The sequence below is a fragment of the Pangasianodon hypophthalmus genome, chromosome 28 (genome assembly GCF_027358585.1).
Source record: "Pangasianodon hypophthalmus isolate fPanHyp1 chromosome 28, fPanHyp1.pri, whole genome shotgun sequence".
In the NCBI taxonomy this organism is placed as follows: domain Eukaryota; kingdom Metazoa; phylum Chordata; class Actinopteri; order Siluriformes; family Pangasiidae; genus Pangasianodon; species Pangasianodon hypophthalmus.
The window spans coordinates 9,329,878-9,401,966 of record NC_069737.1 but is presented as its reverse complement, the minus strand read 5'-3'; the positions used below and the strand labels follow the sequence as shown (position 1 = coordinate 9,401,966).

At 38.4% G+C, this 72,089-nt stretch overlaps 2 protein-coding genes across 9 annotated transcripts; one reads left to right on the top strand and one right to left on the bottom strand.

Moving 5' to 3' along the window:
• The first annotated feature begins 11,997 nt into the window (after positions 1–11,997).
• LOC113544266 (protein eyes shut homolog) lies at positions 11,998–55,748 on the top strand. The gene is made up of 10 exons (XM_053230723.1): positions 11,998–12,017; positions 12,414–12,522; positions 16,340–16,560; positions 32,179–32,351; positions 39,080–39,262; positions 40,669–40,845; positions 44,779–44,953; positions 45,727–45,899; positions 49,661–49,822; positions 51,862–55,748. Exons 1-10 carry the CDS (start codon positions 11,998–12,000, stop codon positions 53,058–53,060), a joined length of 2,592 nt encoding a protein of 863 aa, XP_053086698.1. The 3' UTR covers positions 53,061–55,748.
• Positions 55,749–55,875: 127 nt separating this feature from the next.
• On the bottom strand, positions 55,876–68,425 carry phf3 (PHD finger protein 3). 8 transcript variants are annotated; one of them, XM_026943056.3, is made up of 16 exons: positions 68,261–68,425; positions 66,206–66,468; positions 65,984–66,100; positions 63,623–64,913; positions 62,943–63,177; positions 61,234–61,279; positions 61,021–61,141; positions 60,627–60,783; positions 60,341–60,457; positions 60,100–60,219; positions 59,861–59,999; positions 59,576–59,783; positions 58,891–59,038; positions 58,723–58,812; positions 58,441–58,636; positions 55,876–58,158 (listed from the first exon to the last, which is right to left on the bottom strand). In XM_026943056.3, the coding sequence occupies exons 2-16, from the start codon at positions 66,441–66,443 to the stop codon at positions 56,315–56,317; spliced, it is 5,067 nt and encodes a 1,688-aa protein (XP_026798857.3). In that variant the 5' UTR covers positions 66,444–66,468; positions 68,261–68,425; the 3' UTR covers positions 55,876–56,314. The 8 variants fall into 8 exon arrangements, with proteins under 8 accessions (XP_026798857.3, XP_026798856.3, XP_034157034.2 ...); XM_026943055.3 differs by having other exon boundaries at positions 66,206–66,463; XM_034301143.2 differs by having other exon boundaries at positions 66,206–66,405.
• Between the last annotated feature and the right edge of the window lie 3,664 nt (positions 68,426–72,089).

Sequence of the window (72,089 nt, the reverse complement as noted above, 5' to 3'; positions counted from 1 at the left end):
AAATATTTTTACCCATATTAACTTGTACGTTCAATGCATGTTTCTGATTGTTCTTCATCATCGTTAAATGAAAATCTTACTGGGAAAATTATACAGGCAGTACAAATGATTTGTTATGTATTGTGTTAATGAAAAATGATGACTTTTTCCAGCAGTCCCCAGTTTTCCAAAAAAAAAATAAATAAAAGTTTAAGCCACACCTACTTCAAATCCAAATATAGATACAGACATTTGTAGCACTAAACAGATACAGATAGTGGCACATATAGTAGTTACACATACAATTAAACATACAATTAAATTAATGTTAGTTAATTCACAGTGTGTTAATTAAGGGGTTTTGTACAATATAATGTTCTCCTCCATTGTGGCAATCTGAAGGACCTTTGTTTCTATGAAATGACCTCTCTTAGCAATAAAGAATAAATCCAGTGGTAGTTAGGTTTTATACTGCTGTGTAACAATGCCACTGTTCAACCGAATTAAGGAGTTATAATATGAACCCTGAAGGTGCATAACCATTCATCAGTGTCATGACTCCTCTACTTCTTGACCCATATAATCACACACAAGTGGGGGGTGAATGCTGCTCTGAATATTTAATCAAGAAATTATCGGCCACCGCTGACAGTTAAAGGAACAGTGGCCCTTTTACGCTGTCCCAACTTCCCCAGCAGGATTTAACACATGACATGTGTCCCACTAGATAATAACCTACTCCACTCCACACACATATATATATGTATATGTGTATATACTCTCCCACTCGAACCTCTGTGACATTGGCATGTGCTACTGTCTCTAATCTCTTCTTATCAGGGAGTTGGAGTAAACTCAGCATTGTTGGGCAAATATCAATAATTCTGCCACTTGATTTCACAGCAAGAGGTCACCTTTGCTGGTCCGGTTTTACCGGCAAGATCTGATGGGATCAAGCGTGGCGCAGCAGCAGATTCAAGGTCAGCCAGGAGGTACTCGGGCAGAATCTTAATGCTGCAGGTGTAGAGCACATCACCTTCCTTCATGTGCACAGCCTCAAACCTCCTCTTCCCAATTACTGTGTCAACAGCTTATCGACCTGATTACAGATCGTAGCAGATAGGAGAATGAATTTGTGTGTGTCTTATGTGCAAGTTATCATAGCTAGTTCACAAACATTGCATCTCTTAAGATGGCTGTTGCTTAACTACATAGTGTTTGCAGTTATCTTTACATGCAGTTATGTTTGTTTCCCATCTCTCACATTGTTGCAGAGTGAAGCTCATTTTGGACATTTCACATGAAATCCTTATTGTCGCACACTGTCATGTCCATGATTGGCATTTTAAAAACCTCTGCTGTAGGAGCTGTTTCCGTTCTGTTGTGATATTCTGCTGATAGTTGAACACTCAAGACCCCACAAGCTGTTCATCTGATGAGTATTTTGGTACTTCACATATCAATGTTTGTAAATGAGGCCACGCGAATTTGTGCAGATGTTTAGCAGCTGAGTGAAAATTTTAAAAAAACTTGTCAGGTGCTTTATTCTGAACCTCAGAGAGAACCACTTATAGATCACTTACAATCAACTCCAGATTTCTTACATGAAAATGAGAAAAAAGGAATATATAAAATATTTTTTGTAAATAGTGCAATATTTCTACAAAATGCTAGTAACTAAATGATCAGCCATCCTACAATTTAAATTTAGTGAAGACTAAATAACAGCGCTGGGCCACTTCTCGTAATGTCTAACAAGGTTAAAAAAAAAAAAACACTTCCATCTTGACAACTCCACATTTTTGTTTGATTTTGGTTTCATCTGACTGAGTTTTTTTTTTTCTATGGTCCTGTTTGTAGAGAATGGAGAAGATTCCATGCCAGAGTGAAAAATACAGGTGAAACTACATCAAATGCAATAAACAAACCTTAATGCGTTTTATTTGTGACATGCAGACAACGTGCCACACTGAAAAGCAAAACCTTCAATGCATTTCTCTTCTAAAACACCTTCAAAAACATTCAACAGGGGACTGGAAAGTGTGTTTTACTGTGATATTCTGTTAAAAAAGAAGAAGCCATCATAGCAGTGAAAGAACATGAAATATAACACACAACCAGTATTTTTATTATTATTATTATTATTATTAGGGACATGCAGAAAATGTTCCACACTGAAAAGCAAAACCTTCACTGCACTGGTCTTATATCACTTGATCTCTTCAGCAAAAAATCAGCAGGCAATTACTTTTTTAAAAAAAATTAAAGGGGCATTAGTTAAGATTAGTCCATTTTTTATATATATTAGGTTTCTATTGGTTAAATTTGAATGATTTTTTTTTTTTTTTTCTATGGTGGCCTGTTAGCAAGTTCAGAGTTAGCAAGTTCAACTAGCCTTAGCAAGGAATAAGGTAGGCTGTTTATTTATTAAGGGTGTTGTCGAACTTTGGTATTTAGATAAAGGTTTTAAAAAAACTATCTACAGAATAATGATTATAATAATAGAGAAGAGTGGGGAAACACAATAATGAACAGTAGGGTAGTAAGAATAATAATACACAGCAAAATTATAAAGCACTGCCTTATGTGTCTTCAGTGTAGTGGTTGGCTGATATTAACATTTTAGCATTTAGCATTTTGCTTGAAAGCCAAGTTAAAGCAACAGAAGCATGCGGAATTTGGCTTGTACTGATTTATAAGGATGGTTAATAGTGCCTATGCAATGAAAAGCAACCTAATCCTTATGCCGTTATGTAAAGAAGGCCATTCAGACAGTTCAAAGTTTTATACAGATTGCGTATACTAATACATTACTAATTCCTTCACCAGCTTCACTAGCTTCATCTCCTTCACCACTAATAAAATGTTCCATCTTGGAAAAGCACATTATTTATTCTGGTTTTATTGCATTTTTTCTTCTTAAGTTTGTCTCCAAACACAGCATGTATTTTGCTAAAACAAGAATTATCTGCCTGCACTGAGAGATTACAGGCCTGAGCCGTGTTTTTTCCTCTCCAAACAAACTGACATGGGGGATGGAGTGAAGGAGCGTTCTGTCCACTTCTGGTCCAGAAGGCAGTTTTACAAACGGGTTTTCTCAGCCACATAACACACTTGTGCTGAGGCAATGACTTAAACCATTATTTTTATCTTGTTTTGAATATTTTCTGGGTCATTTTTTCCATTTTTTCAATCAGCGCTATTGACTATTGCACCATTAAATGCTGTTTTTTTTTTTTAAACAAGAGTGAATGTAATTGCTCAGAGCATTGCATTTCACTTTCATCAGTAAGTGGAAGTTGTAGCACACTGAAATGCATCACAGGTACAGTGTTAAACCGCACTTGGGTTGTGTCATTATGTGAAATTCACAGGTCAGCTACACATATGGTAGTGGCAATGGTGTAAACGAAACATGCTGATGCTAACAGAAAAATCTTTAAACTTTCAAGAAGCTCGGATCACATTCATTTATGATATAAACAGAAAGTAGCCATTTTATTTCAGTGCAGGTCTATTGTTAGAGGATCTTCAGCTTATAATCTGACATGGAGAGCACACATTATTGCACAGTCTGTTACAGACTTGGACCAAGGTTTTATTGGGATCATCCCTTACAGTGTAATACAAGTAATAATCTTAAAAGACTGCTGTAATTGCACTTCTAAAACCAGCTTTAGACTTACCTTCAGCAAAGACTAGGATCAACATTTATTACAGAAATTCTTGCTGGGTTTCAGAGCAGCATCATTCTGTAATTGAGTTGCTATGCTGACATTTTGTGGCTATTTTTTTCTTGCTGAGTGTATATGTACAGTATATGTATTTTATTTTTGTGTTGCGCATGTAACATATCATCGTGTATATCCTGCCACAGTGTATATATATATAAAACAATGGCCCATTGTTTTAATGAGTGCCAATAATCAGTGCATGCTAACCGATGTGTAGTTTTTTATTTTATAAATACCCACATAGTATTTGCATAGCAGCAAATACATTTCTCTCCAATTAATTCCATTAATTGTTATACATAAAAAAATCACCGTGTAGATAACACACATATTAGGCAGTACAACCGTCATAAACAAATTTAAACAAGTACAATACACAGCTTCTAATCAGTGTACTTACACTGACACTCTGGTGATTATGTTTGAATTGTTCTCATTCTGTAAAATACTTCATTTGATTGTTTTATTAATGATTGCTGGCTCAATGCAGTCTGACCTGCTCATGTGTAAACATAATAATAAGTGCAAATCCTAATAAACACACTTTACTGCATGATAAAGGGAAAACTCAATATATGCAGGACAGACTATAAGCAATAAACAGTTTTGTTAGTAATGTATCTTAGCTGCTCTAACTGAAATGGAACGGAAGCTGTAAACATTGTATATAGGCTTGTAAATATATGGATGTGTAACGTGGATGGTCAGCAGTAGCCAGAAAGTAAGCCTGTGTGTGTGTGTGTGTGTGTGTGTTTGTAGATCAACACGTGAGAGACTACATTCCATATCATGGCTTTCTGACCTTACAGATTGACTTTTGAATCCCCGATGAATATTATTATTTTTTCTGCTCTGAAAGCTGCTGCATGTTTTTTCTCTCCTTTGCTTTTCACATAAAGAGGGCTAAACACACAGCTCAATATCAGCTTGCTCTCCATGAGACAGCAGTATAAAGCAGTAGCTTTATACTTCCATATTTATGTTGTCCTTCGCAGGTCAATAGTGCAGTACTGTTTTGGGTAATTTTCTATGATTTTGCTTGTGGAATACAACTAAAGGGACAAGGATGAGCCCAGGCTATTAAAATAATTTGAGACCTACCAGTCTCTCTATAAGGAAGCAACTGCTTGCATTAACATGATATAAGAACTGGAAAATAATCTGAACTGGATACTGTAGATTAAATACCTGATTAAATAAGAACTGCTGCTGTTATCATAAAGACTATGGTGCTCATACTGAACATCCTTTCAACACATTGAGTACGGTTTGACTTTATAGTATACAGTTGTAGAAGAGTATTGACTTAAATCCCAAAATCCCACTGTCTGGTGTCACCCAGAAGAGTTTCCTTTTGAATCTGGTTCCTCTCAAGTTTTCCTCTTCGTGTCATCTCAGGGAGTTTTTCCTTGCCACTGCCTCTGACTTGCTCATTAGGGATCTAAGGGTGCTTTCACACCTATTAGTCTGAGTCAGAGCATAAATGGATACTTTTGGTTTATTCATTTGCTATTTGGTTTGGTATATTTTTATGCTTCACATAATTAAATGAACCGAAAAGAAAAAGAACGTTGGCAGAGGGGCATGTAGAGGTGAAAAAATACTTTCTCACAAAAATAACCCAAGCACAGAGAGCACAGAGAGCACGGAGCCAGTGCCCAATAAATTACTGGATAATTAAATAAAAAAACATTTTGTCCATGCATCCACCATTTATTTTCTCTTTGTGTTCATCTGTCCAAATATTCTTTGTGACAATATCTATTGTTAAAAGAGGCATACAAAAAATGGAATTGAATTAATAGTTGATCAGCTGAAAGGGTGGAGCGTGACCAGGGAAACCGGCTTGATCTGTAACCACGCAGCAATGTTGCCTACACACAAAATTGTCAATGAGAGGTGCAATCAAACCAGAACAAATATACAGAGGACGCTCTGTTCTCGCCCACATCATCGGTGGGTTGCATTAAGAAATTGCATTATAGGTTGTTAACTGAGGAAAAATAAGCAGCAGCAGGTGGTACTCTGTGCATTTCTACTTTTCTGAATGGCTCTGTATTCAGACTGGGTGTTATGGTGGTTAAAAACTAGTGAAAGTATCTAAAAGGCTTGACCTATTTCGATTCCATTTATAGTCATCCCGACACGAATGTGTCCTTAAGTGGCTGCATGGGTATATTGAAAGTGGTACTTCCAGGAGATCACAGTTTCTCCAGATTCGGTCTTCAGCTGACATTGTGCCAATCCTGCAGGAATTGGGAATGCGATATAAAAAGAGCTCCCTCTCATTTTCAGTTTGTTGTTGTTTCTTTTTTCTCCTTTTTTCCTTCTTTACACCCACCACTGAAGCTGCATTTTGTGTGTGCGTGTGTGTGTGTGTGTGTGTGTGTGTGCGCACACTTTACTTTGAAGGCTCCACAGTGTGATGTTTTACTGCCATCTGTTGCCAGCTTTTGACACCTTCCACACTTCGAGCAATCTCTCCGGTATTTTATCTTTGCTCTGGTTTGCTTTCCCCCAGCTCAGTGCAACCTTTGTTGAAATGTGCATCGTAACAGAAGCCCAATTGCATGTGTCTTTCCCCACACTAGGCACCCAGTGTTTGTATGAAATGTCATCGCATTGCATCAGATCTGAGCTCAGGTTTGCATGCTTTTCTTCCACCCTGCAAACACATGCTAACAGATCCTCAAGACAAGATAATTGTATTGGAGAGAAGCTGTTCAGGTAATATATCACCTAATCCATTAATACCGCCATGGTTAAAAATGTCTCGGGCGAGGTGCCGAGGGTGGGGAGAAGGTCTTCAACGAGTCGGATATAAAAGTTGGTGAGACTTCGTTCTTATTACAGCAATAGATCAGAAGTGAGGCCAAAGGGGGATGGGAAAAAAAGAAAGGCATCACTGAAAGCTGAATAATTTAAGCACACATCTCATCCTGCTGAGCTCAAAAAGCTGCTTTTGATTTTGGATGATGCGATGAATAAGTTACAGCTGAGAGGAGCATGAGAAATGCTTATTTTTTGCTGGATGAAATATTGAATAGGTGTTTGTTTACACCGTGGTTCTGTTGCGTTAGTGCTGAAAGGAACGACCTGTATCCAGCCAAGTGCTCTGAATGGGAAATGCTCTCAGGCTTGGCTGCTGTTTATTGTCAGAGGTTTAACAGCAGTGTGGATTGTCTCAACCTCCTCTCCTTAACTGCCTGTATAACCAGCCATCCATTTACTGCTCCACTCAGCTAGTGCACTAAGGCAGTATGAGCTTATTTTCCTGGGCAGTAGAAGGGAAAACGATGTCTAATTATATTTTGCTAATTTTCTACTCCTCTAATGGAATTTGAGCACAGGACCTTTATGTGTATATGTTGTTTTTTTTTTTTTTGTCTGAATGTGTGCCTGGTCAAGCAACTAAAGCATTACATAAAGTAATTATTATACTGCTTGTAAGCCTCGCAGTGTAACATTTTTCCCCATGCATCCTTTTTTTTCTTCTTCTTCTTCAATGTTAAACTGCAGATTAAACCTATGTCCAAGCTGCATTTCAAAGATCTTTTCATCAAGAATCAAAGAATCCTTTTTTTTTTTTTTTTTGGTTTGATAAAATGTACTAAAATTTTGAGATATTTCTACTGATCGAATGTTTGTCTGTTTGAACTCCAGGTGCCACTGATCATCACAATGAATGATCAATGATCATCACGACCTCACAAACAGTGCAGCTGCACACCGTCAGACCCCACCACTTATTCTCTTTTCTTCCTTTCTCTTTTTTTATTTCTCTATTTCTCCATTTCCCTCTTTCTTCTCCTTTTCCTTTCTCTCTAATACCTGACAGCTTCTTTTTTTCCTTCATGTATTCCCATGGTTTTCTCATGTTTTACTTGTTCTCCTCTTTTTCTGCCTTTCTCAACATCTCTCATTTCTGTTTCCTGCCAACCTTCCTTTATTTCTGTTTTCTTTCTTTCTCTTCTTTTCTTTCTCCTTTCTGCTTTTTTTTACATTCTCTTTCACTCTTTTTAGTCTTTCTTTTTCCTTTCTGTATTTCTTCTCCTTCCTTTTCCCAAATTCTCTTTTTCCAAATTCTTTCTTTCTTTCTTTCTTTCTTTCTTTTTTTCTTTCTTTCATTCTTTCTTTCTGCACTGTGTATTTTCTTCAAGAAATACAAATCTAGTTTTGATGAGGTTCGGAAAGTCTTAGCAGTAATAGGCAAGGCTCACTTTCCTACTCTTTTCTTCTCTTCCTTTTTTCTTTTCCCACCTTCCTTCTTTTTTTCCTTCCTATCCCTGTGCGCTGTTTTTTTTTTTTTCCAAGAAATACAAATCTAGTTTTGATATGTGGTTCAGAAAACCCTTAGTGGTTATAGGCATGGCTTCCTTACTCTTAGTCTCTGTTTCTTTCACACTCCTGCTTTCTTTACACAGATATAGAGTATGTGTATAAGAGAATGTATCTACATTAGCATTATATGTAATCAGACACAAAGAAAGAAATGTGATTGCTTATGATAATTTTAGATTACTTACTGTGTAAGCAAGTGTTCATATCTTTTATTTTTACTACATTTCAAAAACCTTGTTATAAAATTGAAACTGAAGCATTGAGGCACTGAAGCGATTTGCAAATAGATTCTGATCTCATAATTCTGATCTCATCTTGTGCCGGGTTTCTTAATATAAACAGCTGTACAATATCTGTAACGTGATTAACATTCCATAATTAAGATAAGCATCACTTCATTATAGATCACAGCATTATAGTCTTTATTGGAGTTTTCATAAGCAGTAGCGTCATCAAATGGCTGCAATCAAGTCTCATAACCTGATAGACGTATAATGCTTGGCCCATCGGTTTGCATTTCCGGCTTGCGGGCCTTACTGGGTGTTAATGTATCAATCTGTATGCAGAAGGAGTCTCATAACTTGCCTAGCCTTGTAATTAGTGCTACCTGAAGTTGAAGGGCAGTGATTGCCTACAAGGAGGTGTCCTGCAAGGCGGATTCAAATTAGTGCAAGGGCAATCGGCCTGATTGCTTGCATCTGGTCATTAGACAATCTTATTTTTCCCTTTCGCACCTCTGCTACAATCAGAAATAGAAGACTGTTTGTTGCTTTAGAAAAACAGCAAGAGAAGCTCCCATATGGGAAAAGGCAGATGCTTTTTTGGGGATGCTGACAGTTGTGGTACAATGAGGAACGGCGGGGTATTTTGAACAATGCTAAATCAGGACCTTGTTTTTTTTTTTTTTTTTTTTTTTTTTGCTTTCTAGGGTACATTACTCAGTTGAAAACTCTTGTAACCTTGTTCTTGATCTTTTTTATCCTACAGGCATACCTTTGTTAGACACCTGCAGAAATATTATAGGTTCTTCTGTTAAAAGACATAAGAAAATTAAGGAAGAGTCATATAATTAGATGATATACATATTTTAGTAAGCACTTTACATACCCCACAGAGAAACAATGTGGAGCCTGAATAAAGCTGGAAATGGAGCAATTCAGAGAGAAAATTACTGTTTTTTTTCCTCCTATTCTTTCTTCCCATTTGAGCAGTTGCAACCAAATTTAACCAGGCAAAAACTGTTATCAGTAATGTACCGGCAGCACCTTTTCCCCCCTGAGACAGTTATCCTGGATTGACTGTTTAAGTGGCATTTACTTAATTCGTTTGCTGACCTAGTTGGTTCTCCATGGAGCTGCTTAAGGGTATGCTAAACATGCATTGCTGTAGTGTCATCTGATTATGTGATCCAATCCTTCTCTTGCTTCTAGCCACTGGGAAGATGAGCATATATTTCTGCCTTGGCAAAAAATACTGACATCACATATGAAAGTTGAATAAATAAATATAGAATTTGTGAGGGAAAAAGTACCATGTTTGAAGGCACTTTTGCATTAGATCTTTGTCAGAAGACCTTTTATTGCATTCACATCAAGCCAGTTCCTTCATTTTTCACATGACTTCGAACGAGTCATCCTTTGACGTTTCAAAAGAGTGAAGGTAGCCTGCAGGAATCCACCCCCACAGCACAGAATACAGTACACAACCCAGCAGTGAGAGGTAGACACAGTGAAGCGCATGAGCACAGTGGAATATATGCAATTAATAGCAGTCTTAAGGACTATGACTATATGAAAATAACAGTGTGTGTGTGTGTGTGTGTGTCTTTTCGAATGCTAAACCCATAATTGTCTCCAAAGCAGGTTGTTATTTAGCTCTGGAATGTGTGAATTGTGACTCACATGGATACCCTAAAGATTTAAACAGTTTATGCTCATGTCTCTCCCTTGCTTCCCACCTAGATACTGCTGCTGTAATCATACATTTTTACACGTTACATACTATTGTCATAATAGGACTCACAATCCGCTCATCCTTACAGCACATCCTTTCAACACACTTAACGTTGTCTGTCTTTACTCTTCTACACCGTATACTGTAATGATTTATAATCACACTATCTGGTGTCACCCAGATCGGGATGGTTCCTTTTTGAGTCTGGTTCCTCTCAAGGTTTTTTCTCATGTTTTCACAGGGAGTTTTTTTTCTTTGCCTCTGTCATCTCTGGCTTGCTCATTAAGGATCTGAATCTTCGTCTGGATTTCTGTGAAGCTGCTTTGTGACAATGTCTACTGTTAAAAGCCCTATACAAAAAAAAAACCCTGAATGAAATTGATTTAAGTTCAGGAAAGGTATAGCCTGTGTAAGCTACACAGTTGGGGACTTTAGATTGCAAGCACCATGTTTTTTCCTAAATAGCATAACTAGCGTTTTCTGTTTTTCCTATTTGCAGAGATTTTATAATGCTCACTCTGCACTCAGGAAAATGGTTTTAAGCATTTAACATTTATTACCCTAATATTACTCTCAGCTTCAGACACTGTACTCATGGCTTACATCTCTTTTGTACACTATTCTGGCCACAAGTAGGTCGCTGTGTATGCACACTTTGGTCAGTTTTGAACACTGTGACATAATGAGCTTTTCAGGTGAAGATACACTGAAAAATATCTTAGCAAGTAAAGGTATCTTCAATATAGGTGAATTCAACTAATATTTCTCCTTATTAGATTAAACAAATATAAGATTATTAAGACTATTTCTATGTATTTGTACTCATTTCGAGTTAGACGTCTGATTCTATTGGCAGATAATTTTGCTTATTTCAAGCATTTATTTCCAAAAAGAAGCAAAATTATCTACCAATACAATAAGACATTTTTAACCTTGAAAATAGTGTCTAAAAATAGGCTTACTGTATATTTATATGTGTTATGTAGGCTTATACTAATATTTAATATAATATTTGTTATATATTAATATCGTAATGAGAAATATTAGATAATTTTTCCATTATTCAAGATCTCACTTGCTAAGAATTTTGTTTTGCAGTGTATAGTCACTGGATTGAAAAAAGCTCATGGCATCCTGTCTTTGCTTTCTTCAAGTAGAAACTACACTTATTTGAAGAATCAATGATATGGAAATGTACTTTTGTTCCTAGAGTTTTGTTAGTTTGCATTTTAGTGGCAATTAAAAGTGACTGGCCTTTTGTAATGTCAGTCAAATAAACTATTCCTGTGAATGTAGGCAGTTCTTGGCCATGTTTATTAAAGAAATATACCTCACTTTTACACTGTGGCAAAGTCTAAAGATCTGGCTCCTGGTAACACCTTACAGTATATAGAAAGTTAATTTCTAAAATGAAACTGTTTTTCAATTTCCTGATCTTCTTTGTCCTTCCAAAATTAATTCTACTTATTGCCCCTTCTAACCCAAATAAGTCATTATATGAATCCCATAAACCTTACTATTGGTATTAATAAACAATATTCTGTTTGTAGGAGCCCAGTGTTAATGTGCACATTTCATTATGTTCTTATCATAAGCTGATTCAGGTAGAGCCCTTCTCAAGTGTTTTGCCTGAAAACCCTCTAAATGTTGAAGTCAACACTTTTTTGTTGAGGTTTTAATCTCATAAAAATGTGTTTTATAAGATCTTTTATTTTCATCCCAGTCATTAAAATCTAAGGTTTCAGATATGCTGAAATCTTAAGAAAAACATTCCTTATATCATCCACACCTTCTGGCAGCACATTAAAAAAATATCTCAAAGCAGCAGCCTATTCTTGCCAGCAGGAGACCTGTTAATGGTGAACAACTGGCTGAAAAATATACGTACATACATACATACATATATATATATATATATATATATATATATATATGTACACATGTATCTATATACATGCATAAATAAATAAGTGCATGCTGTTCTGTGGTAATGGTGATGGAAAGGAAAGGGTAATTGAGGATGATTTGACTCTGATGCAGAGTTGATGCAGTGTGACGGTGAGGTTTTGAAGCGGCGAGAGTCAGCAAGTCACACCAGCTCCATTACCAGGCCACACTCCCCCGGCCAAGTCTGCATCATTTTCATGCTTAAATGGATTTATTGTGAATGCTCCATGTTCTAATGAGATTTCCCTCCCTTTTACACCTCCTCTCACAATCTCACTCTTTTGTGCCCCCTCTTGCTGTCACTCTTCTTCTCACTCACGCATACAATCATATATATATATATATATATATATATATATATATATATATATATATATATATATATATATATAGTCTGATTTCATTTCCATATCATTTTCCTCTCTCTTCTTTTTTCTCTTCTCTCTTTCTTTCTCTCAGATATTGGTTGCCTGTCAGCAAAGACGGAGGGCTGTGCATGATTGAAATAGCTGCGGCTAATGGAACTGCTAATCGATCACAGAAATATGTATCTGAACCCTTGTCTGAGGTAAATCCAATACTATCACTGATTTCAAATGAACTTCATTTGGTATTTAACCAGTAAGCCTTTTGCGTTTATTGTCAGGGCATCTGATGGGTTGAGATCATGATCCAGTCACATTTTGAACAGATGGTAAAAGTGAAGTAATTCCCTGTATATTTCCTATGAATTAGTGTGACCACGTCGTTAAAATTATGTGCGTTCAGGATATTCACACACAATTCACAACATATTAGTTGGTTCGCTTGTTGTTTTGGTGGTCTATACCAAGAAGGTCAAACCTGTATTGCAGGTTGTATTGCAAAATGTATTGCATTTCGATGAATAATACAGTATGATGACAGATGGTAACCAACCATAAATCTGATTCCTCTCTTGTAGGTAAATAAAAATGACAACAGATATAATCACAAAGCTTGAAATGGAATAATAGATAAATAATAACAGTGCACTGTGCTCTTAAAGCCCTTTCATGATGGTATGACCAACAGGTCACTCATTCAGTAAGGAATAAAACACAACAGGGTGTGCTATTATAGAAAATAATCAATGATGCAGCCCGATGTGCAGCGCTGTTACTGTTACCACCCTGAAGTGGATTATTTTCCAATAACAGCCCAATACGAAGTATTTTTTCCCTCTTATTCCACAGCAGTTTGCCAATGATTACAATTTTTTATTTATTACTGAATGACACATCATGGTTTTTAACTGTTAATAGTTGTATTTTATGTCTGCAAAACAAGTTAGTTCCTGTTATCACGTACAGTATATCAGCTATAAGGAGTCATTACTTCATCATCCTTTCTTTTTTTCTCTCAGGACAAAAGAAAAAAAAACAGCTTATCTTTTTAGCATGAAACCAAAAAGCTTAAATTTCTCTGTACTGGAAAATTTCCTGTCGTGGAAAACTTACTGACTGGTACAAAATTTACACACTGGATTCAGTAAATGTTAAGTAAACCTATCATAACAGAAAGCTTCACCATGGAAATGATTATACATTTTCTTTCTTTGTTAAATTGCATTTTTTGTTTTTGTATCTGTTTATAATTAGCCTTAGACTAAGCAGATCATCTGCCATATAAGTCTGTGTTTCTATAGAAATGATAACATATTAGAATGAGTGCATTAATATACACGTTGTTTGAATTACAGCCAGCACACGGTCAGAGCCGATGTTATAGAAAATTAATCAACATCTTCTGATCAGTTAGATTCGAGAGTTCAGCAGCCCAGTGCTATAAATTACTTTAAGACATGATAGCTGTATTAAATCTATAACCCAGGCCCACAATGCCATGCAGTGTTGGCAGTATTTAAAGAGATGTACAATAATGATCTGCAGACTTGGTTGTTGTTGATTTCTTCAGTATTTCATCACTTGATATCAAACCAAAACAAGAGTTTTGCTAGACTTTAGTTTTGTCAAAAAATCTGCAACTTATTGGTCCTTTCATTAAGAGTAGAACAAACAAATATCAGTGCTATACTGTCTGGATGGGTTTTTTTTCTTTCTGAGGAGGAAGCTGTGAGTAGCTTTGTGCTGACTCAGTTGGATGTGCCTGTTGAATTGTATACTTATTTAATTTGGTAAGTATTGCTTTCCACTGAGTAAAATTTCAACAGCCAAAAATTCTGTGCTCAGCAAATGATTAAACTTCTGCATGTCTTCAGATGACAATACAGGAGGTGGAAAATAATGCAAACACCTGACAATGTATTACCAAGTATGGCTTCAGAAGAGCTTAGGTTCTTTCTGGAATGTAATCCTGTAGTTCCTGAACTGTGCGCTGCATGTTTTTGGATGATTTTTTTTTTTTTTTAAATACACTTATTTGAGAAATCAATGATATGGAAATGTACATCACACTTGAGGTCTTCCCTTAAAACTCTAGTGTTCAACTTCCTCATACTAGGTTATTTTTCTAAATAGCAACCTTGCTATAAATTCCAGACTCGCTATACTGTTTTTGAGAGCTTTTGATAGAATTTGGTTAACTGAAACTTTTCATTAAAAATGATCACATTTTTTTTATTCAGCAATTAGTTTTACAGGGTTTGTATTTATGATTTATCTGCAGTTTGGACACCAATTATTAAACTTCTTGGAATTTTGTAACCTGCTTTGGGGTGTTTTGTACTTGTACTTTTATACTTGACATATAGTGACAATGTCACCGGACAGTCATAAAAGTCATTTCACTGCACGTTGTATTGTGTATGCTTGTGTGTGTGACCAATAAAATTTGATTTGATTTGAACTGACATTCCCAGCAGTGGTGGGAAGTATACAACACACACTGACTTCAGTAAAATTACTGCTACTGTAAAATATAATTCACTTGAATAATTCTTATTTAGTCACTTGGTGAAAATCTACTCGAGTAATTACAATACAAATGATTTTTTTTATATGTCTACAACTCGTGCGACTAATCCAAAAATGTTCTAAATCTGAGGAATGTATTTTTGAACAATTATGTTAACTAACCAAGTGTTAACCAGTTAGGGTTTCTGTAACTAGGTTTGTTAGCAAGCTCATGTTTCTAGCTACATAGTTAGCTATCTAGCAAAGATTCCCCATGGACATGACCCAGAGTGCTATGTGTTATGTTATAGGCTGTAACAGCACTTGGATACATTTAGCACAATCATTACTGAACATCGAAGTGCCATTTTAAGTAGAATATAGAGCTTTCATACTGTAAAATAAAATATCGTCATAGCTAGTCTAGCTCACTCAGCTAGCTAATGACATAACTGCACACGTTTCTGCAGGTTGGATGTTGGTATCTCCACAGGTTTTGGCTCACATAATTTGCAGTGCTTTCAAGCACTTAAAAGTGAAGATATCTGATAAATTTGTCCAGGGATGCTCATTTGTCTCCACTGTCTCAGACATTGCTGCTACTGACTAAAACATTTAGCACCTGAAGTGTAGACGTTAGCAGGAAACTACTTTCTTTTGATTGGGTCTAGATATTAAATTATGTAAAAAATTTACACAGTGTCTTTTAATTGGCCTAGAGTTTTCCAGAGTTAATTGCATTATAATTTTTTGCTCTGTAACTGAGATTAAAAAAAAAAACACATGCAGCAAAGTTACCATTACAATGCACCATGTACATACACTGTACACAATGAACTATAACGAGAGTAGTTCATTACTTTCCCCCTGGACATTCTACAGAACATGACTCTACTATATCACAGACTTTGTAATATTAATCTGATTATAATTATCATGCAGTCCTTTTTCATGTAGTGTATCCTATATTTTGCTTGCGCATCTTCATTAGTGTTATTAAAAGCACACATTGCTGGACATCCACATTTGGTTGATCGCCTGGTTTCCTGCTTTTAAAAGGAGAAAACTGACTGTTCTAATGCATTACTATAATTATACTGAGTTGGGTATCAATATATGTGCTGCTATCTTGGCCTTAATGGTTCTTTTATAATGCTCTGGAGCATAAAATATATTTAACTTTAAAACTGTATAATCACTGAAGTGATCTGTGTGTTGGCTGTAAATTTTCTCATTGTAAATGTTTTTAATTTAAGTTCATTAGCTGTGCATTCTTTTTAGCGTATCACTTCAGGGAAAATGTCTTTGGTCCTAATTTCTTGGTAATCTAAAGTGTAAATTATTTTAAATGATGAATCTAAATAAATTTGATTAGTATCAGTATTTGACTTTTTCTAGAATGTCAAATTGTGTCATGGTTCTGTATTGTGAAAAACAGTTTTATGACTATCCTATACAATATGTAATTAATGTTGTTTTTCAGCTAATGTTTTGTTTTTTTTTTACACTCAGGTTGTGTTTGGACCCACTTTCCTGGGTGGTGTGCCATTTCCTTCCAAGCTGCATGGCAACATAGGCAACGTCTCTGGTTTTATGGGCTGCATCATCGAGCTTCAGGTCAACTCTAGAGAATTGCACATAATGAGAGAGGCTCATCAAGGCCAAAACATCCACAACTGTGATACACCAGTGTGTCAGCACCAACCATGCCGAAATGGTGGCACCTGCATCAGGTATGCAACCACTGTTCATCTGCACCTTCGTATGGTATTCGTATTAGACCATTAAAAGTGCAGTTTGCCCCATATTACAAAGCAGTGCTTCTATCTCATTAATTGATAAAGGATCCGAAGCTGTCAGGTGGTCATGAGGGTAAAAAAGATATGGCAGCATTGTGTACAAGCCCCAGCAGTAGCTCTTACCTCTGCATTGTTGAGCTGAATATATACTAGGTTTGCTTCTTCGGAGGAGGGTGTTGTATATTTCATCAGAGCAATGACCTTCATGTTTAATTCATAATTCATGCTGCACACGTATATAGTGAACCTTGCGAAGTCTGTTTAAATACAAGATATTCAGTAGCACATACCTAATTGAATAATGCTGTAAATAGTACTGGCACATCAGCTGATATATGAAAATAGATTTAAGGCTAAGGAGAGTAAATGGCAAAAACATGGCTTTATCCAGGATCTCATATTTTTAAAGCAGCATGAATAGCTGACTTTGGAAACATCTGTGCATTAGTCTTCTTCATTGTGTAGCTACATTAGTACATGAGTTTCTGTTTTTTAAACACTCTGACTCACTATTCCCATTAATCACTTTATAAAGAATCAAATGCCATCAGTTTGCTATTTCTTTAAAAAGCTTAATGTCCATGTACCTTCTCTGGGATAACAAAACAGGTGTGTGTGTGTGTGTGTGTGTGTCTGTCTGTGTGCGATGTTAGCAGGCAGACACGTGCTTGAGTTGAAAATGACTGTAATCACAGGCTTGATTGCATTACTGATGTATGCTAACAAAGGTGTGGATGTGTGACTGCCTTAACCTCAAGCAATCATTTGATTGTTGCCAATTTTTAGTGAATACTTATAATTTTGTTCATTTTTGTAAAAAGCAAGTCCCTTTTGATGAACACATTATCAGATTTTAGTCGATACAAAAAGAGGATTTTAATATTTTATAATTTGGTGGGTTTTGCACCAGTACCAGACCCATTCAACATCACACAGACAAAGCAGATGATTAAAAACTATGATTAGATTCAATATAATTGAGTTCAAACTGACATTAACAGTATAATTACTATAGATGATGCTCTCTTTTAAACCCTTGAGGCTTTTAAAAGATCATCTAGATGGAAGTGCTAATTTTTTTGTCTGAATAATGGCCAGTTCAAAGTGTTTTGGAATGTGTGTTTTTTTGGGGTTTTTTTTGACAGCATGTATTTTCCTCACGCATACTTGTTTATATTTTATATTTTACTTGGGAACCTTCACTAATGTTAAAACAGTTCTGATTTGAACCACTGCTTAAACTTGTAGCCTTCCCTATATGCTGATGTGATTCTTAAAATTATCTAAATGTAGGCCATTTGGCCTTTTATAGTGGCCTATTACTGTGAATCCTTTTGTGGTTTAACATGCCTTGGAGAGATTTTTGTCAAAGCCAACAATACTTGGCTTGTATGTTGCCTTCTAGCCTCACATCTTCTAGCCCATTGAGAGACACCTGAAAAAGGGTCAAGCTCAAACGGAGAAGTCTGGCCTGCTGGGTTTGCATTTAAATAGTCTCATTTCCATTCTACTCGCTCCCTCATTTTCCCAGCTTACTTCCAGTAGATTTGCTTTTTTTTTTTTTTTTTTTGTACCAACAGTTTTCTAGATACTTCCTTTTGATCGAATGTCTCTGCTCTTGCTTCATATTGGTCAGCTATCATGTATTCATTCCTGTGTTCAAATAGCAGTCTGGATTCACTGCATGAAATTACAACAGCATCTTTGTGAACTAATTCTCCATCTCCATTCAAAATCACCCAGTGAAGCAAAGGGTTTTGTACTTTGACTCATATGTACAGCACCTTCAGTAACACAGCCCCAAGACATTAAGACAGGTCTCCACGCATTGGCTTTAAAAGCGGAAAACTAGCTGTAGGGCTTATTTTTGACAGCAGATAACTGCCTTTGCATTCTGCTGCCCTAACTGTAATCTAAATAGCTCCAACCCACCAGTGAGTAGGCGGAACAATTTTCCTCCAAGCTCACAGCTGATGTTTGCAGCCTGCCATTTTTCAACAGATGGTTTGCAAATACTCTCCACCCTCCCCTCTTTCCCCCTTATCTCCTGTACCTCCTTCTAGACGCCCCATCCCCATTTTGTCTCGCTCTTACGGCAGCATTGTTGTTATGCTCCCATAGCCCTATATCCCACACACACGCATACACACACACACACACACAAGCGCTAAAACCCTTCACAGTCATCCACGCTCAGCAGTACTGTTGAATGATGACATTTTTATTGCCGTGCCCAAGCTGCCCCTTTTTAAATCCTCCCACCAACATACAAGCCTGGCATTGATTCATGGACGTGACTCCTTTGTGTGACGATGGTAAGACAGATCCATTGGCTGGTTAAGAGGAAGGGGAAGAGGGGCCAAATGTGAACAGCTGTACATTATCCACTCAGTTCCTCCTTGTAGACTAACACATCGGTCATCTTCACTGTCAGTTACAGTCTTTGGCCGATTTAACAACAGGGAACTAAGTGCAGGTTTCTGCCAAAGCAGGCAGTCTGTTAGTCATGAGGTCAGCCATGTCCTTGGCCAGGGAAGGGCAAAATGTATTTGAGTAATATGTAATATAAATGTAAATGTCTCCAAATAAGCAACATAACAGTGTAGCTAAAATGCATTAAACTAAAACACTATATTTTGTATTCACAGAAAAATATTTTGTAAAGGGAGCATGAGATCAGTATTTCAACTTTAGCCAGTCCTTGTGCCATGCACTTCTTCAGTTCAATAAACTGAAATAAAGACAGATAGATCACTTTAATAATGTCAGGGGAACTCACATTTTTATTTATTTATTTATTTTTGATAGATAATCCTTTTTTGCTAGACTTAAGCTTAAGATGCTAAGAACACACAGGAGAGATAGAGGAAAAAGCAGATGAAAAAATAACATGCCCAGCAAAAATGAAAAAGGAGTCCCATTTCAATAACGAATAATGTAATCTGGCTACTTCAGTTCGCTTAAATGAATGCATACTTTTAGCACTAAAATACAAACAAACGTGTGAAGAAAACTGGAAAAAAAGCTGAATAGAAACACTCTATTACATGCTATTACATACCTAGCAACGGCGGGGATATGAACACCCTGAGTAGCTCAGAGACATCTCAGCTGTAAAGTTTGACACCTTCTGATAAGGAATATAGATAACTGAATTTATTTGAAAGCAGCTATTCAGCTTAGCCTCAGCCTGAGGTTTTCCTACTATCGTACAACACTGATGCTCCTGTATCACGCTTGTATATATGTCCACTCCCATATGACACTGGGGATTTGTGTGCCAGTTATGTGTAAAATGATGTGTAATTTTTTTGTTTCAGCCACAAATTTAGTTTCACTCCGCACTAGTGGCCACCGTAAACAGCATACATCATCCAGGAATTGCTACGAGACATTTAGTGGAAGACAAAACAAACAAGATCAAACATTTACAACACTGGGCCGTATTCACTGTTGGCTACTTAATGTGTCAACTTATTCAGTGTCAGGTTTCACAGTTTCTTAAGCTGATTTTTATTTAAAAAATTTTATTAAAACCGCTGAGGTTGCCAAATTTTTTTTAGTTTTTTTCCATAGCCTCTTGACCATCAACGTTGAACACCAGCAGCTCAAAAAAATAAGGGCTATTCCTCTTGCTGCTAAATGTAATGCAGGGTAACATAAAGGCAATATACAATTTAAAATGAAAAATAAAAAACAACAATATATGAATAATACAACGATATATGAATAAGAAGATGGAAAGCAAAACACTGAAATAATAAAACACTAAAATTGAAATCTAAGTAGTTTAGTATATTACCAATATACACTCACTGAGCACTTTATTAGGAACACCTGTACACATAATCAGCCAATCATGTGGTAGCATTGCAATGCATAATATAATGCAGATACTGTCCACTGCTAATGTTCATATCATACATCAGAATGGGGAAAAAAATGTGATCTCAGTGATTTTGCCTGTGGCATGATTGTTGGTGCCAGATGGGCTGGTTTGACTATTTCTATAACTGCTGAGCTCCTGGGATTTTCATGCACAACAGTCTCTAGAGTTTACTCAGAATGGTGCAATAAAGAAAAACATGGAAACACCATGTTGATGAGAGAGGTCAACAGAGAATGGCCAGACTGGTCCGAGCTGACAGAAAGGCTACAGTAACTCAGATAACCACTCTGTACAATGGTGGTGAGCAGAAAAGCATCTCAGAATGTGCAACACATCAAACCTTGAGGCGGATGGGCTACAACAGCAGAAGACCATATTGGGTTCCACTTCTGTCAGCCAAGAACAGAAAGCTGAGGCTGCAGTGGGCACAGGCTCCCCAAAACTGGGCCGTTGAAGACTGGAAAAATGTAACCTGGTCTGATGAAGCTTGATTTCTGCTGGGGCACACAGATGGTAGGGTCAGGATTTGGTGCCAACAGCATGAAACCATGGACCCAACCTGCCTTGTGTCAACAGGAGACTTGTGGAAGTGGTGTAATGGTGTGAGGAACTTTGGGCCCGTTAATACAAATCAGTCATTGCTTGAATGCCACAGCCTATTTGAGTATTGTTGCTGACCATGTGCCCACAATTTACCCATCTTCTAATTGCTACTTCCAGCATGTTGTCACAAAGCAATAGTCGCCACAAACTGGTTTCATGAAAATGACAATGAGTTCAATGTCCTTCAGTGGCCTTCCCAGTCACCGGATCTGAATCCAGTAGAACACCTTTGGGATGTGTGGTAGAACAGGAGATTCACAGCATGAAAGTGCACCTGAAAAATCTGCAGGAACTGCATGATGCAATCATGTCAACATGCACCAGAATCTCAAAAGAAAGTTTCCAACATCTTGTGGAATCCGTGCCACGAAGAATTGAGGCTGTTTTGAGAGCAAAGGGAGGCCCTACCCAGTATTAGTATAGTGTTCCTAATAAAGTGCACAGAGTGTGTATTTGTACATAAATAGTTCCACTTGGAATTATCACATATCACTGCAAATATGGTTTAATTTAACAAAATGGCTTCCTCCCTCATTAGTGATCAGTTTATAAAACAGCACTTAATCCAGCACATCCTAATATTTTATATTTTACTTTTTATATTATGCACACAACTTAATGAAGCCTCAAGCTATTTTGTCATGCTTTTAATTTGCTATTTAATTTAATGAGTTGTCCTATAAAGAGAACATGGCCACAATTTAAATGATAAGCTGACCAAGCACTCATTTGCTACACTTACAGCTCACTTTGAGTGTTGTTAATAATTTTATCCATAAAAAAATGTAGTCCTTGAAATAAGCAATATCTCCTATTAAGTGTGTCAGCAGACCAACTCTGAATATGATCCACAAATCTTACAATTACACTTCTGTTTCCCAATAAGACATGGTTTGTCCATAGCTGCATCTCAAAGTCTATACTTCTCAGCAGCACTGTACTGCAAAAGCTTCTCAGTATTTGATCACATAAAATTAGATAATCTAACAAGGTAGTGATCTAATTGAAATAACAATACAATACAGACTACTTTCAAATATACTATAAGGCCAAATGTTCACACCCTTGTTGAATATCCCATTCCAGATTCAGTCGCCCTTTGCTGTTATAAACTACACGCTTCTAAGAAGGCTTTCCACTAGATTTTGGAGCATGTCTGTGGGGATTTGGCCATTCAGCCACAAGAGCATTAGTGAGGTCAGGTGTTGTTGGGCGAGGAGGTCTGGGGTGCAGTCAGTGTTCCAGTTCATCCCAAAGGTGTTCAGCAGGGTTGAAGTCAGGGTTCTGTGCAGGACACTCGAGTTCTTCCACACAAACCTTGGCGAACCATATCTTCAAGGACTTCCCTTTGTGCATGGGTCACTGTCATGCTGGAACATGTCTGGGCCTCTTAGTTCCTGTGAAGTGAAATCTTAATGCTACAGCATACAAAGACATTCACACAAATACAATTGTCTGCTTCCGAGTTTGTGGCCACAGTTTGGGAAAGAACCACATATGGGTGTGATGGTGTGTCCACATACTTTTGGTCATACTGTGGTTGATCACCTGTTAATCCTATAGCAGCTACAGAATCTCATATCTCATAACATATCATTTTATTTCTGCACTCAGACACATTCTCCTATAAACAGTGCCAAAATGATAATCAAGAGGGTTGAGAGAATTCACTTGGGGCCAGTAACATTTCAAGCTGATTGCTGTAAGCTCATAATGTTGCATTTATGAAAGCGCCTTGCTGCAGCTGGCTCTCACTGCCTCCTACATATAAACACAAACACACTCACAAAATGTAAATGTCATAAACAAGATTTGTGGTAAATCAGTCACCCCCATGTGAATGGTACAGCCCTGATTTGCCTTGAATCACAATAACGTTTCTAATGAGCCTCATAGAGTGGGAAGAGATTATTGAATTCCATGCCGGGTGGTATTTCCTTTTGGGAAGCGATACAGGTTGGAAAAAAAGGGTTGCTGCGAAGGCAAACTTACGTATGACCATTTCTGTGTTAATAGATGTATGTTTGGTGTGAACTAAACTGTGATCTTTGGTATTCCCAGTGGAGATGAATGGCGATTTTGCAGCCTCATATTTATCAGTGCAAAAAAGGAAATGGCAGCAATGTGGTTGCATGAGACTGAGAGGATGTAAAAATGAATAAATATAAAAATCGATTTATGTAGATTTATATCTCATGATGTATATTTCATGGGTGCCAGTAATTTTGCCATATAAGTATTTGGGATTAAATATTCTTTTTGCACAGGGTATTCTGCTATTTCTGGTATTTTTTTACTCTTTTTTGCCATTCTGTTACACAAATGCCTTTATAATGAATCAATACGACGAGCCAACTATAGCATAGCTGTCTGAAAGTGTTACTCTTATATTCTGCATGCTAGATGTACCGCCATATCAAGCTTAAACCGACTTTACATTACATAGGCTATAACAGTACACATTTGGTAAAGTGTTTGCTTTTATACTCTGTATATAGAATAAAAGACCAAGGTATTCAGACTTGCAGGCCAGCAAGTATAAATGGGCTAGAAGAGCTAAGCCTGCTGTCATTCAAAGATAAAACGACCTTAATATAAGATTTCAACTTTTCATTTCAGCAAGATTTCAACAGTTTACTTTCTGTTAACAAATGTCTTAAATCAGATTATTTAGATTTTTTGTTGAATGAAAGCACAACAGCACCACCAATTATATGAAGAATAGTATAAAAATCTGCTGGAGGCTGGGGCTGACTTCTTTCTCGCCCAGACTGTAGAGTCATGCAGGTTATCGGTGACATGCATGTCAGGTGATTACACAGAGTAAAATGCCCCCTAGATTTGATCTTCATTTGGGCTGATATTTTTCATTGACACATCCGTAACATATCATCATCAGTGATAAAGAAAGTGCATGCGAGTGTAATAAATGTGAGTCTTACCATCTTTTTTCCCCTCAGCCCTAATAATCCTCTCAGCCCTAATAATTTCATTGTTGAGCTATTGATAGGATAGATATTAATATTGGTTAGCTTTATTGATAGAAATCTAATATCACGACTAGCCATCACTGCCAACGTGGTAGAAATGAAGAGAATACGTGCAGAGGCAGAGGTTCTCTTTTTTTCCTTGTAAACTTTCTTTCAGTTTATATCCACTGCTGATTTATTTCTTTTCTTTCCCTCCAAGAGCATAATAACTATTAGTTATGGCAGCTCATTATTTCTTCTTACAATAATATATATATTGAGAAAGCATTTGACTCAATTAAGTGGTGACTCCAGGCACTATGTTTTTATACTGTCACACATTATTAAGAAATAAAAAACCTTGCCTCAAACCAAGAATCAAATGTTAAAGTGAAATTCTAGCTCATGTTCGTGATCTCTGTAGGTTATTTTTCCAGCTGCCCAACTGGGAATAAGCACAATTTAAATCTGATTTTACAGAGGGAAACATTTATGCAAAGTTTTATAATTTCTTGAATGTCTTTAGTATTTCAGGTACAAAATATAAAATTATATATACAGTACTGTGCAAAAGTCTTAGGCACCCTATTTTTTTTGGTACAAACTTTGTTATAGATTTTTATTTTATAACTTCTACATTATTGATTCAGTACAAAAACATTTTGCTCTACAGCATTTCTTTGCAAGTCCCTAAGCCTTTTACACAGTACTATATATATATATATATATATATATATATATATATACACACACACACATTTAAAGGGGCAGTCATGGCCTAATGAGTCTCAGGTCCGGCAGGGATTGTAGGTGGGGGGAGTGAATGACCAGCGCTCTCTCCCACCCTCAATACCACGACTGAGGTCAGACCCTTGAGCAAGGCAGTGAACCCCCAGCTGCTCCCCGGGTGCTGCAACAAAAAAGGCTGCCCACTGCTCCGGGTGTGTGTTCACTACTGTGTGTGTGTGCACTTGGATGGGTTAAATGCAGAGCACAAATTCCGAGTATGGGTCACCATACTTGGCCACAAGTCAAGTCACTTCACTATGTATGTATATATATATACATACATATTAATATTTATATAATTTATATATATATATATATATATATATATATATATATATATTATTTCTGTTCTTTAAAAATGACACAATTAATGAAAAACTTTGCATCTTATGTATGTTGAGTCATTGAAATGAGTCACAACTCTGATCAGCTACTTTTAGCTTGCTAGAACTCCAGTACACTGTCTAACTATGGACAGGCATATTATAGATTTAACATCTTAACATTTAAAGCTGCTCAGTGTAAGATTTCGGAATTTCTCCATTAATGGTTAAAAAAATGCTAATTACTTACAAAAGAACGTTTTGTAACAAGGGCTGTGTCCTTCTCCATTGTGCAGAATAACTTAACACATTCAAGTGCCAAGTAATACACATTCAATGAGAATTTGGGGCTGAATAAGATGCTTATGTAACAGTGAGGCCTGTGGTGGACTAACATTTAGTAGAGCAGAATGTGGTTTGCAATGTGCCACAAGTATTCATAACTTGAGGATGAAATTATCTACTGTTATTGATGTCCCTTCTAGTTTATTCAAGTTACGAGAATAAAAAGCTTCATAGATTTGACTAACTTGCATGATAGAATTTGAAATACATAAAGTACGAGGAAACAACAAACACGCACCATTTAGCCACTGGACTGCTAACATTAGCTGAAACAGCAGAAGAAAAAAAGATACAGACTTGTAGATAAAACACACACTAAAAGCAAGTACAATCCCCACAAACCTTGCTGTCACCCAATATGACCAAGACTTGAATTCATAAAGTACAGAAAAACACACCAAGGACATGTTAGCCACTAGCTGGATGCTATAACCAATTTTAAATGCATAAAGTACAGACAAATCTATCAAGGATACCCATTAGTCACTAGCTGGCCTTTGTTAGCATGCTAGTTAAATGCTAGAGAGGGAATGGAAACAAATACAGGTGTTCAGCTGGTTACATTTCTAATAAATTTCAGGAAGTGAGAGATACTGATGTGATTATCCTTTCTTGGCACTTTGGCATTGTTTTGTTCTTTTGAAACCTCGGCAACATACCTGGATTTTCTGATTATTTGGCTAGCAAAGACTTTTCTTTTACCTTACCTTCTTATTAACACCGGTAAACTCAGAAGTGTTTCTGTGGTGGGATATTCTTTTTGCCTGCATGACATTTTCTGCCAGATTATGTTTTGGAGTATGCAGGATTTGTTGGACTTTGGGAAAGACATAGCTATCCAGCGTGGATATTTTTGTTTTTTTAAATACTTCTTGATTGTGTATTGACTTGCAATACTAATCCATGTGGAACTGAGTGCAGCAATACAAAACATTCTTCCACGGCTTGCTTACAGTAATGCATTGCTCGCATTGTACTGCTGACCTCAATATAACGATATAATCATATAATTTATGTCAACAAACAAAATGATTTTAGAAGGATCTGGGTATGATCTCGTCATAATGATTTTCCCACAAGGGAAGAGGAAACGAGAAATGCACACATAGACTGAACTCTAGCCTCAAGCAAAGGTCAAATAAATTTAAAAGCAAAAGAATATATTCATAAGGTCAATTCCAGTGATACCAGTGTGACACATTGACTTGCAAAGTGTCTCACTGCCTGCACAGCATGAGCGAGATAGTATAAATATCTGGTCAACTTTCAGGGGGAATAGAGACCAATATTCAAAAGTAACAATTATTTTTATATTAGCCCTTTTTCAGTATCATAGACATGAACTAAATTAATTAATACTGAATTAAATAGGCAGTGTATTGGGTGATACTACACATTTCCACCAAATACTGAATATTCTGATATGTTTTATATATCATTTTCATGCACTGGAGGATGATGGGACTGTCTGTAAGAAAATGCTTTTATGATCAGTATCAGGCAAACTGATCAAATAATTTGTAGTTTTATTATTTTAACACTAGTGCTATTCATTTTGAAAGTCAAGAACATGCAGCACTATGAAACTCCCAATGATTTTTTTTATGTGTGACATTTTTCATGTTGATGTTTGCTTGTGGTGGGAGTCTGAGAGGGAGGGAAAAAGACAGCAAGCTGTTGATGCTTATGAGCCTGGAAAGGGTCATAGAGTATTTTCCGAAACCCAGATGCTCAGCCAAACCACAGTCAGTGTCAGTGCTGTCCAAAAAAGAAACATTTTGGACAGCCGAGTGTGCTCTGAGGGCTGGTCATATTGTGGACATCTCTTGTATTAACAACCCTGTGATAAATGTCCATTTCAAAAACCTGCTAGACATAGAGTATTCTTTTTATAAATAATAGTATTTATTCTCAAAAAATTCCCAAAGTTTTTGAGAATTAATAGTATTGTTTATAAATAATAGTGATAATAAAAATGACCAAATCATCCTTGGATCATGTGCCCAGGGATACATGTAAAATCCAAATGTCATCCATCACCATGGGGAAAGCAAAGACCCTTTATGATAAATCAAGTAATGCATTTGAAAAAATAGTTGACCAGTTAAAAAATACCATTAAGCACAATCAGGGCCATAATAACAGAAATGACCAACATATTTTAGACCAAAACCTCTAAAATCAGTGGACATCAGTGGATCTTTCAACAAGATAATGACCCTGACATGCATCCAAAACAACAAGCATAATTTCAGAAGGCAAAATCAGTGTTTTGCAATGGCCATCTTAGTCTCAGAATTTGAGCTATATTGAAAACCTGTGGTGAGAATTGAAGAAGGATGTCCACATGCGCAAGCCTAACAATATAAAGAAGCTTGAAATATTCTGCATGGAGGAGTGGTCCAAGATTCTTTCCTAGACTTAATAGACATTACAAAAAGGGACTTGGTGCTTTATGAAGAATTAACTGAATTGAAATTAATTGAATTCCTACAGCCTTAAACAAATGTGAAGGCTATATACACTTCTCTGAACAATTAAAAAAATTCACCGGAACAAAACATCAGAACTAAACTGCGTAACATAACTGAATTAAGGCAACATTTAAAGAACCATACAGATTCTGTATGGTGGAGTGAACAGAGGAGGATTTAATCACTTAAATAGGTTGTTTATTACCACAAAAAAGTGGCACCAGCTGTAATTGAACAAAGACTTCGTTTTTCTAGGAAATGGAGCATCTCTGGGTATTAGATGAGGTGGTTATGATCTCTATAAAAGCCTCTACACTAGATGTACCATCCATCAAGCTCTTATCAAAAGTAAGAGCTTGCTGGCTAATGTACTTAGAGTAGCTAACAGTGCTGACAAAATTACTTTGTAGCTAATCTGAGCTGTATGTGAGTTATGTAGCCACTAGCAAGATACTGTTAGCTTGGTAGAGAACTAGCAACGTTTTTCTATGGACCAGAAGTGAATAGGGACATCGTTAAATGATACACAGTCACCCACTGTAAGATCTGTGAAATCCCCAAAACAGTGAAAATAGTGAAAAAATTAAAAGTTCAACCCATCTCTTATTTAAAGCTGCTTAATAGAAGAAAATAGGCAAATATAAATAGTACTATTATTGATGTTATGACTGTGGAATACATTAGCAAAGTGGAATACATTAGCAACAGTGCATCCATAACCAAGAAAATGTTGTCTGCTAATCAGTATTGATAATCATAGTCATTAACAGATAAATTATGCACCGGTAGCTTGAGTCGGAACTGAATCCTGCCTAATATTGTGTAGGTCACCGATCCTTCAGCAGAAACGTTTTGGCTAATTTTGCACAGCTTGGTTCATTGTATTGTCTGGTATGAAATGTATAACAAACTGTTGTACTCAAACTTCAGCCACACGTATCTAATGTCTGGATTCTTTGCATGGTTATGCAAAGAAGCATTTACTTTTCCTCTGGCAGGCACAGCATAACATTTAGCTGTTTTCCTTTCCACATTAACTGCTCTGCAACCCCTGCTACAGATTGCAGTTACAGCACTACTTATAAATGGCAGCTCACTGGTTGAGGCGTTAAGCTACTTGGCTACTGATCGGAAGGTTATGATTTCAAATCCCAGCATCATCAAGCTGCCACTACTGGGCCATTGAGCAAGATCCCTAACCCTCAACTTGACAGTTGTATCCTGTTTGATTTGTAAGTCACTTTGGAAAAAAAGCATCAGCCAAATGAGAGAAATGTAAGTGTATAAATGTAAATTCTGTATCTACTGTAGGATGAACAGGTGGTCATACACTATATAGCCAAAAGTATGTGGACACCTGACCATCACACCCATATGTGGGCCTTCCCCAAACTGCTACGACAAAGTTGGAAGCACACAATTGTATACAATGTCATTGTATGCTATAGCATTGCAGTTTCCCTTTACTGAAACTACAGTGCCCTCCGAAAGTATTGGAACAGCAAGGCCAATTCTTTTGTTTTTGCTATACACTGAAGACATTTGGGTTTGAGATCAAAAGATGAATATGAGACGATAGAACAGAATTTCAGTTTTCATTTCCCAATATTTACATCTAGATGTGTTAAACAACTTGACACCTTTGGTAGCAAGCTATCCATTTTTTAGGTGAGCAAACGTATAGAAACAGTCTTAAAGTACATAACACTTAATATTCAGTTGCATATCCCTTGATTGCAATAACTGCTTCAAGCCGGTGACCCACTCACATCACCAAATGGTTGCAGTCTTCTTTTGTGATGCTTTTCCAGTCTTGCTGCATGATACAGTTCCTCCTGAATAAAGTGGATATATTTCTCTGTAAATTCTGCTGCTACCATCATGAGTTACATCATCAATAAAGATTAGTGAGCCTGTCCCAGAAGCAGCCATGCAAGCCCAAGCCATGACACTACCTCCAACACACTTGACCACTGGGCTCATATTTTTTGTATTTTGAGCAGATCCTTTCTTTCTCCACACTTTGTTGTATGGCCTCTATATTTCAGCTCTCGAAGTCTTCTTCGAAGGGTGGATCATGCTATCTTCACCCCTGCACTGTAGAGGTTGTTGGTGATGTCACTGACTGTTGTTTTGGATTTTTTTCACAGTTCACAATGTTTCTGTCATCAACTGCTGTTGTTTTCCTTGGCTGACCTGTTCCATGTCTGGTTATTAGTATACCAGTGGTTTCTCTCTTTTTCAGAACATTCCGAATTGTTTTATTGGCTATTCCCTATGTTTGTGCAATGGCTCTGATCGATTTTCTCTCTTTCTCAGCTTCAAAATGGCTTGCTTTTCTCCCATAGACAGCTCTCTGGTCTTCATGTTGTTTTATCCTTTTTAACAATTAATGCAGTCTTCATAGACCAAACCCAGGGCACAAATCAAGAGTAGACATTCAGAGCTATGTCTACATATGAGTTTTACGGTGAGGTGTCCACAGACTTTTGGTCATATAGTGTCAAAATGGCCTGTCTTATATATGGAATATACAGACTGGCATGTATTCTATTCAAGTCCAACATATAATTAGACCGTGATTTCATAGTACATTGAACACTTTCATTTACAAAATTCAAAGAATACCCAGTGTGCAGCAATACTGGCCCTTGAGCTATTCTTAAATCTGCTATTTTCTACCTACATAATTCCATTAGTTTCAGATTTTAACATATCATTCAATGCAAATAATATAAACAAATGTACCAAAAACCCAGTATATTTTATCGCTCTTCATCTTCCATGAAAACATTTGCCTTTGTTCAGTAGGTCATTTAGCAGCAGACACCTGAGATTTTCTCCCCTTCTATCTGCATCAGTTTGAGCTAGGAGTGTGCTGTAGGGCAATCACTCAGAGTGACAGATGTGTTTGCATGTTGCCCATAATGCAGGGCACTAATCTCACAGTCTGCTGTGGCGTTACCCCCTGCTGTTCCACACGGCAGTGACAAACCGTGCACAGACCTTCCCTGGGAATATCCTAAAGAGCTCCTGTGTAGAAACTGTCATGAACCAGGTCACCCAATGGGCTACTGACAGTGAGGGAAAATTATCGACTACCTTGGCTGCCGTGAGGTACAGGATCACTGTAAATCAGTGTGTGTGAATGATGTTTTCATGTGCCATGGTGATTTGGTGTGAATGCATAGATGCAAATCAGTTTTGCTGAATCTTTTCCTGGACCAACTTCAGACCAGGTTGAGAGGTTAAATGGTTTTACAGTTGAGCAGGTGCCTCATTATTCAGCTTGTTATCCACACCATTAATACAGCATCTAACCCAGACATTCTAATGTTTTTTTTATTCTTACTCTTTTCTTTTTTTTTTTGCTTCATGTTAAAGCAATCACTTCGATTTTTTGGATTTGAAAACCAGTGAGAGAATATAAATATTTCATTTCTTGAATTCAGCTCTGGAGTGGTAAAATGTACCCTGGTACTGTGCAGCTCAAAGCACATTATTCATTTATAGATTTAAAAATCCTCAAATGCTTCCTGTATCAGATATCATCTTGGAGCAGTATCTTGGACTCCAAGTCAGGATATTGCTTATCTTGTTGGCCTATCTTCCACTTCTTGCCCTGATATGAAGCACAGGAATATTAAAAGAGCCAGGCTGAGCCTAAGGGTGAAATCAGACCACTGTTAGTTTTCCAGTCACTCAGTAACAGTGAACGAGATCTGGATCAAACCCATACAACATTTTTGTTGTATCTGAGATGAGCCTCCTTCTCTAGGGCTGTGCTGGTTATTTTAAATCTGTTCTATTTAATTTGTCTTACACTGCACAATCAATCTAGCAGCCTAAATCTCTGGCCAGATGTATGGTAGCAAATTCAATGAGAGCTGACGGGATTATCGAAGTACACATCAGTCTCTTCTATTGATTGCCAAGCAGAACCATGACGTTGCACATTGTGGTGGTTTTGTATTCTCCCTGCCTCTTCATGCTTTTTCTCTCTGTCTGTCCTCCTTCTATCTATTGCCCTCCCTCCTACTTTTCTGTATTTTCTACACAAGCTACACTGAGCTGAATTAATGATGCAGCAAGAGAACATTTCGTTTGGGTCCTAATGATCTCTTTCCGTTTCTTTCTTTTTTTGGTCTCTGTGTGTGCAGTGATGCAGAGACCTGGTTCTGCGTGTGTCCCCCGCTCTACTCAGGCAGGCTGTGTCAGTTCAGTGCCTGTGAACGCAACCCATGTGCCCACGGTGCCACCTGCGTTCCCAAGAGCCCGTTGGAGGCAGTGTGTCTGTGCCCACATGGAAGGCAAGGCCTCCTATGTGACCAGGGTAGGTTCTGAATCTGCTGTGGTAGTGTTTGGATCTAAAGCTAACCCCAGTTTTTATGCCTTCGCCACAAGAGGAATTATGTTTTTGGGTTGTCCATCAAAGATTCTCATTACCGTGATATCTCAAGAATGAGTAGTTGAATGTTTGTAAGATTTATATGGAATTATTTTTGTAACCAGCATTTGAACTTACTTGATTTTAGAATTGATCCAAACTTACACATTCATGTTTAGGAAGTCAAGATTAGATTTTTACCATCGGGCCGTACGTCCATTCATTCATGCATTCATCCATCCAAGATTCTCAATATCTCAGTTCTCGATGTCAAGTGGTTAAATATTTGTAGGAGTTATATGGAATTATAACCAGCATTGCAATCAGCAGATGAACTGATGGAATTGATCCAAACAAGGTCAAGGTCACAGCAAGGTCAAATGTCTAAAATAGTTTTTCTTCAATAGTTTCCTTCTTGTTTAAAGTAAATTTTAAGGGTATCTGAGGCAAACAAATGTGTAACAATTAGGACTACACTTACTGGCATCCCCATCTTCCAAAACCGTCCAAAACCACAGAGAGAATTCAGGCATTTTAAGTAACTGCTTTATCCTGGTCAGAGTTGTGGTGGTTCCAGAGTCCATCCCAGGAACACTGGGCATGGGCCTGGAGAGGGAAGCCAGAACATCACAGGGCACTATATATGCACAAATTCTCACACTACCTACCAGTCTACCTACTGTCATGTTTTTGGAAGGTAGAAGGAAGATGGAGAACCTGGATGAACCCTATAAGTACATGGGGAGAACATGCACAGAAATGCCACACAGACAGTAATCCAAGCTCAGGATCAAACTGGGGAAATTGTTTCTGTGAACAACACTACCCGCTGCACCACTGTGCCGCCCTTCCAATTATATTTCATTTTTTTTAATCAGAATGGAGTGAGCAAATTAAACCAGACTAGATGAGAAATTCTTTTTCGATATGAATTTGCATCTTGTAAATCTACCCACAGTTACCAGCCAGTGTAAATTTGCTATTATCAGTTACACTGAGTGTCTTGTACAGTTACCTCATATTTTCACAATTCCCTTTTTTCACCAATCAAGCTAGCAGTTACAAAATGTATTTGCTGTTATACAGATTCTGTTCACCATTAGTAAACTTGTGATAGATTTTTTTAAATGTATCTCTTCATTTATCTGGCAATATTTTCTGTAGCGGTTACATCTATGTCCATATTTAAACTTCTAGTTCACAATGGCTGAATTCTTCATAAAATGAGAGTAGACATCAGAGCACATAATACTATACACATTAATAGGACAATATTGTACAGGCTCTCTCCATCTATTAGATCTCTCTTGCAAGATGTAAAAGCTCTTATTTTGCTATAACTTAATTGGGTAGCAAGATTTAAGAGATGCTTTGGCACAGCTCACCTAGCCACCATGCCAAACACCTCTCTCCATTAGACAGCGTAATGCCTATGCCAGCTGGAGCACAGTAATCTTCTTGTGTTACACGGAGTGTGGGTGACATTTCAATTTAAAGCCCGGTACCATCAGTTAACATCAAAGTCTATATCGATCAGCAGCAGAGGCTGCTATAGCTCTCATTGGTCCTCAAGCGTCCTTTGTTTTGCACTTACTTGTTATTGGTTTACAGAGATACAACTTGAGACAGTCCAGAAGTTTAAGATACCTGCTTTTAATACTTTTTGGTATTTTAATAGATATATCTGGTGTTTCTGCTACCCAGCGCTATTTAATTGGCCAAGAATCAGTTGCTGTAACAAATGAATCCAACAGCTGAGTAAAATAAAAACCCATATTTTATGCAATTTAATTTAATTAAAAGGCAAGATAATGGTGACAATTATGCAGTTCTGTTATTAATTTCAGATATAAAGGGCTGTGAAATCTGTTTTACATTATTTTAGATTCCATTTTATTTTTTCCTATTTTCACTTTTCCCCTCTCTCTCTCTTGCTTGCTCTTTTATCTTGGCCAATTTTTGCAGTATGAAATAAGACCATAGTGCTAACTGAGTAAGCTAAGGTAACAAAGACTTTGGGGATAAGCGAGTGAGCTTGGCCAAAGAAAAGGTATATAGGCCATTGTCTGGTAGCATAACTATCTTCGCTCTATTGTTAAGAGATCACAAGTTTGAATTCTTTCAATGCCACTTCCATCCTTGACAAGGAGTCAAAGACGGTTTTTCATGAACTGTGTTCACATACGAAACAAAATTCACTTTCTGGGAATTAAGTCTTTTTTTGTGCGTTGGGTTAAGTAAGGTGTGATGCAGCCTCCAAAGAGGATTATTTTTTTCTATAACAGCATTCTATAAAAGTGTTTTATTCCTCTTATACAACAGCCATTTGCCAAATATAAAAATTTTAGGTTGATGAATGTCACAACATGCTTTTGAACCATTTATAGTTACCATTACCATACCATAACCATTTAATGTTATGTAACGTTTGCAAGACGTTAGTTGGCAAGTTAGTTCCTATAGCGTTGTAGCAGTTGCAAACAGTTGCTACCTCACCAGACTTTTTTTTAATCTCCTGAAGTTAATAAGACAAAAAAATGTAGTTTGTCATGTTCCCAAGAAACTGGAAATCTTTTGTCTTGAAGACTTTCCCATGGCAGAACTTACTGTTATATTAAATAAATTCCTCATTACAGAAAGATTCACCAAATTATAAAGTTGACATTTTTCTTTGTTTAATTTAACAGCACATTTTTTAATCTGTTTGTTAATATATTATGTGGGAAGTCTGTGACACAAGTCCCTGTGAGTGAGCTGTTACTATAGAGACAATAACATATTAGAAAAAGTGCATTAATATAAACCATAATTTTAATTACTGTCAAAGCCATGCTGTTAGAGAGAATTAATCCATATATGTAAACCAATTATATTTGAGAATTCACCAATGCTCTGTTATAAAATCATGTAGCAATCATAAATATGTTTTTTGATAGGACATTTAAAGAGCATTTTAAATAGATTAAAGAGCATTTTAAATGTCAGCACTTTATTGCCATGATTACCAATAATGTCAATACATCTGTGGAACATATATACCAACCAGTTTTATCTGTGAAACAGATACAATACATCGATTGGACCCTAGTATAAATAAATACATGACAGAACAAATGTGAATATCTGAATATGGGTGTTATAAGAACAAAATGCTCAAGATATAATATGATATAATATACAATTTTGTAATGATCTCTCCCAAATCTCCAAATTCTACCCATTTCCATATTTATATATGGAATTTGATTATGTCTCTGTGATTCCATTATGATTATTTAAGCAAATTATTAATACAATGCAGTCATCAATACAAGTTTAGTGCATGAGCTGCACTAAAAATGGTTGGCTAGAGTATGACAGAGCAGCAGGGGAGGGCACTATGTGTTAACATTATGATGGCTAGCTATAGAGGTCATCTTTGCAGCTATCATTACTGCCTGTATTGCATATCCTCTGGGCTTATATGACCTCGGTCCATATGACCTTTTAATATTCTTGTTCACCCAGTTTAAAGGTCTACAGCTTGCTAGCCAGGATAAGTCATGTTCGTAGGTTAAACAAAATCCCAAAACCCAGAGACTCACTAGCAGAAAATCTCCCTTTCACATTAAAAAAGTCTGTTAATCCAACAACATGTGCCAAAAGCAGTTCCATTTGCCCAAAGCTTTGCTGGCTGGAAGCTATCTGCAATCATGCGACATCTGTCCAGGTTGTCCTTAGGTCAATCTGAAAAAAGCAGCCCAATCACAAACATAATGGCCTTATTTTTTGCCATCCAAAATGTTAATAGATAAGGTGTCAGGCATTTCTCAGATGTAAAAAGACATCTCAGAAGATTTAATGATGTGTTTTAAATAAAACAGAGCTAAGTATGGCTGATGATGCTGCTTGGCTCATGAGGTAATCATGCAGAGAAAGATGTCCTAAGAAAATGCACATCTGTTTTGTTTAAACACTGCGTAGGCTGCGGTACATTTTCCCACACTGAAGAGACACTCTGCTGGTATGTAAAAAAATAAGCCTATAAGGATTCTTTCTGAAAGCAGGACAAATGTGGTAGAACTGGCAAAGAGACCACCTTTTTTTTTTTCTTTTTTTTTTTTTTTTTGCAGGGAGCTGGAATAAACTGGCGGTGTGTCGCTCGCAGAACATGAGCAGAATTTTAATAGGTTCTTACTTCCTCATCGGCCCAGTCACTTTCACTTGTTACCAGCATCCTTATGAAGAGAAACATAACTGTGCCTGTGGCAGTGTAGTGTGGGGTGATCTTATGCACTGCTGCTGTAGAGCTGCAGGATTTGGTTTGTTTTTCTGTGCATTTTTTTGCATACATGATAAAACCCTTACTTGAGACAGTCCAAAAAAAAAATCTGTTCAGGCCAGGTACACTACAAAGGGTAGAAAGTAACAAACTACAAACATGCCCTCTTGTTACAATTCTTGAAATAAAATTTTTGAAATAAATTATTTTTTAAATAACATTCATTTCTGATAACTGTTACAGAACAATAAAATGCATTTAACTCTGGAAGAATGTGTGCCAATTCAAAGACAGTATGTGGAAATGGAAATAAATTCAATTCTAGACTGAATCAAACTTAAAGTAGTTGTCTGCTGAAATGCTACTCTTAGTGCTTTAGTCAGCAGCAGCAATGTCAGAGACAGTGGAGACAGAGGAGCAATCCTAGCCCAATTTATCCAATATCTTCAGTTTTAAATGCTTCAAAAGAAACCATGTGATGATGACTTGCAAATTATGTGAGCCAAAACCCATAGAGATATTGGCATTTCACAGATCTTTTTTAAGTTTTAAAGTATGAAATATCTGTATTATACTTAAGATGTCACGTTGATATCAAGTGCGTCTACAGCTTATAAGTAATGCTCAGGAAAACTGGGTAAGATGCATCTTTGCTAGATAGCTAACTATGTTGCTACAAATATGTATGAAACAACATAAGCTAACCCCAACAGCATTTGGCTAAGTTACTTAGCCAGTTAACTATACCTTTCCTTGTATACTGATAATCGAGGTAGTGTTCACATCAGCGTAGCTCACTTGGTTAGTTAACATAAGAACAGAATAGTAATCAGGTAATTTTTTGATGACTAATTTAACTCAAGTCAGTGTGTTTTGTACTCTTTCCACTACTGTATACTACTGCAGGTTTTATCTGCAACCCTGAACAGAAGATAAAGGATTATTCTCCCAAAACATAGTGAGTTTAGTTTGGCTAGAAATCGTTTCGATGTGAATGTTTGAAAGACACAAAATCCCTTTGCTTCAACACATGAAATACTGTATACTGTGCAGGGTGACTCATTCGTGCACAAGCATGAACTGAAATGTGTCTATCTTATATAACTCCGGTTGCCTCTGTAGCAACTGCTCAGTCCTACAGCCTTGTTACTATATGTGCTGAGATTCCTCCATCAGTTTGATATGTAAAAGAACTGATGCTAATTGCTTGTAGTGCATGAACCAGCCAGAGCTTTTCCCAACTGCTTAATTTGCTATAAATCACACCATAATTATGACACTGTTCTTGTTCAATTCTTGAGAGATTTCCCTGTGAAGGCCAGCTTTCTTTTAGTTTCTGAATGGGAGACCACTCTGCCAAACCATGACAGTTTTGATATTTTTCTTGACACGTTTTTATATATACGGTCGAGCCGTAGTTTTGTGGATGGTTAGTGAACTTCTTACGGGAAGTGTGTTTTTTAATCAATCATTTTTCTTATTTGGCTTTGCGAATGTCAAATCTCGAATGTCCTTCAGCACATTTTTGCCCATTTTGAAGCTGGCACAGGACTTGAGTTTCACCTGGAGTCATTTAACACATGGGCTCATTAAGGACTTGTTTGAGCAGAAGAAAGCACAAATGAGCAGATGTGTGTGAGCCAGCGGGGGAGCAGCACACAGCACACACACCAAGGTTTTTTTTTTTTTTGGTTTTTTTTTTAAAGGCAGCACCTCATCCACTCCTCCTCTTGATAGTGTCCTGGGCAATCATTAGATGCTGTGCAAATATAAAGCAATGAGCTTCTATCTGTGCAATTTCCAAAAGAATAAATAATTCAGAAAGGAAAACAGAATGCCTGCATGCAGTCATTGTTTAGGCAGAGTCTCATGCGTGCAAGGCATTAGGGGAGGGGGACGGGATGGAAAGAAAACACTCGCTGATGGGAGAATTGCAGGCAAATGCAGATAACCTGAAGACACAAAACCTGAAGAAATCACTTGACAGCTTACTTAGGATATGAAATGGAAAATTCTTTTTTTGAGCAATTTTTGACAGATTACACTACATTTATTAATGTTTCTCTACCTTTCATAAAAAGGTTGTGAAACATCTGTTTGTGACCAAACACATGCCAGCTATAAAAGAGAAAAACATAAATGTAAGGAGAAAAGCATAGCAATCTTTAACTAACAGCCATTCCTCCGTGATGTTGGATAAAAACCCAAGTGTATGGTTAAAAATGCAGTGTGTAGATCAAGAGCATCATCTGGTGGCTCTCCTAGAGGCTGCACTATGTGAAGCTCTAATTCAAGTGTCATTTACGTGACTTTGATAGTATCCTAGAGAACTAGATAGATTTTAGATTGACTATTAACAAACTAGAGTTTATCACTGATAAAGGTTTCATTTGTTTTTGCTCTCACTCTACAGCCATCGGAATTACTCGACCCAGATTTAGTGGTCTTGATGAGTTTGGATACGCGTCCTACATGGCATACCCACCTATTTCCAGCATGAGCTACTTCTATGAGTTCCGGCTGAAACTGACATTTTCCAATAACAGCACCGCCATGAAGAATAACCTTATTCTCTTCTCTGGACAGAAAGGACAAGGTGAGAGAGGTTGTAGTACATACAAGAACACACATGGGAAATTAATATCTGCGCATGTTTAGAAATTATTTCTGTCATGTACGTAATGCATGTGGGAATTACATATGCAGTTTTGAAGTGTAGATACTGGCGTTAGAGGAGATTTCTTTCCTTTTTTTTCAAACAAGTTTTATATTAAGATTCATTCTTCTTCAAAACGAATACAATCCATTCAAGCCGACTCAGTGCGTAACACTGCTATAAACTCTTCTCACCTGTTCTCTAATTAGACCAGTTCAGTTTCGGAGAGATGACGTAGGTCCCCTCAAGCAAGTGTCACGCTGTTCCCAATTTTTCCTGAGGTCAGCCACACCGGCTGCTGAGTGACATGTCACCACTGGCGGGCCATTTAATCAAATGGCAGACAGGCGAAGAGGAATGCGAGGGGGTCGTGAATCTTCCGTACTTTGGCACCGCTTTCTCGGTATTATAGTTTAGGGTGATGCATCAGGGGAAAAGCAGAATAAGACAGCTGTATGAATAATGAAGCAATTGTCAGGGGAATGGCATGGTACAGTGGAGGACAGAAATCACAAAGGAGAGAGAGAGAGAGGGAGGGAGAAGATAAGACAGCAGCCATTCATCTGATAATTGGCATGATAAATTGGCATTTTTGCTGCATGAGTTCTGCACAAAACTTAAAGATGTGACTCTATATCTGTCCAAAAGGTATCACTGGAAATGACTTCTTTGCCTTGGGGGTGAGAAACAGACGAATCATCCATAGGTTCAACCTTGGTTCAGGGATGGCTACCATCGTTAGTGACCCCCTAAACCCGAGGATCAAAATACACACTGTGCACTTTGGACGATATCTGAGGAATGGATGGATGAAGGTGCTTTTACATTTTCTCAGTTACAAGCAATGTATATGTCTATGCACACTACATCACTGTTCCATTAAAATACACTGAATTGTGGTGACTTATTATTGCACTGAAACAGTGCAACCTTTTCAAGCCATATTATCCATGGACTCCAGTAAATGCAAAATATTTGTGATTTTATTTTCCCATAATTAGTGATACACCATCTATTTTATAGTGGCAGGAGCTCTGGTATTACAACTGACGTAAAACATATTCTCATTCCTTTACGTGCCCTTAGTAAGTAGATCTGAAATGTTAGGTAAGCTCATTTAGACTAAGCATTACATTTTACATGTTTGAAGACGTTATGTATGACTCATCTTAACCCAAATTTTAGTGTTAGTGAATTGTAGCAGACCATTAGTATTTTAGCCAGAATTCTACAGTTGTATTCTACAAAATCAAAGAAATGACCTGGGTCAGTGGCACATCCATTATGTATTGAACATAACAGTTTGAGAGAATGCTATTGACCCGATAGTAAAACATACATTTCAGTGTCAGATAACCTTTTAGTGGTGTGTACTCAGGTTGATGGGCAAAGGAACAAGACGGGGTCGAGTCCCGGTAATCTGGCAGCTTTGACCACCTTTAGTCCGCTCTACGTGGGTGGCTACAGTGAACAGATGCCTGAGATGCTGCCTTTAGGTGCCAGATTCAATAATAGCTTTCAAGGTAAGATAATTGGCTATACAACTTCTTTTTAATTAAACTAATTGATGTTCCAGTATCTCTTTGTTTATTGAATGTGAGTATGCACAGCATAGAGTAACTCTTAAAGACATTTTATAGTACTGAATGTTACAGGCTTGTAATGAACCTCATTTCAGTTTCATCATGCAGCTCAGGGGGCGAATTCAATTTGCAAAAATCTGCATAGGAATTTTGTTACTGAATATCAACCAAGCGGTTTTGCATTCCAGTTAGGCTCCTTAATTGACCAAATGGAATAGAGCCCTATGTAAATTCCCAAAGGGATTTACCTCTTCTTTTCCACGGTTTAAAAGAGGATTGAAGTGAAATAAGGTTTTAAGAGGAGGGCTGATGAGTAGAAGCACTTTAATATATTGGTTATGACTGCAAAGTAGACTGAATATCAGTTGTGTTGTATTTTGGTTGGTCTTAAAAAGGTAAAATTAACATACACTCACTGGCCACTTCAATAGGAACATCTGTATACCTGCTCATCCATGAAATTATTCATTCAGCTAATCATGTGGCAGCAGCTCAATGCATAAAATCATGCAGATACAAGTCAGGTGCTTCAGGTAATGTTCACATTAAACATCAGAATGGGGAAAATGTGATCTCAGTGACTTTGATGGTTGTTGGTGCCAGATGGGCTAGTTTAACTATTGCAGCAACTGCTGGGATTTTTGCCTGGGATTTTCACAAATAACAGTCTGTAGAGTTTACACTGAATGTTGCAGAAAAAAACATCCAGGGAGTGTCAGTTCCGCAGGCTGAAATGCCTTGTTAATAAGAGAGGTCAGAGGATAATTGTCCAGACCGGTTTGAGCTGACAAGAAGGCTATAGTAACTCAAATAAGCACTCTTTACCACTCTGATGAGCAGAAAAGCATCTCAGAACACACAACACATAAAACCTTGAGGCAGATAGGCTACAACAGCAGAAGATTTTATCAAGTTCCACGCCTGCCAAGAACAGGAATCTGAGGCTCCACTGGGCACAGGCTCAGCGAAACTGGGCGGTTGAAAATGGAAAAAATGTCACCTGGTCTGGACTAAAGTTCTTGAACTGTAGCTTCATAATTTTATGCATTTTGCTGCTGCCACTTGATTGGCTGATCGGATAATTGCATGAATGAGCAAGTGTACAGGGGTTCCTAATAAAGTGAGCAGTGGGCACATTTATGAGGACTAAAAAAATTAGGTTTAAAAGATTAGGTTAGATTTGTTGCTTAGAAATGATAAATGCATGATTACAGAGCTCTGTCTTTGAAGAGGCTTTTTTTCTGAAGCAGTCTCCCTTATAGCAATCATTCATTATTTAGTGTGAAACACTGCAAAGTGCAAAGTGTGAGTCATCATATTAAAATGACTTTGATTCACCGGGTGCCTGCATTTCAATAAAATGCTTGTCACCTATTTAGATCTGCTAGCTAACTTGGCAGCTTAATATATTTCCTGTGCATGCAGGCACATTACAGATAACAAATCTCAAAAAGTCAACTGCCTTCTCCAGGCAATCCAGTAATATAAGTCCTTCTGTCTTAACCGGTCTCTAACTGTGATAGCTAGAGGTAAATTTGCAGCTAATGCACTCCATGGGCAGTTATCAGTGAGCTACGGTCCCCAAGGAAATGTCAACAAACACAATGCAACACTAATAAAGTGCCATCAGTATCTTCAGGGAATCGTGTGTGAAGTGTGTGTGTCTGTTACATGGAAGGAATCAGCACATATAATTACCAGACTATGGACTGACGCACAGACATCTATTAATAGACTGATAAAATGAAGTACTAAAAGCTCATTTGTAATGATTTTCACTGCTGCATGCTCTGATGCAGTGGATGTTTCAGTAGAGGACAGTGTTTATGTGCATACGGGTCTTGTTCTCTCTTCGTCCTCTCTCAAACCTCCCTGGCCAACACAAAAACGATCACTTTTAAACCATCTGCCTCTTGTCAAGTGTGAATATTTGCTGTTTTGCTACAGAGACACAAGTTCACGGTAATGAATATTCATGAATGAAAGCAGCATTTTGTGAATTTCCCAAGCACAGGGATTATTAATTCAGCAGTCTCTAACTGTAGGTGCTGCTCACAGGCACATGTCTGACTAAGAGTTGATGCTGGCTCCCACCACAATAATTTTAACTATCAGAAGGATGCCTAATGTCTTCCACAACAGCAACATTTTAGAGACTATATTTTACATAAAATAGACCTTGGGAAAAGTGAATTTGGTGTGCATTTTGGGTTCATTTATTTACTCATATATATGTAAATCACAGAGACACTATAGATTTATATTATAGATTTACACATTATTTATAGAGTTATAGTTAAATATTTGTGAACCTTTGAACATGAGTTGCATATGGGGGATGGAGTTGCCAAAAACAAGGCATGTCTCAAGTTTCTGTTGATTTTGTTTTTGTTTTTTGCGTGATATCAGCTTGAGTTTTAAGTCCAGTACTGTTGTCTGACAGTCTGTTGTAACTACAATAGGTCACCCTGAATTTCTTGGTTATTGTAAATACATTCAGAAAAACTATGGAATGTCATTTGAGGCCAATATTAAATTAATATACAGTATATGACATGAATTATTCATGTCACCCCTACAAAGTCCTCAGAAAGATCGGAGGAGACACCATCATTGGTGGTCACCATCACCACCATTTATATGGATACAATTATGAACTACACTTGATGAATACTTGGTCAGCTTATCCTTTAAACCTTGGGCACATTTTCTTTACTGGAGAGCACACTGAATGAAGAAAAATATTCTTTTATAAAAGTCTCCATACAAAAATAGCAAGTGAGCTAAATACAATGCAGTGATGCTAAAAAAGTAAAACTGATGATAGCAGTATTTATCTCAGCTACAAGGTCACAGTGTGACCTTGTTGGAAGATCTCAGTATGTGTGTCCACAAGAACAAGGTGGCATTGAGGTGTTTCACATTGCCCCTGGTGGTTAGGGGTGAAATAAAATTTTCACACAGGGAATTTCAATAAACTGAACAGGCCACTCTAGATATCATGTTAAGCACCTACATAGTACAAGTTTGAATACTGCCATGTACTGCATATCATCATGAAAATACTGATGTTTTTTTTTTCATCAACCTGATCACAGCTGTTATGTGCAATAACATCACAATAAATAAACAAGCAAATAGCTTGGATTTTTAACTCTAATTAGTTTTGACAGTGATGACAAATAATACTTGGTTCTGCTCTGTATAAGTATGAGGATTAGAGACTTGAGCATGTGGAAGTACATTCCTGCACAAATTTTGCTTTTTTACTTAACATAAATGCTATTTTATTCCTTATTGAAGGTAGTTTGGGTTCTGTAATATCTCTCAGTAGGGGAGGGTCTCTGTATGCCAGCATTAGAGCTTAACTCAACATAAGGTGCACTGTGAATAATAGCTGATCAGCTAGATTTGTGGTGTTCAACAGCTGGTGACCCAGAATGCTGAATTTGCTGAATCTTCAAATTGCTACTTTAATGATCACAGTATGTTCTCAGGCTGGGTTTCTTTTAGGTAACTGTAGGCCAGTGTGCACATTTTAAGAACAATTAAAGCCTGCATGAAATGGAGCAATTATGATCTGTTAATCTACAAGGTAGAAATGACTCACATATGAATGACTCAGATATATGACTCACACATTCATTTCACAAGTTCATGTCAGTTTTTTTCTTAAGTAGATGCCTTTAACTGGGGTAAGCATAGCTGGTGACAATTGAATAAGTATAGTGTGTAAAACTTTAGGTTTGTTTCAGTGGGTGAAAAAATTACATGAATATATTTAATAGAAATGTATCTTCTCCTCTTTTTTTCCATATGTGTAAAGATAGAAAAATAAAATATAGTAATGTATAATGTGTTTTGTATGGAAAGGTTGCATCTTTAATGTGCAATTCCGGACCAGACGTGATGGGAAGTTCCACACAATGGACACGCCGGAAACTCAGCCTATATCTGCCCGCAGTGTGGGTCAGTGTGGGGTCTCTCCATGTAGTCTGCTTTCTTGTCACAACGGTGGCATCTGTATCGACTCTGGATCTTCTGTGTAGTAAGACTTCACTTCCACCAAAATGCAAATCATATGGCTTTGCATTTGGCTCTCATGTTAGTGATTTGCCATTATTCAGGACCAAATGGACTGAATATTGGGTACTGTGCAAAAGTCTTAGCCACACTACATCTTTTTACTATACACTTTATGTTATATGTGTCAGTAGAAAAGATTTCCAAACATTCATTTTCCAGCTATTCTAAAGAACAAGTAGTTCTGCAACAGATGGTATGGCCTCCGCAGGGCCCTGATCTCAACATAATTGAGGCTGTCTGTGAGAAGAAGCAGCCAAAGTCTGTAAAAAAAAAAAAAAAAAAATATATATATATATATATATATATATATATATATATATATATATATATATATATAATAATAATGATAATTTTTAAAAAATTTAACAACCTGGCAGTTTCTCCAAGATGTTAAAAACAACCTATCAACTGATTTCCTTACAAAAACATAAAAGAGTTGATGGCTGCATCAATATTGTCTACATTTATTGATTAGATTAGAATAGATTAGATTAGATTGTTCATTTCACCTCTACAAAATGTCCTTCTTACATTATTTTCTCACAAGTATTTTGCACAGTACAGTATTTCTCCAGATTATTTGTTTAGTTGAGAGCATGTCTGATTCTGTTGGCTCTACTTTTTTTTTTTTTAAACACATTATGTGACTATTAAATAAGTTGAAAATTTGAAATCTTTGTCTTTGCTTACTTTGCATTTCAAACCCTTTTTTAATTTATTCTCCTGACACTTCAGCTGCCAGTGCAGATCTGGATGGAAAGGTGCTCTCTGCTCTGAGAGGGTGTCCTTCTGTGATTTGGAACATGTCCCGCCTCCCTCATGTGCCCGTGGCTCTACATGTGTTCCGCTTCCTGAAGGCTACAGCTGTCAGTGTCCCCTGGGCACCGGCGGCGAGTTCTGCCAGGAAGGTTAGCTGCTGAAGTACACTGGGGAATGAATCTTTCTTATAATGGTTAATTACTGTGAAATTAGTGTTGCTCCCAATCACTACAGAGAACAGCAATTATGAGACTTAATTGTAAAGCTTGGGCTTGTGCAAAAGCATTAATACATGCTAAATGTCAAAGCAGGTAATTTCTTTGACAAGTATTCAATAGAATATCCCTTTTTACTTTGTCAAGATGTGCTTTGACATTTTTAGGTTCAAAGGTAATAGAAAGCCTGTAAGATTACTGAGATAGAAATACAAATTCATTCATTCATTCAACATTTATTTGTCACAGTGAAATCCGGAGCCTATCCCAGGAACACTGGGTGTGAGGAGGTGCTAGTCCATCACAGAGCACTATGCAGAGACGCATCCACACATTCATTCACACTTACGGGCAATTTAGTTTAACCATTCCACCAATCACCATGTTTTAGGAGGTGGCAGGAAAAAAAATAGAAAAAACTTGCACAGAGAGAATGGAGAGTGCACGTGAAAATCAACACAGGCAATAAGCCAGAGTTTAGGATTGAAATGGGGACCCTAATGCTGTCAGTGAAAGAGATTTTTTTTTTTAATTAATATACTGTGATCAGTCAAGTAGTAAAATATAACAAGCGTAAAACATTAAATTAGTAATAAGAGAACAATAAAATAAATTCTTAGAATGCATAGTTTAGGCACACGCAATTTCAACTACATACAACTAGTAATACTAGCAAACTTTTTCTTTACTATCTAGGGATGACCAGCCAGTTAATTTCACATATTGTGATAAAAATCATTATAATTCATATACAGTCCCTTCTGAAAGTATTGGAATGGAAATGCCAATTCTTATGTTTTTGCTATATCCTGAAGACATATGAGATGATAGATTGGAATTTCAGCTTTCATTTCCTGATATTGACATCTAGATGTGTTAAACAACTTGGCACCTTTGGTGGCAGACCACCCAATTTTAGGTGAGCAGAAGTATAGGAAAAGATAGTCTAAAAGAAAATTAAATTAAATAACACTCAATATTTGGTTGCATATCCTTTGCTTGTAGTAACCGTTTCTCCCTTCAGTCTCCTCTTCAGGAGGTGAAATGCATGCTCAATTGGGTTAAGGTCTAGTGATTGAATTGGCCAGTCTAAAACCTTCCACTTTTTTCCCCTGATGAAGTCCTTTGTTGTGTTGGCAGCATGTTTTGGGTCATTGTCTTGCTGTATGATGAATTTCCTCCCAATTAGATTGGATGCAATTCTCTGTAAATTGGCAGATTGAATGTTTCTGTAGACTTCTGAATTAATTCTGCTGCCGCCATCATGACTTACATCATCAATAAAGATTAGTGAGCCTGTTCCAGAAGCAGCCATGCAAGCCCAATCCATGACACTACCTCCACCGAACATGAGCGACGAGCTTATGTTTTGGATCTTGAGCACATCCTTTCTTTCTCCACACCTTGGTCTTTCCATCCACTTTTGCTAGAGGTTAATCTTGGTTCCAGAACCTTTGTGGCTCATCTCTGTATTTCTTGCAAATTCCAATCTGGCCTTCCGATTCTTACTGCTGATGAGTGGTTTGCATTTTGTGGTATGGTCTCTATATTTCTGCTCTTGAAGTCTTCTTTGAATGGTGGATTGTGATACTGTAGCAACTCAAGGCTGTGGAGGGCTGACCACAGACACACAGGAGGCAAAGGTAGTGGAAGAAAGTGCTCTTTTATTTAAACTTGTGGTGGAGTGGAGGGTGAAAAGGTGAGGCATCGCAGTCGTCCTGTCTTGGGGTGCTGCGAGCAGGGGTAAGCGGCGCCAAGACAAGACCCTGAGGGTTCCTTTGTCCGTTGAGGTGCAGTCTTCAGGTGCATTGCTAGTAGGGAGCATGATCTTCTCTGCTGTCATCTATCTCTCTGTAAGAGGGAGAGAAAGGGATCAGCATGGCCATGTAAACAAAACTCGCTCACCTTGCCATGTCTGCTGTGCCCTTTTATACTCTCCAGGTTTCTCCAAGAGATCGAGGAGCTGCCACTGCAATTATTGGAGGCCAGCCGTGTGTGGTTTTGCCGCCCCGCCTTGCAGCCATGTGTTCTCATGCTAACAATGGGGATGCTGAAGTGGCACTGTCCATTCAGCACCTGGGTGACAGTCGGGAGAGGAGTGTGCAGTGTTTTCTGGAGGCTGCAGGCCCACTGTCACAGTTCCCTCGGCTCCAAGCCTTCTGCCAATGGAGGGTGCGCCCGTAGATTGTATTACCGGGAGAGGCCATCAGCATTGCCATGGTGGACCCCCACTCGGTGTGGCACCTGAAAAGAGAAGTCCTGGGAGCATGAGTTAAGTACCAGCCTGCCAAGTAGTAGCAAAGCTCCTCAATGGCCCACTTTATGGCCAGGGCTTCTCTTTCAACAGTGGTTTACTTTCTTTCATTGGGGATCAACTTCTTGCTGACATGTAGCACCGGGTGTTCCTCCCCATTGAACGTCTGCGAGAGCACAGCGCCCAGCCCAGTCTCGGGGTGTGGACGGTGAATGACTAATCGAAGTCTGGGTTCTTGAGCACCCAGGAGCTGATGAGTGCCTTCTTCAGGGCCTGGAACACCTGCTCTGTGTCGTCATACCACCGCACCCGGTCTGGTTTGCCTTTCCTGGTGAGATCTGAGAGGGGGGGGGGCTAAAGAGGAGAAGTTAGGGACAAAATTCCGATAGTAACCCACCAACCCCAAAAAGGCATGTACCTGTTTCTTTGTGGTGGGGCAAAGGTACCCCTTTACTGCCTCAATTTTCTTCTCATGGTGCTTCAGCAATCCTCAGCCGATGCGGTACCACAGGTACTGTGCCTTGGTCAACCCCAGGTGGCATTTTCGTGGATTGGCCATCATGCTGGACCAGATCCATCGTCCCTGGTGATGAGAAGATGTCAGCAAACTGGTCCACTAGCTCTGTTAACTCTTGGAGCTGTGAGGGGGTGAGGTCCTCTCCCTTCCCTCCCTCCCCTCCCTCCTTCACCTTCACCTGTGCCTTGAGGAGGTTGTTGGTGATATCACTTACTATTGTTTTTGGGGTTTTTCACAATGTTTCTGTCATCAACTGCTGTTGTTTTGCTTGGCTGACCTGTACAATGTCTGGTTATTAGTACGCCATTGGTTTCTTTCTTTTTCAGGACATTCCACATTGTTGTATTGGCTATGCCCAATGTTTGTGCAGTGGCTCTGATCAATTTTCCCTCTTTTCTCAGCTTCAAAATGGTTTGCTTTTCTCCCATAGACAGCTCTCTGGTCTTCATGTTGTTTTATCCTTTTTAACAACAAATGCAGTCTTCACAGGCAAAACCCAGGGCTCAAACCAAGAGTAGACATTCCGTGCTATTAATTGTTTAAACAATCAATCTAACAGGGCACACCTGGGCAACAAGAAACAGCTGTGAGTCACATATTCCAATTTTTTTGATCACTTGAAAAATGGGTGGGTTAATGCAAAAGGTGCCATGTTCTTACGTTCTTGTTTAACACATCTAGATGTAAATATCAGGAAATGAAATCTGCAATTCTGATCTATTGTCTCGTATTCATCTTTTGGTCTCAAACCCAAATGTCTTCGGTGTATAGCAAAAACAAAAGAATTGGCCTTGACGTTCCAATACTTTCGGGGGACACTGTATATTGGTTTTATGGAATGGTAAGCATTTTAACTAAACATAATATTAATAGCAAAATGTCCCATATATTGTAAAAGTCTGATTATTCCTGTCTTCTCTAAAGCTTTGTCTATCAGTGACCCATTTTTTGATGCTAACCGGTCCTCCTGGATGGCTTTTCCCCTCATCCACATGAGACACAGAACGCACCTTCAGTTGCAGTTCAAGACGATTTCACTGGAGGGCATCCTGTTCTACACAGCACAGTATCTGAGTGCCCAAGCTGGTATGAAAAACTCTCTCCAGCATGAGTCTTTTCAAATTAATAATGAGTTTATGTTTATTCCTAAGTAACATAATGTACAATACATAATTAACTACATTAGAGTTCTCCAGGTGCAGTCCTAAACAGCAACATTATCAGTTTTTAGCCCCATCATCTAACACTCTGTCAGCTAAAAAAAACACTTGATAATTACAATGATAATTAGGCTTAATAATTAGCTGAAGGTTTTGTTCAGCAGGGTACAGCTAAAAATATAAAACAGTGTGTCTTTCTGGAACTAAACTAGGGATTCCTAGGAGGTGATGCATGCAGGGCACAGAAGATGGAAATCAAGTAAATACAGAAATGTATAGTAGGGTACACAAAGTTTTTCATTCAGTTTAAAAGAAGGAACCTTCCAGAATACATTTATATTAGTGAAGAAAGATGTTATCAGGCTTGTGAAATGAAACAACAAAATTGTTTTAGATTTTAATTGATAAAATTGAGGATTTGAAATGAAAATAGACAAATGAAACCAAAATGAGCTAGAGTCTGATCGACTACTAATTTTTACTAGTTGACCAGTGATTTTTTTTTTTAAAAATCACTATTTTTAGGATTTTTAGCAATGAACATATCAAACTGCACTTCAATCAACAGCCATGCAAAACCCACAAATTAATTTCCAGCTTTAGTGCATTTTAGGTCCAAAACTCAGGCTGGATCAGGCACTTTGAGCAAGCATGCTCTGCTGTTCTGTATTTAAACTAGCTGATCTTGAGGTGAACTCACATGCACCTCTTCACTTCATGCAGAGTGATACCAAAGTGTCAATGGTCCATTAAAGCAAATAAAGAAAACTTAAAAAAAAAAAAAAAAAAAAAGGAGACTTTTCCCTGGGGAGTCTTGTGCAGTTACCTCTAGAGCTGTCTGAAATATTTTCATTTCATCTAGTCTGGAATATTTTCATATTAACAAAGTACATTTAGCTGCTTACTTTACTCATGCCTGTCTTACTTTTTTCCACTGTCCTGACTAGTCCTAACTAGACCTAAACATCCCCAAAGCAGTGACTAGTGAATTTGTTAGTTTTCTATGCGCTAAAATAGGCTAGTTTGATCACTTTCTAGTTGATTATCAGTTAGTATGATTGATCGTTGACAATGCAAAGCTGGTTATTTAGCATGTCAGATTGGTTGACAGTATGGGGTCAGGGTTGATCTCCTCCAGCTAGGAAAAAACAAAGAAAACACCCCTTAACTTGGAATTCCTTCTCAGGATGGTCTCCTTAGCCCTGAATTCAGCAACTGATGTCAAATCAACATGGCTGATCTCAGCATCACCAGTAAACAAAGTAGCATTTCTTATCTTCAAATGAGTTATGCTGTTTATGCAAGTATTTGCTTTAGACCAATCAACATACAGACATATTCACTTTTTAAACCTATAAGATTGACTGTACAGTTTGCTCTTTTGAGGAAGAAAATATACATCACTCATCACAGTCAGCTGGCTAGCTTCTTGCGAACAAAAGACGAACAGGGAGGCGTCCATGTTTTTCCCACTTTGTAGCTCAAGGTCAGCATTGACATAATACTGACCCCACACTTGAATTAAATTGAGATGTAACTGAGCTCAAACTATGATAAAACTGAAATCTTTTCTTTGATTTAACTTTATATATCCTCTGATATTAAGATGTAAATGGTATTTGTTTTTATGAATGTAGCTATTGTGTCAAAAATTGGAGCTTTAGAATATTACTTATGAGATATGGTATGTGACAACTTTTACAACAGACCTCCCTCTCACACATGTTTATGGTACATTGTGTGATTGAAAGAGTACACTGGATATTCTCCACTATGTTTTCTGACACTGGTACAAAATGGCAGACTTATATAATAAACTATAAGTAAACTATATCGTCAGTAGGACATAGTATTGGCAATATTTGTGCAACTTTGCTATTAGGTTCTGATAATTGAAAGAAAAAACGACTTGGTACTGGACTAGGACTATATACACTAATAGAATAATCTCTGTCTTCTCTCAAGGTGATTTCATCAGTTTGTCTTTGTCTGGAGGATTTGTACAGCTTCGCTACAATCTTGGTGACACAACAATTGTTCTACAGTCTCCAAACAGAGTCGACCTGATAGGTAGCACATGGCATACAGTGAAAGCTGGGAGAGAGGGAAACCAAGGCTATCTGGTCCTGGATGAGCACAGTGTCATTCGTAACACCACCAAGGGCATGACTACTCTGGATATCTCCACTGAAGTTTTCATTGGCGGTGTGTCTGTCATGAATTCTGTGTCTCCAGATGCAGTGGAGAAAGAGCCAATCAGCTTCAGCGGGAGCATCCGCGAGGTCATTGTTAATGGCCATGAGCTTGAGCTCACAGAGAGAGGGGCTCTACGAGGGATGAATGTGAAGGATTGGGATGGGACACGGTGTGGGTACAAAGTGTGTAGGAACGGGGGTTACTGCCAAGTAGACGGCCATGATTCGTTTGTTTGCATTTGCCCCGCAGAATGGACGGGTGCGTACTGTGAGCAATCTATTTATTGCATAGGTGCTCAGTGCCAACATGGTTCTCTCTGCATTCCAAACATTACATCAACCACATATTCCTGCTTGTGTGGCCTTGGATGGCACGGAACATACTGTGAGCAGCGAGCGTCGATGAGAACCATTCACTTTGTTGGAAATTCATATTTAAAATACAGAGACCCGAAGTACAGCACAAGAGATTTAATGCACACGCAATTATCATTTAATCTCTCAGCAAGCTCAGGAGATGGACTGATTCTGTGGATGGGCCAGGCAGAGAGTGAAGATGATGATTATCTCGCTGTAGGACTTCAGGACGGTCATCTCAAAATAGCTGTCAACCTTGGTGAGAAGATTGCAGTTCCTCTTGTTTCCCGAAACACAACCCTGTGCTGTGATGAATGGAAATACATATCTATTACTCTTAATCACACTGTCATCCAAGCTTATGTTGATGAAAAGAAGGTTATTTTTGAAGATATAGACCCATTTGAGCACTATGTTTCCATTAATTATGGAGGTGTTTATTATTTCGGGGGCTTTGAACTGAACAGAGATGTAGGGTGGGTTACATCTGGTCTCTTTACAACAGGGTTTGTAGGAAGTATCAGAGATGCTCTTTTGTATCAGGACACAAGTATGCTACAGCTTCTAGAAACATCTGAGGGCTTCAATGTTTTTCAAGGAGAGGATAAGTAAACATAGTGTTGTGTATTAAGAAAATAATATTAATATACATTCAATGGCCATTTTATCTAGAAGAGCTTGTGGAGTTTGTGGAGACCTGACCATCACACCTGTATGTGCTTTTTGAACATCCCTTTACAGATTTAGTCCCACTTTGCTGTTATAATAACCTCCATACTTCTCCAAAGGCTTTGCACTAGATTTTGGAACATGGCTATGTGGGAATTTGCCCATTCAGCCACAAGAGCATTAGTGAGGTCAGGCACTGATGTTGGATGAGGAGGCCTGGGGAGTTCAGTGGGGTTGAGGTCACTCGAGTTCTCATCTCATGTCATCATGGACCTTGAATTTTGCACAGAGTCATTGTCATGCTGGAACGTGTTTGGGCCTCTTAGTTTCAGTCAAGGGAAATTGTAATCTTACAGGATACAGACATCCTATACAATTGTGTGCTTCCAATTTTGTGGCAACAGTTTTGGAAAGGCCCACATATGAGTGTGATGGTCAGGTTTCCACATACTTTTAGCGATATAGTGTACTATGTAAGTGTATTTTGTAGATATACAGTTACTGACTGTAGCCCATCTGTTGCTATGCACAGTGTATCCTCTACCCTTTAGTCTGTTCATCATTAGAAAGAGAACACCATATACCACCCTTGACCAGATATTATTTGGGTGGTAGCCGATTGACAGTACTGACACTGACATGGTAGTGTGTGTCACACTGGTAGAATAGGAATGGATCAGACACAGCACTGTTGCTGGATTTTTTAATTAGGGGCGGTCGTGGCCTAATGGTTAGAGACTCGGACTTGCAACACGAAGGTGAACCTGAAGGTTGTGGGTTCGAGTCTCAGGTCCGGCAGGGATTGTAGGTGGGGGGAGTGAATGACCAGCGCTCTCTCCCACCCTCAATACCACGACTGAGGTGAGACCCTTGAGCAAGGCCCCCAGCTGCTCCCCAGGTGCTGCAGCAAAAGGCTGCCCACTGCTCCGTGTGTGTGTTCACTACTGTGTGTGTGCACTTGGGTTAATGCAGAGCACAAATTCCTAGTATGGGTCACCATACTTGGCCACAGTTCACTTCACTTCACTTTAAACACCTCAGTGTCATGGTTGGTTTAAGAAAAAGGCCACCAACCAAAGGTATCCAGCCAACAGCAATGACCTAACTGTTCTAACTGTACACCTACAAGGTGGCCAGCAATGCAGCTGTATGTAATAAAAAAGTGTATGTCTTTAAAAAAGTGGTACGATTAAACAGTGCTGAAAACACCTCAGCAACACTCATGCCAGTGCATCATACACTATCATGTCAGACTCATTGCTGTACTGAGAATGATCTACCAAATAATATCTGGTCTGTGGTGATCCCTTTGTAATTATGGACAGGGTGACACCTTGGGTAGTTAGACCTGTTGAATACAAGGTGGATGAACTAGCAACCAAGTGTATAGTATAAGGCTTTACTTAAAACATTGTTTATTTGCTTGTTTGTTAAAAATTAATTGCCTTTAAGGTTGTCTTTAACCCATTCATTTGGCTCATGTTAGAAGGGTTCATATGGTACTTGTGTTTTTCAGTTACTTTACTATCATATTATGGATCTGGCCACACACTCCAAATAAGAAAGAAACTCATATCCACTGTCTAGCCTCTTTATTCTCCAGGCGTGGGTCAGATATGATGCTTGTGGGCCAAAGAAAATTCACGTTGATTAACATAGGAGCATATCAGATGCGGTGTGCATACTTAATGTAAAGTTTAAGTATTTCATTTGTAAAGTTAGAGACTTTGAAATATGTATGTACTTCATAGACCAGTTATTTCATATTCCAGTTGTTTTAACTGTGTACAGAGACAACATAAAAACCTGTTCTGTCCATGACCTTCCACTCAGTGGTGTTTTATTTAATAGAACCAAACAGAAATTCTGTTCCTGTTTCTAGTTATATGACCAAGAAAAAAATTTATTGGATTATATCACTACTTAATGTAACTTAGTGTAAATCAAGTGTCAGGACAACCTTTTGAAACTGCAGTGTTCATCAGTGAAGGCAGGCTTTTACACAGATGGACCCAAAGAGTGCTTTCAGCTCCTGCTCTTTTGCCCTCAGATTGTACATGTGCTTTCTTGACCGGCATATATCTGGGTCTCTTATGAAGATGAGTGTCTGGAGTGTAGCTGTTCTGCAACCAGTGTCATTGGCCAAGATCTGCTACAGCAAGCCACAATTAGCTCAGCCCTGTCCTGGGAATATCACCTTAAGCGTTATCCCTGCTTAGGGATTTTTCACCTCACTTAAGTCCAATCTGTCACAGCTATACACATGACCACAACACTGAAGTACTGTGGAACTGGTACAAAGTCTGCCTGGTTATTTGTTAAAAGGATACTGTTTGAATAACCGAGGTTTGAAAGGTAAAAACATGATGTTTAATTGTGTAACAGTTTGGCCACTCAGAAGTTAGAAGCCAATAAGAAAACTACTGTAACGGTCAAATATACAGACCTGAATGAAAGGCAAGATACACGTCAAATAGGCTGTACTGTAGCTGTACTTATCTCACTGGATCAGTGTTACAAATTTAAACCGTAATCTCAAATGTTTTACTGTCATGCTCAAAAACATACTACTATCTAAACTGTTCTTTATTTTTCCTTGTAACACACACACACACACACACACACGACAGGTCTGAATAAGGGTGCTAACCCTGTGACAAATATAAACATAATTTGTGTTCACTGGTGTATATTTAAAAATTAAATTAAAAAAAATTGCAGTTAATTGTGCATTAATTCTCATTAATACTTCAGCAGGGTTTTTAATAAAGTTTGTTTTATTTTTTTTAAATCAACAATAAAAAGAATTTCTGAACTGTACATAAACACAATGTGCAGAGAGCATGTTATCTCTACTGTTTGATAAGCCAAAATGTACAGACACATTGTCATCCAATGCAAATAGAAAATGTTGAAGATATTGTAAAAATGCAGAGGAAATAACGTTCTCTTCTTGGCATTAATTTTTAATTAATAATATGAAAACCTGGTTCTGACTGAGACTTCTGGTTCTGATGTTAATTAAACTTTAAAACAAAGAAATTTAATCCAAACCAAGAACAACTAAAAATGTAAAAGTACACTCATAAAAAGCTGCTTTTAAATGTTATAAATAACTTCTTACTATGCAGTAAAATACAAAAAGAACATGTCTGGTCAGTGATGTTGAATGGGTGTAACTAGGTTGAGCATGAAGATCATGAGTGCCCATCTCTTGAGTCTCTCCGATGTTTTTCATGATCAGAGTCCCGTCTATGTTTGTCCCTGTCCCTGTCCCTGTGGTGACTGCTGTGATGTCTCTCTTTCCTCCTCTCCCCGTGCCTGTCCTCTCGCGAGTGTTTGCTCTTGTGTCTGTGCCTGCTCCGGCTTCGACTCCTGCTGCGACTCCTGCTCTTGCTTCGGCTTCGGCTTCGGCTCCGACTCCTGGCCTTGTGCCTCTCTCGCTCATAGTGTTGGCTCTTGTGCCTGTACCTCCCATAGTGGTCTCGGTCATCCTTTTTGAAGGGATCGGCCAAAGGTCTGGACTTCCTGTCCCACAGCTCGGAGCCCTGATCACTCTTGTTCAAGGGTGGCAGGTTAAGCATGGAGGAATCAGGGAATCTTGGAGTTGTATATGACTGTGGAGGCCCAGCCACTGCGTCTGGGACAGCCTGTGGAAAACAAGCCGGAGGAGGCACTGCCTGAGCCCAAGGTGGGGCATGCATTTGATTTTGAGGATCATTCTGGGGAAACATCATTGGAGGAGGTGGAGGTGGAGGTGGAGGGTAGCTAAACGGGGGAGGGGCCTGCTGATGCAGGGGTATAAATGGTGCAGGGTTAGATTGGGGTGGGTAGGTGGGCACTGATCCAGGGTGGTAAGCATGGTCAACTGGTGCGGTGTGATAAGGAGGAAAAGTAGCTGGTGGAGGCCCATGACTTGCAGTATTAAAAGGAGTGGGGCTTAGAAGACGTTGTCTTGACTGCTTGAGGCCATCATTTTTTCCAGACAAAGAAATAGTGGTGATGGTCTGGATATCTTCAACACTTTTAAACTCTGATGGTGGCTGTGCAGACTCTGTTGTTGATGATGGTTGTGAAGGTGCAGACTGGGTAACTGATGACTCTTCTGAAGGTGTAGTCTGGGTGACTTTTGGTTGTGGCACGTCTTTATTCTGCTTCGCATCAACAGGTTCTGACACATCAGTCTTTTTCAAAATGCCAGCTGTGGATAGTTTTAAAGTCGTAGTTGGAATTTCCACAGTTTTGTGCTTGGAAACATCTTCAGTGGTATCATTAGTGCTATCTGTAGATGCAGCTGAAGCAGATACAGGAGACAGGTTTATGTCTTGACTGGGCTGTGTGCTTGGTGGTATGGTATCTCTTTTTGTTTCAGTGGTGTTAGGTTCAGTCCTAGGCTGAACTGTGGAAAGGCTAGAGAGGAAAGTTTCTGTTGATACATCTCCTGGTTTATCCTTTAGAGATAATACAACTCCACTCTGTGGTCCACCTTCTTTTTCTTTTCCTTGTGAACTTGTGATCTCTGCATTTGAGCTGGATGGCTCTTGTTTCATCTCGACAGATTTCGGCTCTTTCTTTTTGATAATGAAACGGTCCAGTCTGGGGGTGGTGGGTGTTTTAGGAGTGACATGTCCTGAGGTGTCACTATCAGAGCTAGATGTCTGACTTACTGCACCACTAGTTATGTTCTTTACTTCATCAACCACCGGTGTAGCCTTCTCAGACGTGGGCTGTTTTAGCACGCCCGGGAGGAAACGCAACGAGACATTTTCCTCATCTTCGATGTCTAACCGAGATTCAGTCACTGCAGATTTGCTAAGATTTGCACTGTCCTTTTTCTGTATCCGTCCAAGACTGCTTATGAAGTCCTTCTCCTCATCTCGGGCCACCACAGCTTTCTGGATGGGGTCTACCTGAGGTTTGTTCTCCACCAAGAAATTTTGAGGTTCACTAGCCTCGCTTGGTAGGAGGACCCCAAAGTCCCTTTTGGGCCTCTGGCGAATGATTAGACCCAAGAGAAGGTTTGGTCGGTTAGTCTCTAACCCTGTTACAAATTATCAGACAAAAAAAAACATAGTTTAGAAATGACATGTATGAGTGGATACAGGTCAATATTAGCTTTTATTTGGATATAAAAAAGTACCAAGCATTTTGAAATACAATTTTAAATGATATGCTGCATTAACTGAGTTCACTCCTGGGTTTTGACAGGTACCAAATTATTGCTTTTCTGATGACTCTACCTTCAATACTTGTATGAAAGAAAAAATAAGTCAGTAGTCAGGAGAGTTTAAGAGTCATCAGTGCAAAGTAAATCAAGTCTTACCTGGGCCATCAAATGGAACAATCTGATGTGGGATTTTTTCACTGGAGCCAAGAGGAATAAGATACATGTCTTTAACTTGTTTGCGGTTGTTGGCAACAACACCGTATCGTCTGCGACTACTGAAATAGGCATACAGCAAGGTGTACGAGATCTCATCTTCCTCTGTGTCTGGAGTGAAGCGAATTACACATATTTCCTGAAAAATTAGAAACACAGCAGACCATAAGACGTGGCATTCATATATTCATATTAGCGAACGCACAGCATGCAACTCATTCTCACCTTTGTACCAGAGGCACGAATTTTCTCCACATAGTCCCAGACTGTTTGGGGAGAGATCCTTCCACCAACCTGGATTGTGTCTGGCAGATCCTGCAACATCAGCATGAGGGAAATTAAAGCTTGCCTTAAATTAAAATGTCAAAATGACTGGTTTCTAATGACACTTACCTCAGATAGGTGGTCCAAAATTCCAGAGACTGGGTAAGCTTTTGTGAGGTACCGAGCTACAGATGGCATGTCTATATATCCATTCCATAACATTTCTAAACCAGCAAGGAATGCAACTGTATCTTCTTTACTGCTAGCACTTTCTAACCTGTAAGGAAACAGTGCCTTAATTACATCATGAAAATTCCTGGAAATCATGATAACGTAAAACCTTCAGTGTTCCGCACAAGGCAATTACCTACTTAAGGCCATATGCATGTACACACCAAATATTGTTTGCTTACTAATGCTGGTTTTACACATATGCTACTAGTATACTGATGCATTTTTTTGTAACAAATGACTTAACTGACAAGCCACTCATAGAAAATTACTCGTAGTTTAGTTGTCAACCAGTACATCACAGTGTATACCACTGGTGCCAATGATATTCTCAGTAAGCCTCAGTAAATTTACAGTGAAGAAAAACACCCAGCTGCTAATGCACCTAGCAGCAGCTGTAGTCTCTGGTAGTCTGTATTTCCAGAGTTCATACAAGACACAAATTGGTCAGGCTACATTCTAAACATCACCATTACTATTGCGATATAGTCCATTGCAAGGATCTCTGCCTTAAATATTAAGATATCAAATACAGAACATTCACAAGCCGAAGCTGTTTCTCTAGAGCACTCATCACTTTTACCTTGACTCATAAGCAGGGAAGTTAAGAAGGCCTTCTTCCATCGCTCTCAGAGACAAGTCATCCACCAGGGCCGATGGAGCAATAGGTGGAGATGTGGGTGTGGGTTCATGGCCCTCTCCTTCTGTAAGTGTAGACTGCCTTCTAATGACAGTTGTGGCCACTTTGACAGGCTTAGTGGTTGCCTCCTCCACTGGTGGAGCCATTCGGCCTTGAAGGAAAAAAAGCATTGAAATTAAATTCGAAAAATCAATGACAGCCAAGATTTTTAAGGTTTAAACATGCTACCTGTGCAGATCTTGCAGTGAAGATCAAAAAGATGAGACTTGTGCAAGCTTGTTGTATCTTTAGCCTTCTTGGGGCTTTCTGCCTTTGATTCTGGAGTTTTTTCCTCAGAAACCTCAATAACTTTAGGGGCAGCATCAGGCTGAAGGGAGAAGGGAGACATGTCTTACTCTAACTTGGACATATGGCTAGACTATTGACTACATGTGGCTTGACTACAGAAGAAGCTCATGCAGTCTTACCAAAGCCTCAGGGGCTTTTGCAGGTTCTTGGTTCTCAATTTCAATCTCCCCTTTGTGTGTGATTTTGGTGACTGGTCGCCTCTCCGCTTCCCGCTGTTCTTTCTCAATCATTTCAATTGTCTGCAAAAAGGATTGAGTGAAAGACAGTTAATCTCAAAAATGCAAAGGCATATTATAAATTTTTCAAATATTGGATAGATTTTTAGTCCAAAATATGTATCTATATTTATGTGTTAATTACATGTCGATTCTCCCGTTGTCGCCATGCAGCCAGTTCCTTGGAGGCTAATTCTTCCGCACTCATACGAACCAAACCTCTAGGAGGAATCTCCCCTTTGAGAACACGTTTGAATAACACCTGGAAGAGGTTGTGCATTTGTGTTTACTTACTGTCAACTTTTGGGCACAAAATTACTTATATATGTTTAAGAGTTTGCACAAGACTGGAAATCAGTTGGACAGAATTATAAATTATATATTATTGTTGCAACACAGGATCCAATATGAGGATGGAAAAAAGCTCTTACATTATTCTTTGTGTCTCTGAGATTGAACATCAAGCTTCGGTATTTGTTCTTGTACTTGCTGTCGACACCTTGGAAGAGGGCAAAAAGCTCTTTTTCTGTACCTTTAGCCAATTCAGCTGGCTTCTCTTTTGAAATCTTCAAGTCTGATTCCTTCAGCCTTTGAGCAAGTGGTTAATGAAAATAATTAATCATATTAATAGCTGATTAAATAAGGGCATGTCACAATAAATTGTAAAGCCACACGGCAATGATTTAATACACTACCACATTTTCATTCTTCAGTATATCATCTGAAACAAATTTCCATTCTTGTCACTAAGTCCTGATCAAATCTTTAGCCTAAATACCAGAACAAAGTGACAATAAAAGGCTAGTATGTTAATACATTCCATACCTTTTCAGGAGAATCTCCTCTAGTGAGTCTCGGACACTCCTCCTGATTTGTCCAGTGGATGGCTTCTTTAAGCTTGGAAGAGAAATTTTAGCCTTCTTCACCTCATGCTTCGCAGTTGACCCTGAGAAAACCAAACCAAACAAGTATTTAATGAGCTTCAGATGTTTATTCATGCATGTTTTCCACCTTATGCAAGGGAAATAAGAAGCTTACCAGTTTTCATTGCTGAATCCCCTGATGATCGTCTTTCTGCTGAGTCCTGGTGTAAAGTGACAGAACAGTTACCCCACTGTTTGTCATACCATATACACATACAGATCTCCCACTCAAATAAGCAGAATGCCAAATTCTGGTGCAAAAGATGGTTATTGATCTGTGTAGTGCATCCAAATGTGGTCAATAAGCAGAAGCAAAGGAATCCCTTAATGCCCTTATGGGGTTGTGCTTATAAAATAAACCTGGATATATACAGAAATTAAAAAAACCCTTTAAAGGAAAGTATGAGACTAACATACATGCCAAGTGAGGGCAAAACCAGTGCAACTTAGTCTGGGGACATCATGATATGCCCACTTTTGTCCCAACCACTTTTTGAAAATCACTTTAAAATCTTTTATGTAATAGCTCATGGCAGAAATTGATCCAAACGCTTTACAGAAATATCACTTAAGCCCTATTGATAGTGTTATTTTTATCAGGGCGGCTGCGCAAATCAGGTTCTTTCCACTTGCCATCACAATCCCTTGCATATTTCTCATGATTCCCCACTGAAAATGAATAGGTACAAAATATCACATGAGGAATTCACATTCAGTGTGCATGTACGGCATGTAGGCTAAGCGAAGACACAATGTAAGTGATGCAAACCATAGCAATAATATTTCCAAAGCATCAATAATTCACTGCTAATGTTTTAGCACAAGCTAAAACACAGGACCATGGTGAAGGAGAATGGCTTCTCTCTGTTATAATCCATCAGCACACTGCTCGTTCAGTTTACAAGCTGTCCGTGGGGCTCCTTGTGTGTCTGAAGCAGAGTATTTCAAGTATACACACAACTTACACACAACTGAAGGCATCTCTGTTAAGTTGTACTGAAAATTTGGGGCTGGGTCTTTGGCTGTACTACTTTCAGACACCATGAGGAAGGACTAGGGATAAATTCACATATTTGCAATATATTTTTTGTGAATCCATTTATTTCTGTAAAGCTGCTTTGTGACAATGTCCATTGTTAAAAGCGCTATACAAATAAAATTCAATTGAATTGAACTTGTCTCACCCGGCACAGGACGAGCGCGTTCTAAATTTCCTGCCAATTCAAAGCTGACAGCTCTAACTCAGAGTTAATTTTACAGGAGTGTTAAGGTGGCTCACGGCAGCTCAGGAACATCAGGTTGTAGCTTACTTTCCTCCCTCCGATTCTAAAATGCTTTTTTATATTTTTAACCCAAAAAATGTCCTGGGCATTCTAGCTTTACATAAAACTGCCAACTGACTGAACAGTGCTGACAGCTCCATGCATAGTCATTTATTTCACTGACACTCAACACACTATTATTACACCCTTGATAATTTAAAGTATTATCTTACGCAAACAAGAAACCATGCAGTGCCGGAGGCATCAGAACTTTTCTGAGAAGTATTTAGAATAAGAAGTAAACTCTCCCAGATGTTAATCAGGTGTTAGACATTATACCCATGAACATTTTCTAGATTCTAACTGGACCATACTGGCTGTCCCATGCTTACAGATAAATGTAAAAACATATACTATAGCAGTGTAAGTCTAAACAACAGCCATTAGTCATTTTCTGTCAAAAACAGAGACAATATTTGAGTGAAGTAACCATAAGCACTACTGATTTTGAGTGAAATAACCATAAGCACTACTGATTTTGATCCAGGAACAGGAGTCTTACCTTCCTATAGGGCCGGATTCCACCAGCTGTGACTGATGCTTCGGGTCCCTGTTTCTGATCTGGTGCTGAATTGTTGTCTGTATTCTCAGTGTTGCCTTTCCCAACTTCATCGGCACAGCATTTAAGACAGACAAACTCCTGGTCATCCTTTTCCATTTGTTGTACTTTAGCCAGGTCCAGTCCAACACAGTCGCCATGGAACCAGTCATCACAGCGCCCACAGCCTACCATAAATCTGAAAATACGCTTAGTGTTACTTACAGCACTGTCCTGGGAAGTAATTTACATCATACAGTAGTGTGCATCATATTAACTCTATGCCAGTAATGTTAAAGGTATATGTCCTGGAGTAGCCCTGGCACATTTAGTGTTTTGACTGCTTTAACACACCCACATTTACTCAGGCCTGTTAATTAGCCGACTGGTTGGATCAGGTGTGTTAGAGCAGGGAGAACACCAAAACGTACAGTGCTAGGGTACAGCTAGGCCCAGGAACAGTGACGTACCCTATACACAGTTCATTCTTAAGTATTGTGGGAGCATTTTTATAAAGACCCCCTTGAAGAAGGCAATACTGATTCATGTAGTGAGCTTGTTTATAACAAATTTATGACAACCTAACATTTACCTAACATCTAGCCTGAAGTATCAGGTTGTTCTGTGGAAGTAAAGGAACATACCTATTGCTGTGTGGTTTATTACATAGTCCACATTGTTTGCTTGAATCCCACGCTGTCTCATTTTCAGAAGCAGGTGTAGGTTCCCCCTCTGCAGGCCCCTTCTTCACAACAGGAGCATTATCAGGGATGAATAGCTCAGGTTCATCTATAGAAATGCTTCTGCTGCTTCTGCTTCTCTGTCTCTGCAGGATCTTTTCTGGTTTCTTGATTTTCATTTTCTCCTGTTCTTCCTCTGTTGGGCCATCCTTCACTGATTGACTTTGTTTGATCCCTGCTGGTGATGGATTTTGTGGTTTCTTTACCGAAGAAGGAGATTTATTCATAACTGCTTTAGTACCAGGACTGGAATCAGAGGACACCTTTCTATTTATTGTGGGAGAGCATGGAACAGAGGGGCTGACATTATGTTTCACCGGATCACAGACTTGTTCCTTTTGTGGTTTCAAGGCTTGTTTAGGTTTGAGAGACAGAGCTGGCCGTTTTAGGCCTATGCTATTTGGCTTGCTTTTGATGTGTTGTTGATTTTCTGCTGTAGCTTTTTGCACCTTTTTATCTTGTGGTTTGTGAAGCTTCGATCCCTTCTGCAGGATGCCTGCTCTGCTAAGGTGCTTGTTTTTGGTTATACCCAGTGGCTGCTTGGGTTTCATGAGCTTTTTAGCAGCAATTTTATCTGTCTTGACATTTTTTTTTTCTGATTTGTCATCACTCAGCTTTTCAGCATCGTTTTGGTCAACCGTTTTGGTGTCCGTGGTTACTTCTTTCGCACCGTTGGTGTGTTGCACTTCATTCGGATTTACATATGGCCCTAAATCCATTGGCATTTCATTAGCTCCACGCTCAATGACATTAAGCTCTTTAACAACGTCTGGGGCTGAATGCACATCAAAAGCCTGGGCCTGTCCCAGGTCGAACCCATTGCTTTCAGTGGTCAGGGAATCGTCCTGGAAGCTCAGAGACTGAAGAGTGCCTGTATTAAATGATCCAGAAGTGTGAGAAGGTCCAGGCAACAGTTCAATTTTGTAGCCCCCTACTGTCACTGTTAAACGCCTCAACACGACCACAGGATTCATCGATGGGTCAACTTCATGGACGTTAAACCGACGTCTCAGCAAGTCTTCCCGTTTCTCCATGCGCATCTCCTCAGTTGAGATGCTACTTGATCCTGGTTCTTCGTCATCCTTTACTCCAGATGTCCGGCCAGATTTTTGGCAAAGCGCTTCAGTGGAAACTCCTCTAAATGGACCGGGGCGCCTTGTCTGTCCACCTCTACCTCGACCTCTAGATGAAAAGGCTTCAATATAGACATAAAAAATACTTTAATGGTAAGTCTGGACCAGTCAGTTTTGTTTTATGGCAATCATAATCCACCTGATGTACCAAGAATGAATGGCTCTATAATAAAACTCACACCCAATCATTATATTATTGCAAAAAAATGTGTTTATACCATGTTTAAAAACAAACCCTATAATTTACCCCACCTTGAGCACAGCCAGAAAACCAGCTAATTATTGAGAAATATGTTATTACAGATTTAAGCATCCTTTCAAAACAAGTGATGTATTGTTTATAGAGCTGTTACTGTGTCACTGTGATGGTTGACTTTATCAAAATACAAGATTAAAATGCATTTCCATTTACTACCATTTACCAGTTCATTTTTTTTTTTACCCAGTCAAGTTCCTTTTATGTCCAGCTGCGACTCCTCAAAAATGTAGGCCGGATTTCACAACCCTCTCTCTGGACTCCACCTAAATCATACTACTACTACTACTACTACTACTACTACCACCACCACCACTATTACTACTTCTATGCGAAAGGGACGCAGCTGCACTGAAAACCCTTTGGCTGTAACATTGATATATCTGCTGCTGCTCTTAGCATGTTTATAACTATCATACACCACCCTAACAAACATACAGAAAAACATGGCATTGCTGACCAGAACTACACAAAACAGCTCTCTTCTTTTGGCTAAGCAGCACTGTGACAAATACTGACAATGTAACAGATTTTATTTTATTTATTTTGAGTCATTCTCAAAATATTCTAAGCAAGATGAACATTGAGGGGATTTGATCTTTTTGGGTTTTTTTTTTTTTGGTTATAAACTATACACAAAGTTTCATAACAATTTTTTTCTTTAATTGTCACCAGTGGGCTTGGGTTTTTTTTTTTTTCTTTCAAAGATTAATTAGTACCGTCAAACCATGCTATTTTTAGACTAGGGTATCATAACATGAAAATTCCAAACCATAAAACCTTTAATCATTTAATTTTAGTACTAGAAGTTTTGCCGAATACAATATCAAGATCTTGGTAGTAAACTGTTAGATTGCTAATGCTCTCTCTCATTACCGGTTTGCTTCCTCTGTAGCTGAGTGGCACCTTTCCTCCTGCCTCGGAGAAACTTGGCCGGAGTCTCGTCCCCATCAGCACAAGTCTGGCTGAAGCCTGAAGCACTCATGTCATTGTCTTAAACAATAAGAAAAGTCAAAAAACTATTTAAAACCTTTACATGTTCTTAGACCCTGCTAGTATTTAGATGTTAATGTTTATTAGTAAAGTATGTTTTTGCACCTAATGAGCTGGAGAGCTGAAAGTTAGCATCATCATTTTCCAAGAGATGAAACTGTGCGCTGGCAGATCCAAACATAGGATCCTTGTCACTGAGCATGTTCTTGAGCGAATCTCCTGGCAGGCTGTGGCTCGATGCAAACTCATCACTTGCTTCACATTCCAGGTTCTGGCCAAGGAGCAGGGAGTCTTCCAACTGATCACTGGGAATCAAATGGTTAAATGTGCCAACTACATCCATGAATGCTTCCACTGTTAAGACTGCTCTAGAAGAAGATAAGGAAGAACATAGAAGGAAAATACATTTTATTAAATTAATGTAAATTAACCACAACCGTGCCAGATAATGCAGGGGTGGACAAATGAGAAATTCATTAGTTAGCCCACCAGGCTTTTGGAAGCTCCGGTATGATGGCCAGGGCCATGTTTTGGATGAACGGGAAACCTGTTTCACTGGACTAAAAAGTGGCGGCTAATGTAACGTAATAACATACAGCCTGGACACAAAATATGCCTGTCCTGGGCTGGTGATTTGTTCAACACAGTAATGGCTAAGTCATCTCTGGGATGTAGCTGCCTTGCAACAATAACTTATTTTAGGTTGTGGTCAATTAACTGTAACACGACGACTAACAATGTGTCTTTTCTGGTGACTTTATTCCACTATTATAAGCATAACATACATACATAATTAAGCATGCAGGTGAAAAACGGGCCACATCCATGTCATTAACAGGTTATATCTCCACCAAATACTACTTTGCAGAGCACCAGGCTCCTAGCTGGATTATTATATACTTTCAAAGCTGGATTATATACTTTTTGCTGTGGATACACTCTGGATGGGACGCCTCGGATCTATCCATCACAGAAGTGTTTGCAGATAGGCTCCAGTTTCACCATGAATCTGAGCAGGATAAAGTCTTTACTGAAGATGGATGGATAATGATCATTCTTAGATAAATGTTTTAAAATGATGGAGCAGTGCCATTTTTTGTTCTGAAAAAATATCTGTGACACTGTGTAGTTAATAAAGAGTCACCTGACACTGCTGCTGCTCATTGATCAGCCTGAATGCAGGCTGTTTACAGTAACGCTATCTAGCTTTCCTTCCTCTGACCGCCTGTAAAGTGTGACCTGCCGCCATAAATCTAAGAAAAATCATAAAAATAAGTAAAGAAGACTCTTTAAAGTCACAGGAAATAGAAAAACTACAACAAACTCCTATACTAGAATCATCACAAACTAATGTATTTATAAGCATTACATATGTCCACCGTTATTCCGGCAAGTCCCGCCTCCTGCGCTGGGATTGGCTAGAAGTTCACGACCGTAAACAAGCCGCAGACTGGACTGTATGAGGACGAAACACCAGCCAATCATAATCCAAGAGACGGGATATCATCAGCCAATCCTAGGATAGGAATTTGGACTAATCGGAATGCAGGTAGGAAAAAAACCTAAATCCGAACTAGCACGCTACAGTAGGCCTGACTAGCCGAGTGTTAGAGAGCTAGCAAGCAAACTCCGACTACAGCCTGCAAAGCTGACAGGTTTTTAAGTAAATACACCACTAGTGTCTAGAATGTCCGATGTGTTTACTGAAAGTTAACCACCTATAAAACGCACCAGCAAGTCACATGCTCAGTAGCAAGTTTGCTTCAAACCACCACACAGGCCGTGTTTGCGGCTAAGCTAATCAGCTAAGCAGTGTCTGTTCATAACAATTCGCGTTTCTAACAGCCGCCGTTCATTAGAGCTGCTTTCACCGGGACACGCGCCAACAGCATGCAGACACCTAACAAACTCACTGTACGGTTCAGCGACTTCATTCGTCTGAGACGTGGGGAAAAGCACTACTGCTGCTGCTGCTGCTGCCAGCTGTCTGCTACAAACATTAACCTGTAAACTCCGCTGCTAACGCGCTAATGGCTGCAGCTCCACAAGGCCGTGTGCGTTACAGAGCCGCGCTACAGCAGCGCGTTAACGCCCACCTCGCGCCTCAGCCTGCACCGGACCCGAGCTTAGCGACGTTCATGCAGAAACAAACACCATTACCTTATTGTCCAAAAGCCAGCGCATATTTGAAGTTGTCAGTAATTTCAGTCACACTATGCTCCGATGTTTACATTCTCACTTGAGATGTAGCAGTAAGTAGCCTGCACTTCCCCTTCCCCTGCACGACAACACAACAGCCACCTGCAACGCAGCCTGTGGCCAGTAGAGGCTTCAGCACTCCGCCCCCTAGCGGCCCAGGCGTGTAATAACACAAGCACAAAACACAACAACAAAAACACTTTTACTGTCAAAAGTTCTCAGAGTTTAGAGTAGTTGTGCATGATATCGAAGAAAACTACGATATGCGATATGCGGTACGATAATGCTGTAAGTGTGTAAAATCAATTTAAATTATATTTATATATTAAAAAGCTGTAAATGACTTAACCAACATACATGTTTCAGGTTCTTCTGAGGAAAAGTAAGCATTCTCTGCTAACTGCATCGCCCTAAAACTTTGACTTTTTGTAACTTATTGAAGTATTAAAATCATTCAGTTATTACAAGCCCTATACATTTATTTTTGCGATATTTACATTTGAGATATTTCGATAATTTTGATATATTGTGCAGCCCTAGTTTAGAGTATATGAAAGATGCTACAGTAGAGTAATATACTCTTTCAGCTAAAGTGCATTTCACAGCAACACACAGGACACCAGCATGAGAGAGCTGTACCTGTGTGGGGAAAAGCTTGCATTACACTGAAACTTACAGTACAACCCTGACAGAAAATTAAATTAATAATACATTTTTTTTGTGCTGTGATTTAAGATGTGTGGTCTTGTGAAGGATAATTATCTATAGGTTAATAAAAAGACTGATAGTGCAGGTGGGTCGAGGAACAGAGGTAGTAACTGATACGTAGCTAAATATAAGCAGGATATTATGTATTGATTATTATAAATGAATAATAATCTATAAATTAATGTATATAAATAAATGAAATTGGAAAATCTGTCCGATACACTAGTGATTTATTTCTGTAACACGGTTTTAAAAAATAATAGCAAAAGTCATAATACACTGCCTGGCCAAAAAAAGGTCTCTGTTTGGGTTTAAATAAGCAAATACTTAAGAGCCTATGATTGGATCATTACTGCAGTGATTAATATGTTTCAGCTGGCAACAGTTCTTTTAACCTTTTAACTGATGCAGTGTGTAGCTTCTCATTTCTTAAACAACCATGGCAGATTACATATCCCGTGGTCATGGAAAAGATGTTACTGAAGGGGAAAATTGTTGGCCTGCATCAAGCAAAGAAAACAACTAAGGAGATTGCTGAAATCACTGGAACTGGGTTATGACATGTTCAGTGCATTATTAAAGCCTGGAAGGATAGTGGTGAACCGTCAACTTTACAGCAGAAATGTAGAAAAAAATCTTGAATGATCGTGATCGGAGATCTTTAAAACGCTTGGTGGTGTCACATCATAAAAAAATCGACAGGAGAACTCACAGCTATGTTTAATAGTGAAAGTAAGAGCATTTCCACATGCACAGTGTGATGAGAACTTAGAAGATTGGGACTAAACAGCTGTGTGGCCACAAGAAAGCCATTTATTAGTGAGGCTAATCGGAAAAAATGACTTCAATTGGCTAGGGAGCATAAAGACTGGAGTGTGGAGCAATGGAAAAAGGTCATGTGGTCTGATAAAATCAGATTTACCCTATTCCAAAGCAATGGGCGTGTCAGGGTAAGAAGGGAAATGCATGAAGTGATTCACCCGTCATGCATACTGCCTACTGTACAAGCCTCTGGAGGCAGTGTTATGATGTGGGGTTGCATCAGCTGGTCAGGTCGAGGCTCAGCCTCATTGTGTGGCAATAAAATGAAGTCAGCTGAGCACCTGAATGTACTGAATGACCAGGTTATCCCATCAATGGACTTTTTCTTCCCTGACAGCACAGGCATATTCCAGGATGAAAATGCTTAGAGATTCATCAGGCTTAACTTGTGAAAGAGTCGTTCAGGGAGCATGAGGAATAATTTTCACACATGAATTGGCCACCACAGAGTCCTGACTTTAACCCCACTGAAAGTCTTTGGGATGTGCTGCCGTAATCAAAGCTAAATGCAGTGCAACAAACTATTAGATTGTGCGACTTTTTGGCCAGGCAGTGTATTTGTCTTTTTTTTTTTTTTTTTTTTTTTTTTTTACCAAATTGTCATGTTTAATTAGATAAGCAGTTCGATACCAGACAGTTGAGTTACTGTGCCGCTTACAGGTTGGTCAATATGGCTAGTTTTTATGCTCTATGTTTGGAGAAAATCCCCCAAAATGATGAATGTGTATTCAGTGAAATGGATAATCTGAACTCGACAGGTGCATGTACGTTTCACCCAAATAAACCTGATAGGCCTTTAGAATTTTTTTTACTTTTTTTTTTGTTACTTTTTTCCTCTGACTTTTTCAATTTGACTCTTTCAAAATTATATTATTCATTTACTCATACATTCATCAAGAGTAAATTATGAAGTTTTATCAAGTTGTTACATGATTTGTCCACTAGATGGCAGTCAAAGACAAATGAGTGTATCAGCTAAACTAGCATGTTGTATCCTGATTTGCATCTAGACACTCTTTCTAGTGTGAAAAAACAAATCAGGAAAACTCATTTTGATGACAACACATTAATATTTTGAACTTTAAAATTTTACTTTAGAATGTCAGACACATTAGTCAATGTGTACCATAGAATGTATTTGAGTGTTTTGAGAGTAAAGTTGCCAAAAGCCATTTGGTCTAAAAGCAAAGCATGATGTTTGGTGCAGACCAAATACAGCCCAACAGCCAGGTAACATAATTCCTGTGATCAAGCATGGTGGTGGTAGCATCATGCAGTTGCTTTTCAGCAGGAAGAGCTGAAAAGCTTGTTCCCATCACAGGCAACATGGATGGAGCCAGATATAAGCAAATTGTTGAGGAGAACCTGTTCCAGTCAGCCAGATATCTGCTTTATAGGGTGAAACTATATGCTCCAACAGAACAGTGAGCCAAAGCACAGGGCAAAAACTACAAAGGAATGACTTGGAAAAAAAATTAAAAATTGTGTTTTTGGACTGGCCGAGTCAAAGCCCGGACTTAACTGTCCACAGATTTCCAATTGAAAATTTGTGGCATGACCTGAGAATTGCTATTCACCAACATTCTCCATCAAATTTTTCAAAGTTGAAGAAAATTTGCATTGAGGAATGGAAGAAAATGCCAAAATCAAAATGTTATTTTATTAAATTTTATTTTACAAAATGTTATTTTATTTATTTTATTTGTTATTAAAGCTCATAGAGACACATCTGAGACAACTCAAATCTATAATTGCTTCAAAAGGACACTTCACACTGAGGGAGTGAATACTTATCAGTTAAGCAGTTTTTTACATTTTTATTTTCAAGTAACCCTGAGGACATCTAAATGCTTTATTTAAAAGCCTAAATGAATGAAAATGTGCTTCCCAAATTACCAAATGCTAATAAAAATTTTACTACTATACTCGATCTCTTGGTGCGGTCATATCCTCACATGGGTTTTCATACCACTGCTATGCAGATGACACTCAACTCATCCTCTCCTTCCCTCCCTCAGACTCTCATGTTTCTGCTCGGATATCAGCTTGTCTGGCTGATATCTCATCATGAATGACAACTCACCAGCTGAAACTTAATCCCACCAAAACTGAACTGCTGTTCATCCCAGGTGATTCATCCCCATCTCAGGATCTTGCAATTTCCCTAGACAATTCTCTGATCTCACCTTCGGTTACCGCACGCAACCTTGGGGTAACCATGGACAATCAACTCTCCTTCTCCTCTCACATTGCTAATCTA

Bases quoted from the DNA above. Each gene is read 5' to 3' on its own strand.
- phf3 (XM_034301141.2), bottom strand. From the start codon at position 67,068: ATGGATAGATCCGAGGCGTCCCATCCAGAGTGTATCCACAGCAAAAA. The intron at 60,784-61,020 runs GTATGGAATGTA...ACTTGCTCAAAG, and splicing joins GAGGAGATTCTCCTGAAAAG to GCTGAAGGAATCAGACTTGA. The intron at 60,458-60,626 runs GTAAGAGCTTTT...AACCTCTTCCAG, and splicing joins TCAGAGACACAAAGAATAAT to GTGTTATTCAAACGTGTTCT.
- LOC113544266 (XM_053230723.1), top strand. From the start codon at position 11,998: ATGGTGATGGAAAGGAAAGG. The intron at 44,954-45,726 runs GTAAGACTTCAC...CTGACACTTCAG, and splicing joins GACTCTGGATCTTCTGTGTA to CTGCCAGTGCAGATCTGGAT. The intron at 49,823-51,861 runs GTATGAAAAACT...TCTTCTCTCAAG, and splicing joins GTATCTGAGTGCCCAAGCTG to GTGATTTCATCAGTTTGTCT.